At 32.0% G+C, this 72,089-nt stretch overlaps 3 protein-coding genes and 2 long non-coding RNA genes across 13 annotated transcripts; 2 read left to right on the top strand and 3 right to left on the bottom strand.

Moving 5' to 3' along the window:
* The first annotated feature begins 15,958 nt into the window (after nucleotides 1-15,958).
* LOC133039067 (uncharacterized) lies at nucleotides 15,959-17,737 on the top strand. The gene is made up of 2 exons (XR_009688596.1): nucleotides 15,959-16,121; nucleotides 17,498-17,737. It is a non-coding gene; the product is annotated as an uncharacterized LOC133039067 (long non-coding RNA).
* Nucleotides 17,738-27,185: 9,448 nt separating this feature from the next.
* On the bottom strand, nucleotides 27,186-33,133 carry LOC133028909 (bifunctional purple acid phosphatase 26-like). 2 transcript variants are annotated; one of them, XM_030654709.2, is made up of 11 exons: nucleotides 32,672-33,067; nucleotides 32,260-32,420; nucleotides 30,798-31,029; nucleotides 30,473-30,673; nucleotides 30,264-30,375; nucleotides 29,842-30,068; nucleotides 29,400-29,538; nucleotides 28,980-29,200; nucleotides 28,550-28,671; nucleotides 27,718-27,879; nucleotides 27,186-27,420 (listed from the first exon to the last, which is right to left on the bottom strand). In XM_030654709.2, the coding sequence occupies exons 3-11, from the start codon at nucleotides 30,987-30,989 to the stop codon at nucleotides 27,360-27,362; spliced, it is 1,437 nt and encodes a 478-aa protein (XP_030510569.1). In that variant the 5' UTR covers nucleotides 30,990-31,029; nucleotides 32,260-32,420; nucleotides 32,672-33,067; the 3' UTR covers nucleotides 27,186-27,359. The 2 variants fall into 2 exon arrangements, with proteins under 2 accessions (XP_030510569.1, XP_030510568.1); XM_030654708.2 differs by lacking the exon at nucleotides 32,260-32,420 and having other exon boundaries at nucleotides 32,672-33,133.
* Nucleotides 33,134-33,477: 344 nt separating this feature from the next.
* Nucleotides 33,478-38,267, bottom strand: LOC115725256 (bifunctional purple acid phosphatase 26). Of its 8 annotated transcripts, none has more exons than XM_030654706.2 (10): nucleotides 37,988-38,267; nucleotides 36,966-37,193; nucleotides 36,622-36,822; nucleotides 36,413-36,524; nucleotides 35,908-36,134; nucleotides 35,354-35,492; nucleotides 35,031-35,251; nucleotides 34,482-34,603; nucleotides 34,153-34,314; nucleotides 33,478-33,871 (listed from the first exon to the last, which is right to left on the bottom strand). In XM_030654706.2, exons 2-10 carry the CDS (start codon nucleotides 37,155-37,157, stop codon nucleotides 33,799-33,801), a joined length of 1,449 nt encoding a protein of 482 aa, XP_030510566.1. In that variant the 5' UTR covers nucleotides 37,158-37,193; nucleotides 37,988-38,267; the 3' UTR covers nucleotides 33,478-33,798. The 8 variants fall into 8 exon arrangements, with proteins under 8 accessions (XP_030510566.1, XP_060973068.1, XP_060973070.1 ...); XM_061117085.1 differs by having other exon boundaries at nucleotides 36,966-37,189; nucleotides 37,988-38,180; XM_061117087.1 differs by having other exon boundaries at nucleotides 36,966-37,189; nucleotides 37,867-38,000.
* A 6,633-nt stretch (nucleotides 38,268-44,900) lies between these two features.
* Nucleotides 44,901-46,307, top strand: LOC133038781 (uncharacterized). Its single transcript, XR_009688297.1, has 2 exons — nucleotides 44,901-45,455; nucleotides 46,124-46,307. It is a non-coding gene; the product is annotated as an uncharacterized LOC133038781 (long non-coding RNA).
* Nucleotides 46,308-54,649: 8,342 nt separating this feature from the next.
* LOC133039161 (uncharacterized) lies at nucleotides 54,650-55,795 on the bottom strand. Its single transcript, XM_061117990.1, has 6 exons — nucleotides 55,706-55,795; nucleotides 55,509-55,607; nucleotides 55,156-55,437; nucleotides 55,015-55,053; nucleotides 54,848-54,934; nucleotides 54,650-54,739 (listed from the first exon to the last, which is right to left on the bottom strand). The coding sequence occupies exons 1-6, from the start codon at nucleotides 55,793-55,795 to the stop codon at nucleotides 54,650-54,652; spliced, it is 687 nt and encodes a 228-aa protein (XP_060973973.1).
* Nucleotides 55,796-72,089: the final 16,294 nt, after the last annotated feature.

Below are 72,089 nucleotides of genomic sequence, written 5' to 3'. Positions count from 1 at the left end.
GGGCCCGAGCAACATTCAAGAGGTGTTGATGTTTCCTCTCTGCTATAGCATTTTACTCTGGGGTTTCAATGCAAGTGAACTCATGCATTATGCCAAGGTTAGCAAAAAGGTCTTTGAATACCAATTCGCGAGCATTGTCAGAACGAAATTTTTTGAAAATACATTTGAATTGTGTCTGCACATATGAAATAAATTGAGGAATTATGTAAGCAACATCAGATTTTTACTTGAGAAGGTAAATCCATGTAAATCTGGTATGGTCATCAACCAAAGTTAAGAAATACTTATAGTTTGAGTGAGAAGGAATGTGATATGGACCCCATGTGTGAATAAGATCAAACTTGTTAGTAGTAAAAGAATTTTTATTTGGAAATGGCAACTTCTTTTGTTTTGCCAAAGGACAAATATAACAAGGAGAGTTCTTATGCATAGAATTCACATTACAATTCAGTTCTCTACTTAAAAGAGAGAGTCTTTGTTTAGAAAGATGCCCGAGTCTAGCATGCCAAAGATCAGCAGAGACATTGTGTACTGCAGCATGTTGAAGCTTGTTGTCCAGTACATATAGGCCATTAATCGCTCTACCTCTGCCAATCTTCCTCTTGTTGAGTTTGTCCTGAATATAAAAACTATTAGTGAAAAATTTTACTTTAACTTTATCATCAATCGTTAAAGAGCTAACTGAAATGATGTTGTATTTAAAGTTGGGGACATATAAAACATCATTGAGAGTAAGATCTTTATTAATGATAATTGAACCACTTTGTTGGACAGATATGAATTCATTATTGGGAAGGATTAACCTGATTTTAGACATGGGGCAAACATATTGGAATAATTTTATGTTATTGCATATGTGTCTTGTAGCTCCGGAATCTATTATCCAAGATTCATTATGAGGAGTGACACAATAGTTGGAAAGTATTATACCTGTTGTTCCCGTAGAGGTGCTAGGATCAGTGTTTGTCATACCATTTTGTTGGTTAGCAAGGAGATTCAAAAGCTGCTGATACTAAGTAGCATTCAATTGCGGTAGAATCGTATGAGCCTCATCTGTAGCAGGATTGGTATCGGTTTTAGTCTGCAATTGATTTGCTGAAGCATCCTTCGACTTATTTCCCTTGAAACCAGGAGGGTAACCATGAATCTTGTAGCATTTTTCTATTGTGTGTCCTAGAATGTTGCAATGAGTGCAAAAGGGTCTATTTCTTCTAGGAGGATGATTTTTGCTGTTCTGAGAATCAGGCTTGGCAGGGACATTTTTATCAGATTGGAAAGCAAAAGCTAAATTGGAATTAGAATCATTACCAGTAGTGATGCTACCCTTTTGATTCTCTTCTTGAGTCACCAGATGAAAGACTCGATTTGCTTCGGGTAAGGGATCCATTAACAATATACTGCTGGGAATTTGAGAAAAGTGATCCGAGAGACCCATCAAGAAGGACATTATGTGTTCCATGTGGTGGTGTTCTTGAAGTTTCTTCACACCACCACAAGTACATCCATTACATGTACAACTTGGCCTATAGTTAGACAGCTCTTCCCAGATGGTCTTTAGTTTTGTATAATACATACTGATTGTCTGGTTTTCTTGGCGCAGGTTCACCAGATTCTTTCAAAGATTGTATATGTGTGGCCCGTTTCTTTGGTGAAAACGTATCTTGAGATCAGTCCAAATAGCTGCAGCTGATTCATCATACAACAAACTCGAAGAGATTTCTTTAGAAACAGAATTAAGGATCCAAGATATAACTATATTGTTATTTCTAATCCAAGCATTGTAAAGACTAAAATCATTGGGAGAAGGTTTAGGAATAGAACCGTCCAAGAATCCTAGTTCGTTTTTGACAGAAATGGCAAGCTGCATCGCACGACTCCAAGAAACGTAATTGTCTTGGCCAGTCAGAGGTTGACAGACGAGTATATTACCAGGGTTATCTCCATGATGGAGATAATAAGGATCCGAGGGATCTTCAAGGAGGTTTCTTGAGCTTAGAACACGAAGACTTTGATTGTTAGGATCTGCAGTTCGAAGTTGATCTCCAGCGATGGCAGGGCTTGGAATTTCAGCTCCAGATCCAATTTCTTGTCCTTCGTTGGACATTATGAAAAGAAAAGTAGAAGAAGCGCTGGAACAGAGGAACCAGGACAGAGTACACGATGCAGAGTACTGATCGGAGAAGGAACAGTGGAAGAATTCAGGAAGTATAATTGTTCATCGCCTCTGTCGGAGAAGAACGCACGACAAGGCATGAAGAAGGTGGAAGCGAATTAGATCAGATCTGGGAAAGCATTCTTTCCCGCTCTGATACCATGTTTCGAAATGAATAGAGATCAGTATTGAACAATTGAGAAGAAAAGAAAGAACTGTCTTATTGAATTGAAAATGAACAGAAAAACAAATATATATACATAGCAGATAACCAACTAGCTAAAGTCGGTGGAAACTAACTTAACTACCAACTAATCTTCTAACAAATTAACTAACACCAGAACATGCATATAACAGAAAAACAGTTATACGCATATGACAGGTAAGTGTAATCTAATAGTTTGGAATTAAGGTATTTTTTATAACAAGACATTATTGTAATTGAGATATGTTAAGTTATTTTTGTAATTAGATTACATTTTACGTATATTTTTGAAAAAAATCTCTAAATTAAACTTATGTATTATTACCGTAAAAGATTAAAATTTGCAACTGAAAATTAAACTCAAGTATTTACTATACCGTAAAATTACTCAAAATAAAAAGATAAAAAAGTTCAGTCGCCCATCACTACAAAAAAATGTTACTTTTAGTGACAATTTTTTAGTCACATCATACTATTTTTGTGACTAAATGTAATTTTTAGTCACAACAAAATGTTTTTTTTTTACTAAAACATAGTATTTAGTTACAAGTTGTCACTAATTTAGTTTTAATCACAACAAGTGTTGTGACTAAAAATACATTTAGTTACAACAAATTGAAATTTTTGTGACTAATACTTTTAGCCACAGACATCTTAGTCACAACATAAGAATCATGATTTATAATTAGTCACAATTTTTTCACTTTTAGTCACAAGTTTTGTTGTGACTAAAAATAAGATTTTTTGTAGTGCATTATTCTATTATATAATAATATATACAACTTTTTTTTTTGAATAAATAATATATACAACTTAATATATAACAACAATAGACACGAAGTCTATTCAATTTTTTTTTTAAAATTTATTTTAATATTATGTTACATTTTTAATGCAGAAGAAGAGGTGGCACTTTGTGTGAGAATCTGCCAGAAAAAATGCAATATATCTAAAGAAGACGGACTCAGAAGTTAAATTGAGAGATACATATATTTTTATGTAAGAGAGGGGATAGTTTTTATTTTGTAAAAGAAGGGGAGCTTACTTTATTTTTCTACATGCAATAATATATGTTAAAAATTGATATAACCATATATCTTAATAATATGAAATATTTTTAAGTAAAAAAAATAACAAGAAAATTTGGGTTCAATAATTAAGGTACTTATAATAAATACATGTCTAATTATGAAATCTAATATTTTGTAAAGAAATATTACCTTTAATTACAAATATATATATATATATATATTGTTATATTATTTTATAATATAATAATAAAGTAGATTAAAATGTGATAAATATATGTGAATAATATATATTAAGTGTATGCACTACTACAAATATGGGATTCAGTGACCCATTTTGAAAGACTCTAAAACTATATAGTGACACTTCAAGGCGTGTCACTAATGTGGGTGTCAGGAAAAGTAATAATTAGTGACCCTCTAGCGCATGTCACTAAAAAATTTTAGACTCCCTCATTGCATGTCACTATAGACTTTCAGCGTGTCACTATTTGTATTTTTCTTATTTTTTTTTATTATTTTCTGGATAACAACCACACTCAAAGAGTGTCACTATATCATATTTTTTTAAAAAAAAAAAAATTAAAATTAATATTCAATGTATCATGATTTTATTTTTTTAATAAAAAATTAAATTAATATACATTATATACAATATTTATTTTCTTTTAATTTTCATTAATAAAACATAAACCGTGTATGTATGCATTTATATTCTTTTTTTTTTTTTTTGAAACAGGTATGCATTTATATTCAATAACTAAAAATTAATTTACAGAAAAAGAAAAAATAAACAAATATTGTATATTGAACAAAAAAGATTCGTTTAAATCAATATTAAATGTATACATACAACACAGAATAGTTCAATAGTTCAATACAAAATACATACAAACTCAAAAATACATTGAGGATTGGAAACAAAATAGACCTAAAAAAATATCAATACAAGTTGTAACCTATTCTTCACCGCAAACTAAGAAGCCAACGGAGTTAAACGCCGAGATCAATCCGCGAAGAGCTTCAGCGCTGACAACCTGCAACACAAGAGAGAGAAAGAGAAAGAGAGAGATAAAAAGTTGAAGAGATGTCGACCTGGGATTTTTGGGGTTGGAATCTCAGATCTGTGATCGGCGTGGCTGAGTGAGGCGGAGAGGCTTTGTGATTTTTGGGGTTTCAAGGTCTCTCGTCCGCTGGTGGTCGCTTTCTTCTTCGAAGGTCATCGACGACGATGGTCTTGGAGTGAGTTTTGTGCAGAGAATCATGAAAAGAATAATGGATTTGAGATATGAGAGAAAGAAAAAAAAAAGAATTAAGAGACCAGCTGCTGCAGCTGGTTTTTTTTGTATTTTGTAAAGTATTTGGGTTTCTTAAATGAACCCTTATATATTATTTACTTATTAATATATATATATTAAATTAAAGGAACGTATTTGTTCCAGCCCCCCAAAAAAAGTTGGTGCATTAAGTGGTGTAATAAATGTGCATCGATAATGTAAATATTTTTATTTTTATTTTTAATTTATTTTGATTACTTTTCTTAAAGGCTAATATTTACACATATAAAAATTATATTAATTATGGAGTTTTTGTTTTTTTTTTTTTTTAAAAAAAATCAAGTTTATGATATAGTGACACGCTAAGTGAGTCGGGATACATTTATCCAATCGCGTTTGGCGCGTCACTGTAGACCAAAATTTTTTTTAAAAAAAATATAATAAAAATTATGAGAGTTATCTTTAGTGACCCTTCATACTTTTAGTGACTCGGATTTTAAGACCCTAATACTAAATTTTTAGAGTCATTTTGTGTGTGTCACTAAAACTCACTCATAATTCTATAGTGACCCGCACTTTTGTGCGCGTCACTAAAGGGTGTCACTAAAAGCCAGTTTTGTAGTAGTGATGGTAAATAAATGTGTAACCTATGATTTTATAACCTACACTTTTGTAACCTACATGTTGTAACTTGGAGAGGAGTTACAATTTGTTGTCACTTGTAACTCATGTGTTGATCACACATTATTAGTGTAATAAAAGGGTTGTTACACAATTTGATGATAGGATTCAAATGGTATGAAATATAGTTGTTACAAACTATATTAATACTCATTTATATGAGAGAAATGAGTGTTGTGTATTTTGAATTCTAAGTGATCACCTATACATTATAAAAGGAGGTCTTTGGTGCTCATTTGAAAGAGATGTCAAGTTTTCTATCAAGAAAGCACTTTGCTAGAAAACCCTAAGGCTTGATAATTCCCAAAGCTATTTCCTAGAGAGTTCCCTTAGTGCTTAGAGATAGGGGAAATAAGCTTTTGGACAAAGGTGTAATACCTTGTTTAAGTCATGGTGATCCCCACTAATCTACACTCAAAGTTGTGAGTGAGTGTTTATATATATTATTCTCTTGTTATATATATACATATTTTATATTACATGTGTTGTAATCTTCTCTTCTACCTTTTATATATATATATGTAATATATATAGTGTATATATATGTATTGTAACATATATTTAATCAATCTGTTATTTTAGTCCTTGTATTATTTTACAATAGAGTTGTAATAAATCTTGATTTTCTTCCATTGTTATAAAATCTCTAACAATCAAAAGCTTATCCCTTTTCAATGGAAGAGGTGATAAATCAAGATTGTGAGAATACAAGGATAAGAGATTTTATGTGAAAGTCATTCATGGGTGAGCATGATGGTGAATATTATGTGATTTACTATTTTATATGATAGTAATGTATAATATATATATATATGAGTTATATATATGTGACATATATGTGATTATGTGTTTGTATCATATTAATATATATAGTAGTATATAATATGATATTTAATTTTTATATCATGCTATTATATGTATATATGTGAGATATATAATATATAATATGTATGTATGAGTAATATATATTATATATATGTAGAGCATGTAATATAATATATATTAGTGAGATTAAATATGTAGAAATAATTACTTCTATGTATTTATGTGAGACATGCATATATAATATATGTTATATATGTGTATATAATATATATCATGTATATTAATGTGTATATATATGTTATATATGTGTGAGGTATGTAACATATATAGTTGTGTAATAAATATATATTATGTGTATATGATATGTATATTATAGTATATATGTTATATTTATATGAGATATGTAACATATATATTTGTGAATTTAATATTGACATTATGTGTATGTTACATATAAGATGTTGATTAGTAACATACATATTATATTAATGTATGAGTTATATAGTATGATAATAATGTTGATAGTAATATAATAGTGTTTATTACTATTGATGTGAAAATTATTATCATCTATTTTGTGAATAAAGAATAGATTTGAATTCTTATTCAATTTGGTGGTGAACATCTCACTTTATGAGATAATAAAAGATGGATTTTGAGAAGTTACATCTTTTATTGGATTATAAGAGATAATCATCTCATATTATGAGATAAGGAAAAGTGGACTATGAGAGTTACACTTATGAGAATTGTCTTGTCTTAGCAAGAACAATAGATTAAAAGGGGATCCAAACTTGTGAAATGAGTCATAATTGGAAAAACAATTTTAGACTCAAAAATAAAGTGAGTCAATGTTGATTCAAAAAAAAAAAAAAAAAAAAATTGTGAAAAGATAACAAAATTGGAGAAGCAATTTTGAATCTTAAATAATCAAAGTGGTGAACAAAATTGATGAGAATTTTGTTAACTTTGGTATAATTTTGGGCTAATCTCAATAAGGAGATAACCTTAAAATTATGAGTAAAAATAATCACATTATTTTATGAGTAGTAATGTGAGTTTGATATTTTAGTTTTGTTGAGAAAACTAAAAATGTCAAATGGTATTTTTAAAGTGGCCTTAAAGAGTCATTTGAAGAGAAAAATACACAAAAGTGATATTTTATATACACTTTATGGTAAAACTGTGGGGGTGAGCCACAAATTTAATCAAAATGTGTTGAGACATTATTGATTAATTTATTTGATTTTGAATTCAAATTCTAAATCAAGTTTGGCTATGTGCATAAGTGAAAATATTGACATATTTAGTGTCAAATTTTTGGTAAAAATAATTTCAAGAAGGAAATTAAATTTAAGAAAAACTATAGGGACAAATTGGTCTTCTATATTTTAAAATCAAGATATTGTCTTGATAATGAAATGTGAAAATGTGGGGGTGCATACTCCAATATGAGAAAGTTTAGACATACTTGGTGTCTAAAATTAAAATATGAGAATTTAGACATATTTGGTGTCTAAATTAGTGTATTTTTGATATGCTTGGTATCAAAATTATTGAGAATTTGAGTTGAGTGAAAATTAATCTTTTATGATTGAATTTTCAAAGCTTAAGTACTTAAGGAGAAAAGTGGTCACAAAGTGAACACTATATTTTTTGGCATGCATGATTCACATGGAATCAATAGTGAGAGGTTATAACAAATCACTTAATCTCCGTACAAGATTAAAGCATGAATTTTCGAGGGATGGGACCTAAACTCCCTTAGCGTTTTGCTCATTGATGGTAACCTATCTTAACACTAGTAAAAATCTAGTCTTAAGTTCAATAGGTAATAACAAGTCAATAGAGTGAATGTGGTACTCAATTGTCCCATCTATGGATGAGTACATGTTGTAAAATTGAGGGTTAAAACCAAAAGGTTTTTTAATGGAGCTTAAGCTTAAGAAAACTCACTTAAGCTTAAGAAGTGTCTAACGAGTGGTGAGACACTAAAACTCCACCTATATGGACTAGAGGTGGTGCCGCCTCTTATGAGAATTGGGAGTATTCTCTAGAGAGTCCATGAATTGGAATTTTGCACATGGCCATTAACGGTGCAAGAGCGAGACATGCGGTCTCAAGTGAGCATTAGCGAGGGTGTGTGTGTTATCACCGGTTTGTATTAAAGGGATAGTGGTTCAATGCTACGGCAACCAAAATTTCATCAAACTTTGTGGTAACTACACTAAGGTAAAATTCAAGTCGAAAGACATTTTACCTAATGCACCTAAGCAAGACTTCTTTAAAAGTGTATATTTATTCAATCAAAGTGGGGGAATGTTATATTTTGATATAATATTTTGATTGATTAAATAAATGTTACAAGTGTGTTACAAGTGTGTCACACATTTTAATCTAGTGGGGGATTGTTATATTATTTTATAATATAATAATAAAGTAGATTAAAATGTGATAAATATATGTGAATAATATATATTAAGTGTATGGTAAATAAATGTGTAACCTATGATTTTATAACCTACACTTTTGTAACCTACATGTTGTAACTTGGAGAGGAGTTACAATTTGTTGTCACTTGTAACTCATGTGTTGATCACACATTATTAGTGTAATAAAAGGGTTGTTACACAATTTGATGATAGGATTCAAATGGTATGAAATATAGTTGTTACAAACTATATTAATACTCATTTATATGAGAGAAATGAGTGTTGTGTATTTTGAATTCTAAGTGATCACCTATACATTATAAAAGGAGGTCTTTGGTGCTCATTTGAAAGAGATGTCAAGTTTTCTATCAAGAAAGCACTTTGCTAGAAAACCCTAAGGCTTGATAATTCCCAAAGCTATTTCCTAGAGAGTTCCCTTAGTGCTTAGAGATAGGGGGAAATAAGCTTTTGGACAAAGGTGTAATACCTTGTTCAAGTCATGGTGATCCCCACTAATCTACACTCAAAGTTGTGAGTGAGTGTTTATATATATTATTCTCTTGTTATATATATACATATTTTATATTACATGTGTTGTAATCTTCTCTTCTACCTTTTATATATATATATGTAATATATATATAGTGTATATATATGTATTGTAACATATATTTAATCAATCTGTTATTTTAGTCCTTGTATTATTTTACAATAGAGTTGTAATAAATCTTGATTTTCTTCCATTGTTATAAAATCTCTAACATATATATGTTATAATTAATTAAAATATAATTTTTAATTTTCCATTTTTTTTTTGAAGAATGCCATCTCTCCTTGATCTCTTCTCTTTAAATCCTATTTTGATAGTATATCTTTGAGAACATCTTGAATACCATCCATTTTAATTGCTTGGTTAGCTTTAAGTTTAGTTTTAGAGAACTCAATTTTATTCATATACTTCTTACTAATTAATAATATAAAATTGATGATGCTCTTTTTTTTTTTTTTTTTTTTTTTGATATTATAACCCTTTTCATTTTATTTTAATTATACATTTAGTCGTATATAATTAAATTAGTTTAATTTATTAATTAAAAACTAAGATTTCTTTTGTAGTGTGGGATTGGGGACAAAATTGATGAATGCACATATGAGTTCGAAATTATTAGAGTCTCTAGAGAATAATATATAGGTCCAAAATAAGTGAACAATATGAGTGCATGCATGCTATATACCATTTAATATCTTGGATATATTATACAAACAACAAACCATGAAATTAAAGGGCATGTAGTTTGTTCAATAGAATATTCCACATAATATATATGGATCAATATATTAAATAAAGACTTACACTTATGTAGTACATTAATGTATAATTAAAAAATAAATTAATAACCAAACCAACCATTATTAATAATTAATATACTTAATTAAGGTAATTAAGTTATCACTAAGAATGTCATCATATGATATCTGATGTTGTTAAATATAATTAATTAAGGATTAACACCCACACCTTGTGCTGGGGATGGAGGTGAATGTTTTGGGGTACAGTCCTTAGCACCGTTGTACAACCTGTAATTAATTATTAACAACAATAAATATTAATTAATTCCACCCATGAAATTTACAATATTAGCAAAAGTAATTAACTAATTAATAATAAAAACATTACATAATTAATTACAAAAAGAAAAACATACGTATTACAATGGCGGGCAGCAAAGGAGGGATTTTGAAAGAGAATAATTATAATAAGAATAACACACAACAATCGTAAAGCCAACCATAATAATAGCTTCATCTTCGATATCCTAGCTAATTCCTATCTATCTTATATATATAAATATCAAACCTTGTTTACTTACACTACACATATATATAAGAACTTAAGAAGTAAAGAAAGTCAATTCATGAATCTCAGTCAGTCAAACATATTAATTATATTCTGAAATAAATTAATATTAATATTATAAATTATTTATTTATGATTTTGGTAGCTCCAACAATATGATTAATTAATTTTCAAGTTCACACGTACACACGTATAAATATCCTAATTATTAATTAGTAGAAGTGATTTTTAGCTGAACAATATAGTGAGTGCATGCATGGGAGATAGACCACTTCTTTAGTCAAATTATTAATTATTAATGTGATTTTATATTGTATACATGGATATTAGATCTGCCTTTATAGTATACTTAGACAAATGATCTTTGGCCACTCAGGTAAACCTATTTTTCCCCAAAGAACTATTATATACATATATATAATGGGAAATTTGATTTTCTATACTTAGAAAATCAAAAAAATTTTTCCCTAAACCAAAAATTTAAAACCTAAAAAAACTATTCCTTTTTTTTCAAAACCCCAAAAATACCCCCCTCACAATATTCTCTCTCTGCATCATCTCTCTCTCCCTCTATCTCACCCCAACCGCCCACCCTCACCCGAACCACCCTCGCCCACCCACGTCAACCCCAACGCCGATCACCACCCTCACCCCCGTCGACCACGACCCCAACCCCTCCGACCCCAACCCCAACCCGAAAGAGCAACCCCAGTCTCTGAAACTTTTTTTTTTTTTTCCTGCGATTTGAGAGAGGGAAGAAGACAAAGGTCCGATGGTCGGACCTTGGGGGTCCGATGGTCGGACCCATCGGACCCCCAAGGTCCGACCGTCTTTTTAATTTTTTTTTTATTTTTTTCTGCGATTTTGGAGAGAGAGGAAGAAAGGGTCCGATGGTCGGACCTTCGGGTCCGATGGGTCCGATGGTCGGACCCATCGGACTTAAGGTCCGACCGCTTTAATTTTTTTTTTTTTTTTTCCCGCGATTTGAGAGAGAGGGAAGAGAGAGGTCCGATGGTCGGACCTTGGGTCCGATGGGTCCGATTGGTCGGACCCCATCGGACCCCATGGTCCGACCATCGGACCTGGGGTGTGGGATTCTTGGGACCGGCTAGATAGAGAGAGAAAGAGAGATAGTTTTAGTTTGGGGGTATTTTTGGGGTTTTGAAAAAAAAAAGTATAGTTTTTTTAGGGTTTAAATTATTGGTTTAGAAATCAAATTTTTTGATTTTCTAAGTATAGAAAATCAAATTTCCCTATATAATTATATGAAAACCGTTTAAAATGTGCATGATTTATATATTGGCAAAAGCAAATAGTGGGAGTGGAACTGATCATGAATGAAGTATATAATAAAGTCATTAATGGTACGTACTAGCAAATTATTTAATTTGTACAGAAAAAAGATAACTATACGTGGAGATCACGCGTCGGATATAAAAGATAGATCTATATTATATATACTACTGAAAAGAAAAGAAAAAGGTTTGGCGACTCTTTAAAATATAGAAGATATCTAGATTATATAAACTAGAGAAAAAAAAAAAAAAAAGGTTTGGGCGATTCTTTAAAATAGTGGGGTAAATTATTATTGATGGTTTATAAGATTGACCCTTACCACCAACACAAAACGGAATAAAATAGGTGTCGGCTCACTGCAAAAAAAATTAGATTTTTTATCATAACATTTTAGCTATAACAGAAATAATTTGTGACTAAATATATATTTTTGTCACAACTCATAACAAAAAAATATTTTAGTTACAATGAATTTTATGTGATAGTTTTAAAAATTTTAAATATTATCATTAGTAAAAGGTTACAACTAAATGTTGCAATCAAAGAGATAACAAGCTGGTGTGGCATTTTTGACTGGCCTTCCGACATCAGAGAGTGATTATCGAGGTCTTCCAATAGCCTGCAAGAGAAAGTGCTCAATAGAGTAGTTTTGGCAACATTGTACACTCTTTGGACTAATAGAAATTGTTGTATCTTTGAGATGAAATGTAAGACAACTAGAGCTATGAGTAAAGAGATTAAATCTTTTGTAAAAATCAAGTTCTTAAGCGGCTGTAATGGGAGAAAGACAAAGCTTGATAGCTTTATTTTTAATGTAATTTCAGGTTGGCTTTGAGGGTTGGGGGTTTCGGCCAGCTGCTTTGTTTTGCTTTTGTTCTTTGTATTGTTCTTGTCTGTTTGAATAAAGAATTTTCTTCTTGTTAAAAACAAAATAGTATTTTTATCCCTTGAAAATTGACCAATACAAAAAAATTTCCTCTTTAATTCCAAAAAAAAATAATTTTAAAAATTGTAATATAATATATTGATTCTGAAAAAAATTAATAAAAAATTAATAAAAATATTAAATTAATTAAAAAGATATTATGTTTACTTTAGAAAAATTAAATTTTTTCTAAGACGAATATATTTCAAATTTTATTTTATTTATAAATACGTATCTTAAAATATAATACTAAAATTATTGAAAATAAAATAATCAATTTAAACAAATTAAAATTTTTTGAAAAAAAAAAATAGACTTATTTATATTTATAAACTCATATTTTTAAAAAAAAATAAATAAATAATTCAAAATTCAATAAAAATAAAATTATTTTGGAATAAAAGTTAGAAATTAAACTAAAAAAATATTATGTTTACTTAAACAAATCTATATTTTTGGAGAGAAAAAAATAAACTCAAACTTATTTCCTCAAAATTTATTTTTACAAAAATGAATTTTTAATATATATTTTATATCTTAATAGAATTTTTAGTAAAAAAATAAATAATTTTTTAAATGCTATACTATATTATTATTAGTACAATTAATTAAGATTTATATGATTTAAATACTATACTATATTCTATATATAGTGGTAGATATATTTAGAAAATATTCAAACATTAAGATATGTTGAATATTTTATTTAACATATTAAGTTTCATAAAACATTTCTAAAATGAATAAAACGTGAGTAATTTTGTAGTTTGACATAAGAAAACATGAACTTAGGACAAATGCTCATATCTAGAACAGTTTTTAGTGATCTTCGAACGACCACACTAGGAGCACTAATCTCAGTGATTATCTATTATGTTAATAACAAAATTGCTTTTAGGTAGAGCCCAATACCTAATGTCAAAGTGAAAATATAATTTTATACAATTAGGGAGTAGCCACATCATCTTTAATTGTATAAAATTATATATTTATTAAAAATTCACCTTAATGGACATAAATTATAATTAATTATATCGGTGTAATAACTTTACACCACAGGAATTTTATTATACTTAATATAATTAATTAAGATAATATGTTAAATTAAATTCTCTTAATTTACCCCATAGGGTGTTATGGGGATTTAATTTAATAGTGTTATCACAAATTATGTTAAGATAGATAATAAACCTTCATTTTTCCTAAACTAATTGTTTAATTAAATCTATAATAAGGTTCATCTGATTTTATTAAATATAAAATTTAGCCCACAAGCAATTTTAGATTTAGTAAAATTTTCATTTTCAGTTTATACTTTGTGTCTAGTGAACCACATAATTTTAAATAAGGGGAATTACCCCATATACTATGTTTTTTAACTTTTTTTTTTTTTTTCAAATTTACGGTTTGGGTTTCTAAAGTAGTTGCAGCGCTAGTTGCAGTATGGTTTCTATATGATTTTTTGTTACAATTTAGGTTGCAGCGCTAGTTGCAATAGGAGTTTCTATGTAGAATTTCGTTAAAAAAAACTGTTTTGAAGTGTAAAAATAAAAAAACCCTTTAATAATTAGGGAGTAGCCACATCATCCTTAATTATATAAAATTATATATATTAAGCGGATCAATATCACATAATGGACATAAATTATAATTAATTATGTAGACATAATAATCTTACCCTACATAGATTTTATTATATTTATATAATTAATATGTTAAATTAAATTCTCTTAATTTATCATACAGGGAATTATGTAGATTTAATTTAATATTTTATCATAAAGTATAAAAGTTTAAAACATTGATAAAATAATTAAGTGTTTCATACCTTTCATAGAGATAGAAATATTAAACTTTAAGTTTTTCATAAACTATGTAAATATATCATAATCTACATCTAAATCTAATCTTATTAAATTAAAAATTTAGCCCACGGGCAATTTTTGTTTAATAAAATTTCATATTCAAGCATGTTTATACATTGATAAAACATGATTCATTTAAACCTCAAAACTATATATTAATAATTATGTAGTTTTACTACATCAGTATTCATAAATTTCTTCAATACCAGTAAAAATTTCCAAAATTTATTCTGATAACTTCATCTAAAATGTACAATTTTTACTGTATAATTAAGGAAAATAAATTACACTTCATTATCACCAATAAATTTTCAATTTGTTTTGTACGTATTCATTCTAATATAGTTAATATGATTATTAACACATAGTGAATTATTTTAGATTGTTATTCCACATTCATAATTTCTTGCAAGGTTTACAAACAAATCTAAGAAAGTCAATAACTGTGAGCAAATCTTATCCACAGACAGATGAGTTCTCACATTTAGAAACTTCAAGAACAAGCAATATATAGTAGTGGCTTTGTTTTAAAATTATCAAAGACCTTTATGTTCCAAACTTCTATTAAAACTTGATTTAGACGTACATTAAAGGACTTTACTATATTAAAATGATGTCACTCATAAAGATATGCATGTTCAAACTGACAATAAGAATATGTTAATAATAAGAATTCCTTTACATTATAGTACCAAAGATTATGGAACATATCTCCATAAATAGAATAAATGTTAGTAAATAGTGGGGATATTCATTACATTTGATTTTACTAACTTTATTTAGAACTTGTGTGAATTTCATTAAAAAAAAATATTTCAACAAGTCAAATCGGTGCACATTAAAATTTTATCATATTAGAAATCATACGAGTCAATTAATTTTGTAGACATAGACTCATATTTTTCATCTTATTTATTAACGATTACTGTAATACCCTAGGATTAAGAGAATGGATTAGCAAAACCCTAACTAGTTGATTGAGTATTATTATGAAATTATATTATTATATAATTTAATATATGTGAATTAATATGAGATTTGATATGTTAAGACCATGTTGGTGAGCCAGGGGCATTTCAGTAATTTTGACTTAAGAAGGGTAAAACAGTGAAATTAATTTAAAAACGTGCTTATGGAACTATGTTATTATATGGTATGCCTGTGTTGTCTTTTTCAGGTGTGTTCTGACAAGTTGGCGCGGTATAGTCACAACCGGGTATTTCAGGCCGAACTGGGTTCGGGGCCGAAATATAATTTTAGGATAAATTATTGGCATTATATTTATAAGTGAATAATCTGAAATTTTATTGTTGAAGAGTTATTTTGGAAATGACTATACTATCCTTGAAATGTCTATTTGAGAGTTATGTAACTTGGTAACTTTGCTTATTTGAGTTATAATTCAACAAAAAAGCATTTTAATTAAAATAAGAGGCATTTATTTTCTGGTTCTTTCTCCACAAAACAGCCCCCTTCTCTCTCTCTCTCTCTCTATCCCTCTTTGTATTTTGTTGAAAAATTTGGTGATTTGCTTAGTGTTCAAGCTTGAAATTGGAGGGTGTTAAAGCTTGATCTTCGTTGGTACTTGAGATAATTTCTCTTTCTGATTTTTAGTTGAGTTTATTGCTGAAAATTTTATGTGGAAAAGCAAGAAATTGTGTGGTATTTTCTTGAAATGCATGTGCCTTGAATTCATGTTAATTTTGATGGGTTTGGCTTAGATTGCATGGCTTTGTAATGGATTTTGTTTGTTGAGCTCTAGGTGAGTTTTTAAGGTAATTTCCATGTTTAAATTCAAGTCTTGCTTGATATTTTGTTGCTGAAAAAAAAAAAAAAAAAAAAAAAAAAAAGAGGTTGAAGCTAGCTTGAAGTTTAAGTTCTTGAATATTAGTTCTTGGTGATTTTGCTCAAGTTGGAGCTTTGAATTTTATGTTGTTTAATCTGAAATTTTGATGTGTTTTGCTAGTGTTTAAGCATGAAAATTATGTATGTTAATGCCTATTTAGGTACTTTTTCATTTGGTGAATGATTAGCTTGAGTTGTGTTTGGGTTTGTGTTGAATTGGTTGAATTTTGGGGCTGAAATTTGTTGCTGATTTTTGGTGTTGTTGGAGAGTGAACTAGGTGTAATTCATCTCAATATATTTGATTTATGTAGGTGAGAGTTTGCTATGATTGTGGGCTGGTTTAGCATAAAAATTGGTATTTTTGGATGCATTTTCGTGGCTGGAAACAGGGTTTCCTGGGTTTTTAAACCCAGTAGCCGCGTCTATTTTTGGCAGCTTATTATTTTTTTTTTCGGGTTTTTATTTTGGTCATAACTTTTGACTCGGGACTCTGTTTGGGACGTTCTTTATATCGTTGGAAAGCTCGTTCCGAGCTCTATGTGAATATCTGTAGTTTGAATGCCAATTTTATGATTTATGGAAATGGATTTAGGGATTAACCCTATACTTGTGTATCCCGGGATTGTGACTAGGATTACTGGCACTTAGTTAGGAGCACCCAGAGATTTGGAATCTCTATATTTACGGGACATCAGGTTAGATAGTAGTTAGCATGTAGAGATATGCGCAATGGCGCTTATATGGAATGTGATATATATGAGAAACTAGAAACCGGGATTAGAGTTATTACTCTAAAGTGAGCGGTTTATTGGCTTAGGGTTATTACCCAAGTAAATTATTAATATGTAATTGTTATGCCATGATGTATATAAATTTATATTGAAGTAAAGGGTTATGTGTTCAAGACATAATCGGGTTGGACTCGTGTGAGCGTAACACGTAGGTCTATGCCACATAGACATAAATAGGCGTGTGAGCGTAACACGTAGGTCTGTGTCATACAGACAAATATGAAATGGCATTATTATTTATGTGATGAGTTATATATGATTAACGATATATTTTACTGTCTTGTTGGGCTTGGCTCACGGGTGCTCTACTGTGCAGGAAAGGGTAAATCTATCTCTGATCAGCCATGAGTATGGGATTGGGCGATGTATGTACATGTTCGGGCCACACTAGACCAAGCGGGTTGGGGTCTACCAGTGTTGAAACTTTTGTAACTCTATTTTGCCGCTTAGGTCGGCTAAGGAGAAAAGACTTGTAATATTTTGTAAAATGATTTTTGGGATCCCGAAAGATGTAACTTTTGTTTGTAAGGTTAAAATTATTACAGGTTTATTTTCATTCCGTTTTCTTTTAAAGTTTAATTTCCGCGCTTATTTTATTAGTAATCCCGTTTAGGAGATTAGGGTTTCTTAATCATATTGGGTAGCGTGTCTAAATCTTAGGGCGTTACAATTACTCACATAAATTATATTTCTACAAAAGTAAAAATTGATATGTTTCAATGATACTTAAATCTTAAGTAGAGAAATGATACATTTTGCATATTAAAATAGTGAGATCAAATATAAAATAAAGAATACTACATTAAAATTCGTGAGTATGGATAAACTCCCAGTCTATTACACCCAATACATATGCCTATTACACCCAAATTATGGTGTGTGACATGTTTAACAAACTAAGAATTGTTGGACATGGGGTGGAGCCTGCATATCAAACTCCAAACTTTCTTAAATATTTGCCGATTGGTAATCTTCAATGGGAGTGTACATATCAAATTGTGTTCTAACTAAAGTTGTTTCTTAAACGTATTTTAAGTTGTGATAAGGCTGGAATCCGACTTTATGACATGTACACATTTTAAAAATACATGTATACAGTTAGAGTACAATTGTCAAAAAAAAGATCTAGGCCCAAATACCATAAATGAGCATTTCATCAGAAAGGCTATAAGGTCTAAGGTTTACATATTTCATTATCCATCTCACAATACTAGAACCGTGGAATTAAAAATGGACTTGATCAGTGAGAGCGATCGATCTAGGTTCCTAGTTTCTTGAAAAGATCATTAATTTTCTCAAACTTACACCTCGAGTATTAGATTAATTATGATTCACAACAACCTTTAATTTTAGTGGTTATTGAGAATCCATAATTAATCATTAATAATCCACAAGTCATTAATAAAATTCTAATAAGTCATGTTATTTAATAATTACTTACAATTTCTAAACAACATGCATGTTGAACAATTTGCTCTTTAAAGAGTATTTTGGTTCATCCTTAAGATGACTTATTAGAACAATAAGACCAATATTTTCTAGTGATTACATTTTGTACAATAAGAATTCAACTACAATATTAATTTGAGACACAAATTAAACAATATGGAATGCACAGAATTGAAATTGTGGTACAATATGTCATGGATGAATAAATGAATATCCTAAAGAGCAATGAAGGCTATCTTTAGTAAAGTTGCCTAACGGGGTGGAGAACATTCAATAAGCATAAATTTTTTCACCAATAAATACTTATTAGGCAACATGGAGAAATGTAAGGATATAAAACCAAATTCATTGCTAAGAAGTTCATTTTGAACTAAGAATCAATAACAAAGGAGACTTACATTCTCACTTGTCTTTATAAAAAGATTCTATTATATAGACCTTGGCATTTGTTGCTCGTTTCAATTCATTAATCAATTTCAAACAGTGAAGTAGAGGAAAAGGTATACAGACTGCCATAAAGATTTTCCTCTAATAGTGGTGAACATATGCAAGCTTTAAAAGTGTACCTATAGATTAAAACAAATATATCACAAATTGGTATTTTCATTATATCATCTTTTCCTTTAGGTTTGAGAAGAGAATTATAGAAATAATCATATACCAGAAGGTTAGTGGGAGTAGTATTTGTTTTATACATAGACAATATATTACTTGCAAATGATAATAAAGTTTCATATATAAGGTGAAAATAATTCATATCTCGAATTACTATTTTGAAATAAAGAATATAAATAACATATATAATTTTAATTAATTAGAGAGTAGCCACAGCATCTTTGATTAAATAAAATTATGGATTATTCATCTCATGTTACTTTTATCTTTAAGTATGGTAAATTTAACTCACACCAATATCTGAAAAATGATCAAGAATGAGAATAAATTAAGAACATTCCTTTGCTTCTATTTTTAGAAGCCTAATGTATGCTTAAGAGTCTGAATAAGATTTTGTATTACATTTTGATAACTCTAGAAATTAGAGTTATTTTTCACATTTTTTTAGCTAAAATTGGCTTAGTTCTTAAGTTTTTTTTAATTAATTGAGTAAGTTTTTAATTATTTTTGGATTTATTAGCCTTATATTTATTTTATAGTTTATTATATGTTTTTATAATTATTTTGTGATAATATGTTATGTGTTATTTATTTAAAATTTTATTTTAGTTTCTAATTTATTTTATGTATTTTTAGGTGTAATTGGTGGTGAAGATTAGGAATAAATTGGAGAAATATTGAAGAAATGGGGCTAAAATACAATTTCAAAAAGAAAATCTGATGAGCCTTTATGCAAATCCCACTCTCGGTCAAAGTCAACAGCCCATCTGGACCGTCCGTTTACCAATCGTGCGGCTGAGGATGGCGAGTGTAATTCACCCCAGACAGGCGCAAGTGAAGCCTGCAGCGTGGTCCCCAGCATCAGCTCCCTCTTCTCCTTCCTTCCACGCGGGTCCCAGCCATCAGCTCCCCTCCAACCGCTGCCTGCCACGCGTCTCTCTGGTCCCCAGCCCGTCAGCGCCGAACGAACAGAAGCTCGCCACGTGTCCACCTGCTGAGAAAAAAAGAGAAGAAGATAAAAGTGAAGTGTTAATTGATTTACTCATCCGAAAATCACATTCACAAACACCAAATATTTCATTTTCTCCCACATATTACACATAAATATTCTATTTACTCTTCCCAATTTATTTCACCTAAATAAACATTCCTAATTTATTTTTACCCTATCTTTTCACTATTTTTCCATCCAAACAAACATTTATTTTTTCCAATACTCTTACACATACTCTATTTAACCCTTCTCTTCCCAACACTAATTAAATTAATCATTTTATTGATTTTATTTTGATTAATTTAATCCTCAAATTTTGCCTATAAATATGGTGTTGGAAGACCATTTCAAACACATCTCTTCACCCCCCTAAACACCTCTTCAACCCAAAACACTTCTCCATTCCACACTCTTTATTTTTACCATTTTCTTTCTACCATTTTTACATTTTGAAGAGCATGTCAAGTATGTTTATCTTTTGTAATTTTTATCTAGTTATGAGCCTCTAATCTTTTTTCAAGATTATTAAGATGATGATGAAGCAAAATGTAACTAGATAGTGTTTATGTTTGTATGTTGATTTCCTATTTGTGCTATAAAGTTCATGGATTTTTCTATCAAAAATATGTCTTTTTCATCTTCAATATTATGTATTTTTGATTGTTAAAGCATATTTCTACTTAGTTCTTCATTATGCAAAAATATAATACTCATGGATTAAATGTCTTTCATTAAATTGTTTACATCTAATTCTTAGAATATAAGTGTTATATTTTGCCTAAACATAGTTTCTTTGATTTTGTGTAGTTTCATTAAATTGTAACACATTTAATGCTTAGAAATTATACATTTTATAAGTGAAGAAAAATCCTACCTTTTTGAAAATAACTTGTACTTAAATGAAAAATATATTTTGGAAAATATGGTGAGACTTATTTCAACTATATCTAAAATTTGGGAATCAATATACTTATAAATATTATTGAACTTGCATTTTGTGGATTCTAATATCTTAATAATCTTATTTTACACATCTTATTTGAAAATCATTTTCATACTCACTCATCTTTAATCTTAAGTATTTTAGTTACTTGTCTTTTATTTTATTTTGCAAAACTAAAATCTCATCAAATATTTGGAGTTAGGTTAGAATATTCTTATTTTGTTTGAAATAGTTTCTTTTGATGTTAGTCAACTCCCATGGGTTCGACCTTGCACTTACATGAACACTATATTCCGAAACGATTCGTGCACTTGCGAGTATAAATATTAAAACACTCACTTTTGGGAACAACACATTTGTTTTAGGATTGTTAAGTAGTATCAGAAAAACTAAAGTTAAGACCACTTTATTTTTCATACACAGTGATGAAGTGTCTTTAAGATACTAAAAATTATATTTATACATATTTTGTTAAGATGAATTGACCATCTAGAAATATAGTTAACCAATTAGATTCTAACGTACTTCACTGGTTATATTGATTCACGTAAATCAATATCAAATTACGTCCTTAAGATTGTCAGTAAGTTGTATTGTGGAGAATCTTGATTGTTATTTTCACTATAAAAGTCAGATTCATTGTTTTGAGGATACATCTCGTATGATGTATTATAGAGTTTCATAGTAGGCTTAGAGTTCAGAATTACAGTTTCATTAGGCCATTAAGAAAATTTTGTGACAAATTCAGCTACAACATTTATGGCTAATACCTATAAGGGTACTGGTCGAAGCTAGCACATCGACATTAAGTATTTAGCCATAAAATGCATGATAAGTGGTCATTAATCACGGAAAATGAATTTGGTGATCGCATCTCCTTGACTAAAGGCATGCCACAACCAAGACCGACTCTATGTTAATTTGGGCCTTATACAAAAATAAAAATTGGGGTCCAGTGAAAAAGTGAGGCTATTGGGATTTAAACTCTCAACCTCTTAGTTGTTAAACTAATCAATTACCACTAGACTACAACACATATTTAGCATTAAAAGTATCATTATTTATTTTATTACTAACTATATTTTAAATTTTTTTTTGAAATAGGACCCTGAGCGGTGGGGGGCCTAAGGCGGCCGCCTCATTCGTCTTAGCTCAGGGTCGGCCCAGGCCGCAACACAAATTTAAGGATTGTAAAGTAAATATGGGATTCAGTTACCCCATATGCAGTTTTTGTTTGTACAACTAAAATTATTCAATAAAACTCTAATTTTGATATTTTCTCATATTTATGTGCACCTTAATTTTGTCTGAGAAAATTATCATAAGAGGACCAGAATAAACATAAGGTTTATAGTTTATTTGCTTAAGTAAGTATATTGTTATATAATAAATATATCGTAATACATGGAAGATAATACTCAACATATAATGAGGACCTATCGTTGTGATTCATATGTTTATTATGTAATGAGGAACGTTAGATTTTAAGTGAAAAATTAATTAGATACTAACCAAGTGGGAGAATGTTAGAATATTTTAATATTGTAACAAATCAATTATTTTATTTAATTTGATTTATAACATATAATTAATTATTTACTAATTAATTAAAATATTCTAATTATGGTCAAATTTAATTACCAAATATTTTAGTTACCTGATTTAATTTTTTACATTAATTATCAAAATATTTTGATAATTAATTGTGACAGAGACTTTGATGGAAGATCTCACCTATATAAATATAAGATCTCGGTTCCCGAGCTCACTACTCATTCTGTGAAACACAATAAATCCATCTAAAAAGAGTAGAGAGAGCTTGGAAGCCCGATTACCCACATCAATCAGTTTTCTTTTTAGATCAAAGTTTGTGTGGGATTGAAAAGCTCAAAAAATCAATGACTAGAGATATTTCGATCCTTATTCATAGTGCATATATGTTTGATTAATTTCGTATTTTATACATAATCATATGCGTTTCAGTTTATACATATAAATGTGTAACACATCTGAGTTGGAAATTAGAGTAGAGAATAATATATGGGTCCAAAATAAGTGAACATTATGAGTCCATGCATGCTATATGCCACTTAATAATCTTAGATATATTATACAAACACCAAACCATGAAATTAAAGGTCAACTTATACATTGAGGGAATTTAGTTTGTTCAATAGAATATTCCACAGAATATATATATGGATCGATATATTAAATAAAGACTTACACTTGATTACTACATTATATAATTAAAAATTAAATTAAAATCTAAACCAACCATTATCAATAATTAATATGCTTGATTAAGGTAAGTTATCACTAAGAATGTCATCATATAATATCTGATGTTGTTAAATATAATTAATTAAGGATTGACACCCACACCTTGTGCTGGCGATGGAGGTGAATGTTTTGGGGTACAGTCCTTAGCACCGTTGGACAACCTGTAATTAATTATTAACAACAATAAATATTAGTAAATTCAACCCATAAATTAATAATATTAGCAAAAGTAATTAACTAATTAATAATAAAAACATTTACATAATTAATTATAAAAAGAAACATACGTATTACAATGGCGGGCAGCAAAGGAGGGATTTTGAAAGAGAATAATTATAATAAGAATAACACACAACAATCGTAAAGCCAACCATAATAATAGCTTCATCTTCGATATCCTAATTCCTGTCTATCTTATATGTATAAATATCAAACCTTGTTTACTTACATTACACATATATATAAGAACTTAAGAAGTAAAGAAAGTCAATTCATGAATCTCACTCAGTCAACCATATAAATTATATTTTCAAATAAATTAATATTAATATTATAAATTATTATTTATGATTTTGGTAGCTGATTGATCAATTTTCAAGTTCACACGTACACACGTATAAATATCCTAATTATTAATTGGTAGAAGTACTGATTTTTAGCTGAACAATAGTGAGTGCATGCATGGTAGATACTATAGACCACTTTTTTTAGTCAAATCATTATTATTAATGTGATTTTATATTGTATATATATGAATCAGGTCTGCCTTTATAGTATACTTAGACAAATGATCTCTAGGTAAACCTTTTCTCCCCAAAGAACTATTATATAGATATGGGTAAATAACGGTATAAATATCCAAAGTTTTAAGTTTATAAGGGACATAAACCCAAGATTTATTGTTAGCGGCATAAGTACTCAATGTTTGTAAAACTGTAATTTTTTTCCAGTTTCATCAATACAGACTGTGTTTTTGAATTTATTAAAAGAACATTTGGAAGTAACTGGTACTACATATTTCTAACTAGACTCAATGATCTAAAATTCGGGCCTATATGTGTCATATTTAAGAAAATAACAGAGTCTGCATGTACTGACAAAATTAGAGAAAAGTTATAGATTTACAAACATTAGATACTTATGCCGTTAAAAATAAACATTAAATTTATGCGGCTTACAAACATAAAATTTTGGGTACTTATGTAGCTATTTACTCTATAAATATAAATATATATATATTATGAAAAACGTTTAAAATGTGCATGATTTATATATTGGCAAAAGCAAGTAATGGGAATGGAACTGATCATAAATTAAATGAAGAATATAATAAAGTCATTAATGGTACGTACTAGCAAATTATTTAATTTGTACAGAAAAAAGACAACTATATGTGGAGATCACGCGTCGGATATGAAAGATAGATCTATATTATATATACTACTGAAAAGAAAAGAAAAAGGTTTGGGCGACTCTTTAAAATATAGAAGAGATCTATATTATGTAAAGGCTAATTAGGTTTGCGCCGCTCTTTAAAATATAGAAGAGATCTATATTATATAAAGACTAATTAGTAATTTTTTCTCTCAAACTTTGACATGTACTAAATTTCTCTGAACTTTTTTGACCGTTAAAAATTCTCTCCGAACTATTGAGATTGTTAAATTTAAGGACTTTTGTCTAATTTCATTCAATTTCACTGTTTCAGTGATTGTTTATGTACTAAACCATGCTCCCCAGACTTTGATATCAACCAAATCATGCCCCTCAAACTTTGATATGTACTAAATCATGTCCCTTGAACTTTCATCCATGTTAGAATTTTTTATTAAAATTAGACAAAAGTCCTTAAATTTAACAATCTCAATAGTTCGAGGGGAATTTTTAACGGCTAAATAAGTTCAGGGGGCACGATTTAGTACATGTGAAAGTTCGGGGAGAAAAATTACTAATTATCCTTATATAAACTACTGAAAAGAAGAAAAAAAAAAGGGTTTGGGCGACTACTCTTCAAAATAGTCGGGTAAATTATTATTGATGGTTTACAAGATTGACACTTACCACCAACACAAAACGGAATAAAATAGGTGTCGGCTCACTGCAAAAAAAAATTAGATTTTTTATCATAACATTTTAGCTATAACAAAAATAATTTGTGACTAAATATGTATTTTTGTTACAACTCATAACAAAAAAATATTTTAGTTACAATGAATTTTATGTGATAGTTTTAAAATTTTAAATATCATAATTAGTAAAAGGTTACAACTAAATATTGCGATCAAAGAGATAACAAACTGGTGTGGCATTTTTGATTGGCCTTCCGACATCAGAGAGTGATTATCGAGGTCTTCCAACAGCCTGCAAGAGAAAGTGCTCAATACAGTAGTTTTGGCAACATTGTACACTGTTTGGATTAATAGAAATTGTTGTATCTTTGAGATGAAATGTAAGACACCTAGAGCTATGAGTAAAGAGATCAAATCTTGTGTAAAATTCAGGTTCTTAAGCGGCTATAATGGGGGAAAGAGAAAGCTTGATAGCTTTATTTTTAATGTAATTTCAGGTTGGCTTTGAGGGCTGGGGGTTTCGGCCAGTTGCTTTGTTTTGCTTTTGTTCTTTGTATTGTTCTTGTCTGTTTGAATAAAGATTCTTCTTCTTGTTCAAAAAAAAAAATATAGATTTTTATCCCTTGAAAGTTGACCAATACAAAAAAAAATTTCCTCTTTCATTCAAAAAAAAAAAATTAAAAATTGTAATATAATATATTAATTCTGAAAAAATTAATAAAATATTAAATTAATTAAAAAGATATTATGTTTACTTTAGAAAAATTAAATTTTTCCTAAGACGAATATATTTCAAATTTTATTTTATTTATAAATACGTATCTTAAAATATAATACCAAAATTATTGAAAATACAATAATTAATTTAAACAAACTAAAATTTTTTGAAAAAAAAAATAGACTTATTTATATTTATAAACTCATATTTTTAAAAAAATAATAATAAATAAATAAATAATTCAAAATTCAATAAAAAATAAAATTATTTTGGAATAAAAGTTAGAAATTAAACTAAAAAAATATTATGTTTACTTAAACAAATCTATATTTTTTGAGAGAAAAAAATAAACTCAAACTTATTTCCGTAAAATTTATTTTTACAAAAATGAATTTTTAATATATATGTTTTATATCTTAATAGAATTTTTAGTAAAAAAATAAATAATTTTTTAAATCTCTTAATCAGTTTTAAAATTTTAATGTATTTTTTAATTTTTTTAATCATTCAAAATGATTTTGTTTAAGATCTAAATTAATTTTTAAGACTTACTAAAAAAAAATATTAAATTTTTCTCGTTTTTATTTTAAGTGAGTACGATTTAATAGTTATCAAAATTTAGGAGGCAAAGTTACTAATTTATAAAGACACGTAAACATTTAAACAGAATAATGAAATGAAACCTAACAAAAGAACTAAATTTCTCTAAATGTAAAATTTCGGGACGTATTCTTAACAAACCGTAATTTAAGGGGGCTAATCTACTTATGGACATCACGAAATTACGCTTTTGCATTCATGCTTTTTCTCCTCTTTAAATCATCAAGGGCTTTAAATCTATAGTTATATGTAATATTTTATGTATAGAATTTAATCTTAATATTAAATATTTTAAGAGTGTTAGAGAATTATAACAATGAGTACAATTATATATTTCAACATATTTTTTTTTATTAAAATTTGGATGTATGGGACCTAATATTAACAGGTCATGTCATATCATGTAGTTTTTTGTAGAGCTTAAAAAGTAGAATTGCTTATCCAATAGCATTATTTCCTTTCCTTCTTTCTTTGAAACCATGCAAATGCGCTTTATATGCTTCTTCACTAAATGGCAATCCCTCCAACAACACTCCTCAGGTATTGCTTCTTCAAGTGATTGTTAGCCCTACATTATGTCCACAAACCAAGTTAGTTCAGCACTCATTAAGAACACTAAAATCATTACACAATTTACAGTCATTTTTCCACTAGCTACCACAATATTCCCAACTATCTAAAGATAAGAAAATTGACCAACAAAGTACAACATATTTAAAACAGCTAATAGATGGACCGACTTAGTTTCCAAATTATGACTACTAAAGAGTGATCCTCTTTTAGTTTAAATTGAATATTTGACAAGTTCGTATTCACATTTTATAATTTCTTCTAAATGTTAGTTTTGGTTTAGAGTTTTACTCACCAGTACTGGTTGCGCAGCACAAAGGCATCGGTGGCCAACTTCTTCCCATCGTCATTGCGGTTCCAATGGTAAAGTGCGTGTGTTCGGTTCATGATCTCCAACGTTGAATGCCCATAACTTGCTTCTCGGAATGCAGAATAGTTTGGTTGTGGATCAAGAAATCTACATTTTCCACAAAATCATCAGTCACAACAAATATGAAAGAAAAAATGACGATTGTATTTTCTTATGTACATTATAGAAAAATTAAAACTTATAACTGTAATTTTATGAAATTTAGAACAATTATAAATATGTGAAAAAAAAATTCTCTATCAAACTTGTAAAAGACAACTTTCTCCATATTTTCTCTAAAAATGTTTCTTGTTAAAATCCAATGTCAATAAGCCTATTCCTACTCTTTTCTACAGCATGTAGAGATACTTTTAACACCATAAATTTCCATGAATGAATTACATAGTTGGAGCATTAATGTTTTCAACATTTGAAGAATTTATAATAATCCAATTTTTTTATATGACAATCCACATTATTACACATTTTAAAAAAATTATGAATAATATAAGATATCGAAAACAAAATTTAAAACAGTCAATTACAGCATATAAAAAAAATAAACACACATGTAACTAAATGCTTGAATCTAATTTTTAGATTATTTTAAATTTTCCAAAAATGGGTGGAATGCTTGTTATAAGTACAATGTACATATTCATATACGAAAATTTGAGTTGTAATTTCTCTACTGCTAAAAATAGGAACAAGAGTGGTGCTCTACTGTAGAATTTTCCTATTTATATAATCTAAATATCAAAAAAAAAAAAGGTTTTACCTTTCAGCAAGACCACCTTTGTTTCCTCCATCTCCGACTGTTATGTAAACTGGAGCTGATTCATCTGGTGCAGGGTAAGCATCACCACTTGTAACATTGTACCTTATATTGGAAATTCTATACTGAGAAATAATGAAGAAAAAGACAGGAAACAGTCTTAGCAAAATGAATAAAATTGTTATGGAATTAACCTAATATTGTTATGGTATTAACAGATAATAGCAACATAAGAAATTATATACATTTGAAAAAAAAATAAAAACCTGTTTTCTGTGTCTTCACCTACTATAAAACCATGTTGCTATTATATCAAAGTTTGAGTTCTCTCTTGTGACGCTAGAGAAGACACTAGATAAATTTTCTTTAGAGTATGTTATGCTTGAAAGTTTAATGTAATTAAAATCTAGTTAGGAGAGGAAGAAAAGCATACTGATCTTTCATAAGCATGAACATGTCCAGCAAAGATGACATCAACTCTGTATTCAACAAACCAATTCTCGAAGACACTTCTCATGCTTTCGCCTTCCATGAAGTGTGCGCTGTTGCTGTTATAGATTGGAACGTGCATAAGAATAATCAGCCACGGTGTCTTCTCCCTATCAACCTTTCCAAGTTCTTCTCTCAACCACGTCCATTGAGGCGTGTATTTCACTTCATATGAGAACAGATTATAGAATGAGATATTAAAAAGAATGAGTAGTGTGTGCTAAGTTCTGACAAAGCAAAGAAAGAAAAAAAGAGATATAACTGAACAAGGAAGGGGAACAAACATTTGATGGAGTGTTTACTGACCAAGTAGGAATTATAATGAAAATCAAAGAGGTAGGATCAAGAATTAAGAGATTCATACCAAATGGAGAATAACTGGAGAGGACAATTATATGAGCAGATGCGCGTCTGATTGCATACCAAAGAGGGCTGCTACTTTTGCATGCCTTATAAGGAGTAGTGTATCGTTCGAGGTAGGATTTGAAAGGAGTAACTTCTTCCTACAAATGTTTATACATATATACTTGTTAAGCATTTGAATGAGAGGAAAGGCTAATATTGCATAATAGAACTTAAAACAATAATTCTGTAAGGTATTCTTAATCTTTTTTAAAGACTCTTAGGTTGAGCAAAACAGACAGAAGTGAACATGACAACTATTGCAACTAAATTCTTTTTCACTGCCCATATTTCCTTTTTCAAGAATTTATTAGTTTCTAAATCTCATGTTTGGTAAAGCATTTCAAGTACTAAATATGATGTAACAAGCAGTTTACTTGAAATATCTATTGTTAACGCTTTACCAAATCAGGGAAGTACTCGATTTCATGATTTCCAATGTTCCAAATCCAGGGTTGATATGCAGTGCTTCGTTCAATAAACCGACCCCACGTATCCCAACGTAAGCCAATATCATTAAACTGATATCTATCAGCATATGAAAGATCTCCCAGAAATAAGACTGCCTTGGCTCCACTCTGCTTGTAATGCTCCAGAGTGGAAAGGGAATTATATGTTTGCCCCAAATCTCCTGCAATACTTAACATTTTGTACATATTATGCAGAATCCTCTTGTAAGTGTACTTTTTGATAAGAGAGGTATCAAGCATGGATGACTTACGAAAAGTACCATAGAATGTATTTAAAATAGCTTCTCAAAGTATATCAAAATGGAGAAATTAGTCTAAATATGTAGCCAGAATAGTAAGGAAACCCGACGACTCACCAATAATACCGAATTTGTAAGGTGTATCTGGATTGATCGCTGGAGGTGTTTCGAACCAAAATTCTCTGGCTGTATCACCACTCCCAATTTTGTAGTGGTATTTTGTGTTATACTGAACTTGCACAAGTCATTACATATATGTTAAAATGAACTGTATTAGTGTGTTGTGCTCAACAGCATCGATATGTTAAAATGAGCTGTATTATTACCTCAAGGTTGTCAACAAGGCAGTGATGGATATAACCGGACTTATATTTGTAGAAAGTGTAATTGCTGACTGTTCCCTCTGCTGTGAACTCATATTTATTCTCAGATTTTCCATATTGTACTTTACTTGATCCTGGTTCATTGGGTGAAACCCATGAGATTATTACAGCTCTACCATCATAATCACCTTGAGTGATGTGAACCTACAACCCAGAAATATGAGGTTCATGAAATACAAATAGATATGGGAAAGAAATGAAATGAAACATATGATAGAATAGATAATACAATTATGATCAACTAAAGTACTCTAAAGAAAATTTTTACTTGTTGCGGTGCATTATAACCATTTGGAACTGCAAATGCTTCATCATCAAGAGGGATATCAGCTGCCGGCCACACTGACCGTACGAATGTGCTTGTTATCCCCGCATTCGCCTTGTCCAGAATGCTTGTGAAGAGAAAAAATTTGACTATGATTTGAAACAACAGGGATTGCCTCGTTGCAACCTCAGCCATGGTTAGGGATGGAGCCTGTGAATCACAATGGACTGACTACCTACATCTCAAAAATACAAAAGTAATTTTTACTTACTATGAAAAATCAACCAGAGAAACATGAACACTGCAATGCACCTACAAAGTTTCAACCCATTACTACAATATTTCAAAATATCAAATGATTTAGTTTGAGAAACCTCAGGATAAACACTTGTTGGAGGTACATGTAGCGTCATAAAAAGTGTTAGAGAGTCCCACATTGATAATATGTGGAAATTAAATACCACAAGATGCATGGGCTACTTGTTGGGGTATCAACCCAAGTCTCACATTGGAAGAATAGACAAGAGTTGTCTTGGATATAAGTGTTCCACCTTCTCCATTAGTATAAGGTTTTTCAACAAAACCGTGAGGGCTTAGGCTCGAAGCGGACAATATCATACTAATATGACAGTCAAGGTGAGATAGCGGCTCAACAAGTGGTATCAGAGCCAAAGATTTCAGAGCGCTGGGATAGTGGGCTGCATTTGTGATGTGTGGAAGAAACCCTCAATAACCTCGCGATTAAAGATCTATATGGTGTCAGGTGGCGTGTCCCGTTGATGATTACGGCAGTACAAGATGGAGATCGGTGTTAGGACCTGTGTCGAAAGTCTTCCTAGAAAAGGTGATGGTCAGGCGGCGAGTTCCCTTAGTAATAGCGGTGGCATAAGGTGGTTTCGCTGGAGGGGAGGCCACAAGTATGTGGTCCTTGGTTTGAGGGGAGGATTGTTGGGGTATCAACCCAAGTCTCACATTGAAAGAATAGACAAGAGTTGTCTTGGATATAAGTAAACACCTTCTCCATTAGTATGAGGCCTTTTGGAAAGGTGCCTAAAAATAAAACCGTGAGGGCTTTGGCTCGAAGTAGACAATATCATATTAATGTGAGAGTCAAGGTGAGGTAGCGGCCCAGCACTACTCATCTCATTACCAATTAGTTTTGAGATGGAACTCTATGCAACTTATACCATACACTCACCTATTAATACTTCCTCGACCGCATTCTAACAAAAAGATAGTAACACTACAAAATATAAATTCTAAAGGCCACAATCGAGCCTAATTACCCATGCAAATCTGCTTCTTATTCTTTATTTCTGGGAATAAAAATCATACATTTATTTTCTTGTTTCTAAAACAACTACAGCTAAGGTTGACACACAACTGCACTCTGCAGTTTAATATAAATGACATGAAAATGAGTGGCCAAATAATATAATTGTCTAGATAGAATAATAAAAATCACCTGAATCCTCCATTACTAACTTTGATTTGAATCACAGACTCCTACTTATCAAACCTCTTCTTGTATTATTAGTTATATATACCCAAGTGCCCGGATTCCAACCTCACATCTAAGTTGACACCTCAATATTCAACTCAAAACAAATCATTTCCAGAAACGAGCTACGGAATCGAAACATGCCCATTTAACTGTAACTGGTATCCATTTCAAAAAAAAAAAACTATAAACTATAAACTGGTAATTTTAACTTGTGAGCATCAAAATGAATTAACCGATACCCAATTTGCTTAAGCTGAATCTAAATCAAATTCAATAACTATAATGAACATTCAGCATACTTCAAAATATGAAAATTTCTACTCAAAAAAGGAAAAAAGGAAAAGGGTTTAAAAAGTGCTACGAAAAAACAAACCTGAAACTTTTTGTAGGCAGCAAAGCAAAGCAGCGTGGAACAGTACTACGCAAAGGGGTTGATGTTTGGATATAAAAGGAATCGAATATAATACGTGTTAGTTTCCATTTCCAATTTCATGAAGTACCACATCCATTAATATAGTTATTTTTTTATAAACCCCAACACTATCTTTCCCAAAGGAAAAAAACAAAAACAAACTCTTATGTCTCTTTTTGTTTTGGATTAGAAATTCGTGCTATCCTTGAATAAAACAAACTACAGAAGTATCAACTTGTAGTATGTAATAAGGGCAGTGTGAAGAGCAGAAGAGGATAATGAAAATGAAACAACACTTGTTTCTTTTGTCTTTATGAGACAATGATTGCATTTTTTTCCCAAAGAACCATACTTTCTTACCCTTTTTCTTTTTTTCTATTTTTTTTTTTTTGTATCTATCGGATTTGTTTATCCTAAAATTTTGCCATAAAAGAAAAATAAATAAATAATTTAAAATTTAAAGAGATTAATCTTTCACTTTCAGTTATTCTATTATTATATAATATCTCCTCTCTCTTCATATGTGGCATGCATATATTCCTTCACTTCTTATCATCTCAGTTTGAGTAACTTCATTTTACTCAATAGTCAATCCTATCAACATTGCTCAAAATGAACAAAGTTTTTCTTTTGGCTAATGCATCTTGATTTAGGACCCATCAACCTTCTGTTGACTGGCCTTCTTAGTTTCACTAGAGGAAAGACAACTTTGGTCTTCTTAACACACACACACACACACATATATATATATAAATACATGTTCTCAGTTACCAAATAGTACTTCTGCAAGTAATGGTTCATAAAAGACAACAAATCTTTTACAGATCCCTTATTATGTCTACTTAACAAAAGTGGTTTTCCTTCAAGGCATTTACAAATAGAGAGGCTTGCAATGGCATATACTTCTAATACAATAGAAACGTAGCTTATTAACCAAAGATGACTGTAGAGCTTAACAAGTAGAACTGGTCAACCCAATGGCGTTTCCATTCCTTTCTTTTTTTATTGAACCATGCAAATTATGTTCAATCAAAATAACCATTCATGTAAAACGAATCGCATAATTTTGTTTGTTTGTTTCTTCTCCACTATATGGCAGTCCCTCCAACTACACTCCTCAGGTAATGCTTCTTCAACTTTCTCCTCCTTTGATTGTTAGCCCTAAATTGTGACCAAAATCAGAGTTAGTTCAGCATCTATTAAGAACAAAATTATCGCCTACATTTTCCAACTGCCAAAGAATTGTCAAAAGGAAGAAAATTGACCAACAAAGTAAGTAACTAGCTCCACAATAACATCATGTTTAAGAAACCTCATAGATGGACCAACTTAGTTTCTGAAATTCAACTACTAAGAGTGTGATAAAAGTGATCATCTTTTAGTTAAAGTTGAATGCTTGACAAGTTTTCTGAATGTTATTTTTGGTTTAGAGATCTACTCACCAGTACTGGTTGCGCAGTACAAAGGCATCGGTGGCCAACTTCTTCCCATCGTCATTGCGGTTCCAATGGTAAAGTGCATGTGTCCGGTTCATAATTTCCAATGTTGAATGCCCATAACTCGCTTCACGGAATGCAGAATACTCTGGTTGAGGATCAAGGAATCTACATTTTCCACAGAATCACAAAACATGGTTAATTAAGGATTGTAATTTCTTATGAGGACTACAGCAGTTGGAGATACTTTCAACACTCATTGAATTTAATTCCACCCCATGAATTGCCAAAACACAATAAATAATATACATATTCATAAGAAAAATGGCTTTTACCTATCAGCAAGACCTTCTTGATTTCCTCCATCACCGACTGTTATGTAAACTGGAGCTGATTTGTCAGGTACAGGGTAAGCATCACCACTTGTAATGTTGTACCTAATATTTGAAATTCTATACTGAAAAATAATGGAAAAAGAAAAAAGGAAACAATATTAGCCAAATGAAGAAAGTTATTATGGAATCAACATAACCATGTTCATGTATTAACAAAGAGCTAGCAGCATAAAAAAGAGGATTTGTTTTCTTTTGTTTTCTTCCTTTTCTAAAATTGCTAGTTCTCTAAACGTTCTGATATTTCAAAGCAACTTCTTGTGTTTTTATTGACATAAAAAACAATTTAATTTTGAATATCAAAAAGTTTGTGTCAAGTACAAACATGTTTGCCCATGTAGCTTTGAGTTCTCTCTTGTTTCATCAATAAGAACACCAGATAAATTTTTAGGAAAGAAATCACTTATTTCTTGTGCTTGAAAGTTTACTGTTGTCAAAATTTAAAGCACACGGAATTCGGTGTTTAGTTAGAAAAGATGGAGAAAACCATACTGATCTTTCGTAAGCATGAACATGTCCAGCAAAGATGACATCAACTTTGTATTCAACAAACCAACTCTCGAACACACTTCTCATGCTTTCACCTTCCATAAAGTGTGCGCTGTTGCTGTTATAGATTGGAACGTGCATCAGAACAATAAGCCACGGTGTCTTTTCCCTGTCAACCCTTTTAAGTTCTTCTCTCAGCCACGTCCATTGAGGTGTGTACTTCACTGTTAATATGAGAGGAGAAAAACATTTGATCTGAGTGTTTGACCAATTAGGAATCAGAATGAAAAGTGATGAGGTAGGAAAAGGAACAGGGAGTTGCATACCAAATGGAGAATAACTGGAGAGGACAATTATATGAGCAGATGCGCGTCTGATTGCATACCAAAGGGGGCTACTACTTTTGCACGCCTTATAAGGAGTAGTGTATCGTTCGAGATAGTTTTTAAACGGAGTAACTTCTTCCTACAAATATTTATACACACATACTTGTTAAGCACTTGAATATATATAAATAAAAAGTCATTTAAGAATCTTGTAGTTTGTCTGTTTGCTAATCAACTGTCATAGAAAGGAAAGGCTTAAATTTTTTATAGCATAGGAAAGGCTTACATCGGTTAATAGATTTCAGAACAAGAATTGTTTAAGGTACACCTAATTTTTATAAGATTCTCTTTCCACTTTTTTAATGCAAAAGCAAAGGTAGATCAACAGAATAGAAAGCGCGGTATAAAACATAAGTGCATATGAAACTACAGCAACAAAATTCTTTTTGACTGACCTTAATGCCATTCTTAGGAAATGAGACTAAGAAAACATTGAGCACTAAGCACGGTATAATAAGGAGTTTTACTTGAAATACCTCTTCTTAACACCTTACCAAATGAGGAAAGTAGTCGATTTCATGATTTCCAGCATTCCAAATCCACGGTTGATATGCAGTGCTACGTTCAACAAACCGACCCCATGTATCCCAACGTAAGCCAATATCATTATGGTCATATCTATCAGCATATGAAAGATCCCCGAGAAATAAGACTGCCTTGGCTCCACTCTGAATGTAATGCTCCAGAGTGGAAAGGGAATTATATGTTTGCCCCAAATCACCTGCAAATCTAAATATCATCAAGTTTTGAACGCATTATGCAGAATCCTATCATATCTGTACTTTTAACAATGTGCTTGAATTAGCTAAGAGAATGGACGACTTAAAACAAAAAGTACTAAAGGACATAGCGAGCAGAAGCCAACTTAATTTTATATAAATATATACATATATAAAGCCAGTTCCAGCAAAAAACAAATAGATATATATGTATATATATATATTATATATATATAGCCAGAAGAATAAGGAGACCCTGTGCATTAAGACAATGACTCACCAATAATCCCAAATTTGTAAGGAGTATCTGAATTGATTTCTGGTGGTGTTTCAAACCAAAATTCTCTGGCAGTATCACCACTCCCAATTTTGTAATAGTACTTGGTGCTATACTGAACTTGCAAATTCATTACACATATGTTCAAATGAACTTGTATTAGTGTGTGGTGCTCAACAATATCCATATGTTAAAATGAATTGAATTATTACCTCAAGGTTGTCAACAAGGCAGTGATGAATATAGCCTGACTTATACTTGTAGAAGGTGTAGTTGTTGACTGTCCCCTCTGCTGTGAACTCATAATTATTCTCAGATTTTCCATAATGTACTTTACTGGATCCTGGTTCATCGGGGGAAACCCATGAGATTATTACAGATCTACCATCATAATCACCTTGAGTGATGTGAACCTACACAAAGTAGTCAAGCATATTACAACACAGAAAGAGGTTTATGAAATACATATAGATATGGGAAAGAAATGAAATGAAACATATGGTAGATCAAATAATACAATTATTATCAACTAAAGTACTCTCAAGCAAATTATTACTTGTTGTGGTGCATTATGACCATTTGGTACTGCAAATGCTTCATTGTCAAGAGGGATATCAGTTGCTGGCCACTCAGACCGTATGAAGGTGCTTGTTATGCCCGCGTTCACATTGTTCAAAATGCTTAGAAAGAGAACAAATGTGAGTATGACTTGAAACAACATGGATTGCCCCCTAGTAACCACTGCCATGGTTAGGTATGAAGCCAGCAAATCACAATGGACTACCTTCATCACAAAAATACAAAACAATCTTTACCAACTATGAAAGATCTACCATAGAAACATGAGCACTGAAATGCACCTACAAATTACAACCCATTACTACAATATTTCAAAGTATCAGATGATTCAGTTTGAACAACTTGGGATAAACACTCGTTGCAGGAACGTGGAAACATATAAAAAGGACATCACACTAAATTCTAAAGGCCAAAACTTAGCCTAATCAAGTATCGATCATGCAAATCTGCTTCTTAATCTTTATTTTAAATTAAAAGTTATAGTGATTGTCTTTAAAACAGCCATAGCTAAGGTTTCATATAACTGCAGTCTAAATTTAAACTAACATGATAATAAAGGCATTGCAGCCCTGTGATAGGACAGAATCAAGAGTGATTAAAGTGAAAACAATAATATAATTGACAACAAGAGAGAAACAATAGATTTCACATTTAAATTCTCACTGCATTGATGAATCACATAACTCCAACTAACCAAACTTTTTGGCCTAATTTCAACTATAATACCCAAGAACCCAAATCCAGGTCTAGATCCAATATCACGCCTAAGTTCTAACCTTTCAACTCAAACATAATCATTTCCAGAAACGAGCTAGTAATCTTAACTTGCAAGCATGAAAAAAATCAAAGATGCACATTTGGAGCAAATCAATCAATACCCAATTGGCTTAAGCTGAGCCTTAATCAAACTTAATCATCAAATCACCATTGAACATTAGAGCACTTGAAAAATTTGAAAACAAGAGGTAAAAGGGAGTGTTTGAAAGTAGAAAAACAAACCTGAAAGTTTTCATAGAAAGTAAAGCAGAGAGGAACAGAAATAGGCAAAGGGGTTGATGATTTGAGTTGGATATTTGTGGAATCGAAATGAAGGCGTGTGTTAGCAGCGATGAGGTTGACGTGGCGTAGACATGGATCAAAATATAGTTATTTAATTGTAGAAAAACATTAGATATTTTACAATATTATTTTATACCTTTTTTTGAAAGAAAAAAAAGGTTTTAAATAACATATCTTTCCCAAAGAAAAAAGAACATGTTGGTGAATGGCTGAATTTTATTGGTTAGATTTGGTTGAATTTAAAATACATGGATTTAAAGTAATGTCTTGGAGCAAATGGTCAGCCATATTGTTCCATAAATAGTTGGTATCGTGTATATTAATTTTTTTTTTTTTTTTTTTTTGAAGGAATTTTTTTTTTTTTGAAATGACTTATTAAATTAAATCATTTTAAATTCAATGAATCAATAATAATAATATAACATATCAAGCAATACTTAAAACTAACAGTTTCTTTTAGTATAGAAAAATTTTAATTTTGTATTCTTACAAAAATACCCCAATTAAAATTTAGATCTTCAATTAATTTATACAAAAATTCATTTATTTATATATTTTTTTCATTTTACCCTTAGTTAATTAAAAAAAAATATATAAAGAAAAAACAAAATTAATCACACATGCTTTTGCAAACTTAGGTGAACAAAGTCAATAAGAAAAAGATTAAATACAATAGTTTTGTAGGTGTATAAAGAATGACACGATCATCTAGCCTTGGTCCTCTGAGCTCACTATTTCTCAATCTCTTCGCTCCCTATCTCTCGATTTATCTCGATGGATGGTCGAACTTCCTCATTGAAACGAATTATACACATTTACCTCAATGATTGATAAGTGTTGTTCAAAGAATTTCTTAAACATTTAGATTAGTATGTAGTTTATTTTTTTATAGAGCTATGTGTGGTTGTTGTTTGTATTGGTATTATTTTGCTAGTTTTTTTTTTCTTTGAAATGGCGAGATCTAATTTTCTCACCAAACTAGATTTTTTAACAAATTATCGATACTTTTTTTATTATGTATTGATATCTTCTCGACAATTAGGGTAAGAAGATAAGGGAGGATAATTTTTTATACTTCTTTGATGGTATATCGATACTATTTCGATGATTGTTGTATTAAAGTTAAGGCGAATAATTTTTGATAATTTTTTGATGGTATATCGATATAATTTCATTCTAGGACATAATATAGCCAAAAATAGCAAACTTAATCTCACAAGAAGAAATTATCGATAAACCATCAATATACAATCGATAAACCATCGACATACTATCGATAAACCATCGATAATCAATTATAAAACCAAGAAAAAAATATCAGTCTACCATCGATATACTAACAATAAACGATCGATAATCAATTAAAATACAAAGAAATGATATTTATTTTTGCTTGGTATTTCAATTGAGTATCGATGGTTTATCGATGGCAGGCTTGTTGACTCAAAATTCTAGACTAGACTTCTAAGCCACACCCGCTCGCTAGATTAGCGAGAATGAAAAATTAGTTAAGCAATTATAAGAGAGACACATCAACTTTATAGTAATTCACTGCCTGTATCACGATAATAATGGAGCTACGTCTACTTTAAGTTTTTATTTCTCACGAGATGGTAACTGCAGAAAGAGACTAAGTGTCAGAAGCTCCAATTTCTAAAAGAGAAGCTCTGACCTTGTGGGTAGTTTTTTGAACTTAAAAAATGAGCTTATGGAGCTCTCCTTTTATAGGTGAAGGAGGCCCACAAAAAAAGGAAAAATACAAATTAGATGTTTCTAACCGTAGATGGTGATATAACAGTGAAAATTAGCTCTTATTGGTGATAGCCATTTTTCAAAGCCCGGTGGGTCCCACTGCGGATAACCTTGAGTTTATTTTTATAACTCCCTTGGGGGTGAAATTTGAGGACGATATCTTTAGAATTATGATTGAAGTGTGATACATGATCCGTAATTTTGAATTGATCATCTGTATCACGTGGTGTGACAGTCAGTAGTCCCGTAATCCATAAGGGAAAATACTGAGTAAGCTGTGCAATCCCACATTGCCTAGGGAAGGTAAAGTGTGATGATTATGTGATTGTGTAAGTACGGGACTACACAGTTGAAGAGGGCTTAAATGGATTGATTGATACTACCTATATTAACAAGGTGCATCTTGTTTTTTGGTAGCCCATCACGAAAGAACTTCATAGTTAAGTGTGCTTGACCTGGGGTAATTTTAGGATGGGTAACCTCCTGGAAATTTTTTCCAAGAAGAGTGTGAGTGAGGACAAAGCACGCCAGAAACACTTGTGTTGGTTTGTAGGGCCAGTCGTCATTCCATGAAGCAGCCAGAGTGGCGTGCTCGTGTATAAGAGCCATGAGTTCGTGGGGGAAGGCCCAATAGAGGCTTGAAGCAAGGACGTTAGAAATTGTATCAAAGCCTTAACCCGGCCAAAAGTGTGTTCGACGAGGACGTCGGACCTCGTAAAGGGGGTGATTATTACAGTCAGTAGTCCCGTGATCTGTAACGGGAAATACCAGGTAAGCTGTGCAATCCCACATCGCCTGGGGAAGGTCAAGTGTGATGATTCTGAGACTGTATAGGTATGGGACTACACAGTTGAAGAGGGCTTAAATGGATTGATTAGTACTACCTATATCAACAAGGTGCATCTTGTTTTCTGGTAGCCCATCACGAAAGAACTCTACAATTAAGCGTGCTTGACCTGGGGTAATTTCAGGATGGGAGACCTCCTAGAAAGTTTTCTCAGGAAGCGTGGGAGTGAGGGCAAAGCATGCTGGAAACACTTGTGTTGGTCTGTAGGGCCAGTCGTCAGTCCATGAAGCAGCCATTGTGGCGTGCCCGTGTATAAGAGCCATGAGTGCGTGGAGGAAGGCTCAATGGAGGCTTGAAGCGAGGACGTTACACGTGGGCTATATGGTTTGAGAGAGATAAAAAATTTCATGGATGAACTAACATGATAGTTCTCATACAACTTCTTATGCTTCAATTTATTTGGAAAAGTTTCTTACAGCTAGAGGGTCTCACCAACAATGGAATACTGTGCATGACCCCCCCAGTGTGAAATGCAAGAACAATAGCCTAACCATCTGAGGGGGTTCCTTGTTAGCCTCCTAATACACCTGGGTTAAAACTAAACATAGATGTGACTCTGAAGTTAGTATCAAAAGTTCTTGTTGTGGGTGTGATTATTCAAAATCATCAAGGTCAGGTAGTTGCTGGTCTTTTAAAGTCAGTTCAAGGATGTTTTGTTCGAATGAAATGGAAGCTCATGCTCTTTTTTATAACCTAAATTGGGTGTTATAGTTGCAATTGCCAATTACTCGTAATGATATTAATGCTTCGCGGGTTTCTAATGCTTTGAGTTCTATATTATGGATTTATCATGCTTTGAAGATTTAATTTCAGATGTTTGTTGTCTTTTTTTTTTTTTTTCTTAGAGTTATTAATTCTCATATTAGGAGAAATATTAACCAAGTTGTACATGGTTTAACAAAATATGCTCTGGATCAAGACATATCTTAGATAGGTGAAATTTTCTATTTTATTTTCTCTATTGTTGCGACAATTTTCTCAAAAGAAGAAAAAAAAAAGAATTTCCCTATAAACATTCCTATGTAAAATTATGGAAAAACTAATTATTTTTTGTTAATTGATAATAAATAAGTAATTACAAATATACATTTATATTGTATGAGAAATATGAATTTATCAAATAGCAAGCATTTGGCATTAGTTTTAAAAACAATGAGGATCGATGTAAAATGGATAAGTTGGCACATTTTGCAATGGACACTGCAATAATGTACTTGGAGTTTGGACACTATTTTTGTATCTTTACTCCCACAAATTGAGATAATATAAGTTAAAAATAAAGAGATAGCTACTTTGAATCTGAAACATCAAATTAAAATTTTGGAGTATATATGATGGTGGGCTCACTTTTCGATCACATAAATTAAGGATGAAAGCTGCCCTAAAATATATACAATATTATGGAATATATTCATAGCCACAAAACAAAAACAAAATTTTATTTTTCCTAAAATATAAAAATACAAAGGTGCCACTCTCAGTAGGATATGGAGGTTGAAAACAAAGGAAAACGACATACATTTTCGGAAAATAACGCGTAATCTTTTTGTTAAAAAATACACGTCATTTTCTCATATGAAGAAAAACTACATGTCGTTTATAGATGGACAGTTTCTTAAAAAAAAAAAAAATTCTGAAAATTTTATAGATTTTTATTTATTTTGGAATCTCAATTTATTTTCTTTTTTATTTATAACATAGAGAAATTCTACAATGCACCCCCTTAAAATAAATATATTAATGCACCCTTATCTGTTTTAGCACCCAAAATAATTTTTTAGTCAAATTTTTTCTCATGGTCATGTACGTTATAGTTATTTAAGACATCCTGCAAAATTTTGAAAAATTTGAAAAAGTTTAACACGCCGAAAACTACGTTCAAACAGTGTATTGCACGCGTGACTATTTTATTTTATACGCGTGTAAAATAGACTGTTTGAACATTGTTTTCTATATTATAAATTATTCGGAATTTCTCAAAATTTTGTAGGTTATCTTAAATAACTATAACGTACATGAATATGAAAAAAAATTAGAATAAGATTTTTTTCTGGATGCCGAAACAAGTCAAGGGTGTATCAGTACATCCCTTTTAAGAGGGTGCATTGTAGAATTACCCTACAACATATATTTATAGTATTGGGTGATTCTATAATGCACCCCCTTAAAATGGATGCATTGATGCACCCTCTACTTATTTTGGCATCTAGAAAAAAAATTTAGTCTAATTTTTTTTCATATTCATGTACATTATAGCTATTTAAGATATCCTACAAAATTTTAAGAAATTCGGAATAATTTACAATATAGAAAACAATGTTCAAACAGTCTATTTTACACGCGTATAAAATAAAATAATCACACGTGCAACACACTATTTGAACGCAGTTTTCGACGTGTTAAACTTTTCCGAATTTCTTAAAATTTTGCAGGATGTCTTAAATAAGTATAATTTACATGACCATGAGAAAAAATTTGACTAAAAAATTATTTCGGATACTAAAACAGATAGAGATGTATCGGTATATCCCTTTTAAGGGGGTGCATTATAGAATTTCCCTATAGTATTTATTAGGTTATTATTACATGCATTACACGTATATTTAGTTATATTTTTTATTTTTATTTTTATTTTTATTTTTGTTATGTGTATTTTTAAAATTTTATAAATTAAAGAAAATTAATTAATTTTGTAATTTTGTGTTACTTTTAAATATTTAAAGTTTTAAAAATTTGAAGAAAATAAATATAATTTTTTTATTTGAATTAAAATAAATATAAATTTTAAGAATAGTAAAATTGAACATACTGTCCAATATTTAAAAATAATAATGTCACAAATAATATATTAATATATATATATAAATTAATATAAAATTAGTATAAGTTTAATTAACTTAAAAAATATTAAAATTTATAGATATTTAAATCATTCTAAAATTAATAATACTAATATTTATTAAACTAAACCTACTAACACCGTTAAATTTAACATAATATTCTTATATTCTTAAATATTCCGTTAAACTAACAAAAATCATTAGATAGCCACATTTTTTATATAAAAATATGTTATTTAATATAAATTAAAAATTAGAAAATTTTAATTTAGTAATTAATTACATGATTTATTTAGGCATGTAATTTTTAATAATAATAATTTTGATAATGCGCACATTTTTAATGTTATAATAAGTTTTGAATTGTTATATTTATTACTAAATTAAGTAATTTATTGACTGAATTAATTGATTTTGATAATCTGCTATTTTATAGAGTTTTCGCATTTAATTCATTTTAATATAATTAATTGTATTAATTTATATTTATTTTAATTATAAAAATTTACTATTTGTACAATTATTTAAGTTATTATATGATCTTACATGTTTGATTTATTCCATAATTGTGCTAGATAATTAATATTTATTTTTAGCACATACATTAATTATATGGACTTTATATTTATGCATACAAATAAAATTATATAAATTTTGTATGTATATTTACTATTATTCATACAACATTCATTATATTAGCATAATTATTTCTAAGTTATTATATGTAAGTTATTATATGTATGATTTAATGTTATGACTTAATTGTATGATTTATTTTTATGCTTATATACATGTAGTTCATTATAATGTATGAGCATCTGTAAATATTTAAAATTTAAATATATTTAATTAATTTTTGTAATATTATACTATACTCATAAAACTTCATAAAATTTAATCATAAATATAATATTTTTAAGTGGTTCATATAAATTTAAATAATTAGGAAGCAACCACACATTCTTAATTATATAAAATATATGGATCATATAAGACGTTAATCTTAATTTAAAGTGCTAAATAAATTATAAATAAAATTTTAACATGCAAATTAGTTAAAAATTAGCACATTAAGTTTCATAAAATATTCATAATATTTTAGATTGAATTAAATTTATGAATAATACATAATAATTTTGTGGTTGACATAAAAAATATGAAACTGAGACAAATGCTCAAATCTATAACGATTTTTAAGGATCTTCGAACGACCACACTAGGAGCACTACTCTATGTAATTTATTTGCGCTATAACAAAATTATTCTTAGGTGTTATACCCAAAATTCAGTTATATACACGAGGCTGACACGTGTCCTACAGAAGGAATGTGAATCAACTTTGATAATATAATAATGATGTATCCTCAAATGCAATTTAAAATAACTTGCACTACACCAAAAACTCTAAGGGAAATTTCAATTTTTGACCCTAATAAAATACCCCATTTCAAAATATATACCCTCCACTAATTTATACAAATTAATTCCACTATTACTCATTTGTACCCAAAATACCCCTCAAATTTAATTTTCCTATTCACACTCTCTTTCCGTCTTTCCCTCTCTTTCACTCTCTCTCTCTCTCTCTCTCTCTCTCTCTCTCTCTCTCTCTCTCTCTCTCTCTCTCTCTCTCTCTCTCTCTCTCTCTCTCTCTCTCTCTCTCTCTCTCTGTCGTTCCATCTCTCTCTCTGTCGTTCCCTATCCCTCTTCGACATCGACCCAACATCACGACCCACTCCGGCCATCCACCCACGTCCCCGACCCACTCCGGCCATCCACCCACGACCCCGACCCAACCACGAACCACCACGGACCACCACCACGACCCAGTGACCACCACGAACCACCACGAACCACCACGGACCACAAAACGTCGCCACCACCACCACCCGTGATCGTCGACACCGAACAGAGGCCTTCGCCACCACGAGCAGTACCCGTCGCCACCACCACCCGTGATCATTAAAAGGTAATGTTTATGTTTTGAGAAAAAAATACATTTTTCATAGATTTGGATGCCAATTATTGCATGTTGTTGAGATTAGTGGATTTTGTGTAGCATTTGTGATCTTTAGGTGTAGTGTTTCAATGAAATCTGTGTAAATTACAGGGTTATCGATGACATGTCGATAGGTTATCGATAGGATGTCGATAGATTGAGTGTCTGTTTGAATGTTACTGTAATTTGTATGTCGATAGGATATCGCTTGTATGTCGATAGGATGTCGACTGGTATTTTAAGAGTATTTTTGCCCTATATTGTCGACGACTTATCGACAGTATGTCGATGGTATGTCGATTAAATGAACATGTTGATTGTTAGGTTGTATTGACGACTGAATGTCGACTGTATGTCGACAGTATGTCGATATATTGTGTAATTGTTATTTGTTTGAATTGTCGACTGAATGTCGACAGGATATCGACATTTTGTCGACATGTAAGTATTTTCTCTGCTTTTGATAATGTCGACATAATGTCGAGGGTATGTCGACATAATGTCGACATATTTGTTTTGAAATTTTTGTGTGCTTACTGTTAGATAATGTCGACTGAATATCGACATGATGTCGATGTTATGTCGACAATTTTAAATTTTTTTAGCAGCTTTATTTATTTGTTTTTTTGTTTTTTCAGATGGCTCCCAGACTCATTATTCCAGCACCCGAGCATTTCACTGGCCGCGTCACATATAGGGGCACTGGAATTTTTGCAAAAATTAAAGCTCGGTTTGAGGAGTTCAACCTTAATAACACGGCGAAGGAAAGCCGTTTCGGGAGCTTCTGGAATGCCGTACCACTGACATTCTCCTCGGTGTTATTTCACCAGCTGATGCTCCACAAAATGAAAGTGGATGCTCAGGAGGAGTTGAGGATGAGGTTTTATGTTGGTCGGAAGGAGGTCCGATTCGGGGTGCTGGAGTTTGCACTCATTACGGGTTTGGACTTCTCCTCGGGGCCAACAGAAGAGGAGAAGGCTGCGCAGGTCGCGCGCTCGGGGTCAGACCGATTGATCAACAAATATTTCAACCGGTCTGATAGTGTGAAGACAGAAGCACTCCAACTTCAGTTCACAAACCGCCGTAACCGGAAGACTTGTACAAGCTCGGCTTGTGCTTGTTTGTGGAGTCAGTGCTTCTGGGCCGCGAGGCCAACGCGCTGATCACGCCTCACATCATTAGATATGTGGAAGACCTCGAGTTCTTCTTTCGGATTCCTTGGGGGAAGCACTCATTCGCCAGACTCATGCACTCGCTTCAGAAAGACATGTTGAAACAGAAGGCCAACTACGAGAAGAAGCTGAGTTCGGATGTTCAGCACGAGTGCAAATACACAGCATATGGCTTCGCACCTGCAGTCCAATATTGGGCGTACGAGGCCATTTTGGAGGTTGGCAAGAGGTATGGCACGAACCACGGGATTCGGTTCCCCAGGATGCTTAGCGGACGAGCAAAGGCGATATTGGGAAGAAAGACGTCGGCGCATTATTTTCTAGACGGGTATGATTTTCACTTATGTTACGAATAATTATTTAACATAAATGCTTGTAATAAATGCTAAATGGTTTTATTTTGATATTTGTTAAACCATAAACGTAACTGGAAGTGGTGAAGGGGCTACTTCCACGGACCGAGGAGGAGGCATTTGTGAGGACAATATCTTACGATGGTGTGGAGAACACGGTTGATGATGCCGTGGATGACACGGCAGGCCGAGGCGGGTAGTCGGGTACCGGAGACTCGGGTCCCGTACACTCGGGAAAGAGACACTCGGGTACCAATTTACGGAACTTTTTTTATGTCTTTATTTTTTATTATTTTTTTTATATAGTGGAGGGTATATCGTATGCTTACCGTATTTTTTTGATATATATTTTTTCAAAGGCCATCGCTTCGTAACCTCGGCCCGGTGCACCATCTGCATCAGGCGTTCGGGGTGCCGAGTACACTGATTTAGTGGCTCGGTTGGATAGGATCGAGGGTGACACTCAGGGTCTGTATGCTGCTCATGTCGAGCTGAAGAAGGCATACGAGACCAGCCATGTAGAGGGCGAAGGGTGGTCGAACGTAATTATGGAGCGGCTCGGACACATATTGGCCATGTTGAATCGTCCGCCAACGACGGCTTCGGCACGGAGGCCCCAGCGGATCCATCTACCCCACCACCACCTGCTTCACCCCCGGTAGAAGAGGATGAGGTCTTCCCCGACGATTACGATCCTTATGAGGGAGCTCCGGCGACTCCGATCGAGGCACAACCTCTTATCCATGTACATGACACCGAGTCGCAGGGTGAGATTCGTCCATAGAGGCACAACCCGCAAGTGGTTAAGAGTCGGAAGAGGAAGAGAAAGCCTCCTGTATGGTTCGGTGACTATACGGAGATGAAGAGGAGACATAGGCCATCTTCGACTTTTGATCCCCTGGAGCCACCGGATGAGAAATTGTTAACCACTTTCCGAAAGTGGTGTGTTGGACTCATTCCGAACCACCGACTTCGGGATTTGAGAAGTGGTGATTACGGTCCGGGATTCTTTTGGATAATGCTCACACCAAAGGAATGGCTTACGGATGACGTAAGTAAAGTATTTTATAATATTACTTCACTTTACAACTTTATGTGCAATTAATATATTTTTTTGTGTAATCGATATTTCCGTTTATATGCGGCATATAGATGCAAAGCAATGCATATGCCGAGGAGGCGACGCACCGACTATCCACCGACATTTCCTCGAAGGGTATCATTCTCTCCACATTCGTGACCGCCATGATCGGCGGTGCATGGACGAGCCACAAGGGTCCGAGGAAAAACTTTAAATGGGAGGAATATATCCCGGACTACCGCACGGGGTTTCATAAGGTATTGTTTTAGTAAGATTTTAAATGTTAATTGTTTGGGAAGATTATTATGGTTTGTTAATTGTTTCGTTGTTCTCCGTAATTACGGTCCCAAGTCTTTGAGAGATGGAGGGGTAACGAGTTTATTTACTTCGTTCGCACCTTCCCACGGCAAGACACCGGGTCACGGTTGAAGTCGACATAGAGCCGTGGAAAATTAATGTCTACGACCGTGATTCCGGCGTACCGTCATTGGACCGCCATGGAACCCATCTTGAAGGTTTGGTCGAACCGCCGCCCTCGCTAATCCTTGCAATCGGGGGAATTTCCACATAACAACCGGATCATGGCGTTAGCTAACGGTGACATCACGGTGCTTCCAAAAATGCACGCGACTCGAGCCACTCACGACTTAGTTCCGAAGTCGGCAACCGAGTACATAGCGATAAAAAAGTACTATAGTATTAAAATATGTTTTACGTTAGACCGACTTTACATTTTATTTTGCATTTAGTGGTGATTGTGGCGTGTATTGCATTGAGTATGTGGAGCATCTCATGATGCGGCGTGGATTGACCGATGTGACGCCGGACGGATAGCCATGTTTCGTCAATCGGTGGTGTGTCGATTTATTTTACCAAAATGTCGGCTGATTATATGTGTAATTATTGGGACATTGCATATTTTGTGTAATTAACATTACGATTATGTATATATAGATTTTCTTTTCGTTCAAATTTTGATAATTATACGTGGTTTCAAATATAAAATATCAACATTATTCAACAAAAATAACTATTAAACCTAAAAATAATTAAAATATTTGAAAAATATTCAACCTCAACAAAAATAACTATGACAAAATATGCATCATTACAATATATCAAATTTCCCAACGAATACGTACAAGACGCCTCAGATGCGGGCTTTGCATGTTGCTCTGTTGTGGCCTGAAGCACCACAGCGGCTGCAGTTTCGTGGTACGTAACCTTTTTATCACTCGGACGGAAACGGTTCTCCCGTCTTCTTCCGCCGTTGCTTTTTCTTGGACGACCTATGTGCTTCTTTTCCACAGGTACCCCAACTTTCATATTCTTGATGTGTTACAGGAGAACCCAATCATCCTCGTCACCAGCGAGATTGATGGTATCATCGTAAATCTTCCTCCACGTTTCTTTTGAATAATAAGGTGAGCAAAGCGTGTACACACTTGTGTTCGTTTTCAATGCCGCGGCACATGCATGAAGGCAAGGGAGTTTCAATAACGTGAACACGCCGCAGGTGCATGTTTTTTCAACTAGATTCACATCACCACCTCTTTCACCGTTAGGTCCCCTACCAACGTTATACAAATTGGCTCCATTTCGTTGGACGCGCCTGTACCTTGCATTTTCATGAATTTTTGCCAAGTTTTTTTCGAAGAGCGTGGCCAAAGGGGTGGCACATTTGTCAGCATTTTCGAGGCGATCAGCGAACCACGATTGGAGTGTGAACTTGATAAATTCAACCAAAGTAGTTATTGGATATTTCCTGAACTCTTCGTGACACTATTGAAGCTTTCAGCGTTGCTCGTCATGATGTTGTATCTATCGCCCAAACAATAAGGGTGAGCCCACTTCTCAAACCCTATACTCTCCACATATGCAGCAATGGCCGGATTCATCTTTCTAAGCTTCTCGAACTCTCTATCGCATTCAGTCTTCGACCATGCGTAAGCAACATTATATATTTGGTTGTGAAAAGCATCAGTCTTGAATTTGGCGTTCACGTTCATAACAATGTGGTGATAGCATGCACGATGGACGCTTCGGGAAAAACGAGTTCAACAGCATGATCAATGCTTTGATGCCTATCTAACACAAACACTAAGTTCTCAACCACGCCAATTGCTACCCTCAACTTCTGTAAGAAATACGTCCAGGAGTCGTTATTCTCACTGTCAACGATACCATAAGCAACCGGCAACAATTGGTTGTTCGCATCGTATGCCACAACAACTAACATTATACCGCCGTACTTCGTCTTCAAGAAGGTGCCATCGATACTCAAAACAGGACGACAAAAAGAAAAGCCCCTTCTACATGCACCGAGTGATATAAAACAGTACTTGAACCGCTCATCCTCTAAGTACAAGTCAGTAATGGTACTGGATTCTTACGTTCCCGGCATGTACAAGTACCCAGGAAGCTTCATGTATGAAAACTCAGGCGTACCCCTAGCATACGTAAGTCCCATCTCCCTGCACCTCCACGCCTTCACATAACTCATACTGATACCGTAGTTGTCAAACATGTCCTTCTGTATGTCTTTAGCCTTGTACTTAGTTCCGTCTTGGGTGTACTTCCCCTTAATAAGGTGGCCAACTACCCATGGTGCTGCTTGACGGTGATCTGAACGTCTCGCATTCAAGTTACATGTGTGTTCATTGTGAAATACAGTGACCTCAAAGTTGTCAGAATGCATCTTCTTCCTCCCCCTCAATCTCCATTTACAATCTGGAGCCTTGCATGTAACGTACAACACATCAGGGGATGACTTCTTCACCATCCACTCGAAATTGTTATTAAGGGCAAACCTACCCACAACTTGTCTCAGTTCTTCCTTGTTTTCATAAAAATTACCAAGCTCTATCACCCCTGCTTCCTTACTTTGTAAACAAGTAGTTAGCTCATGATTTTCCATTATATCTTCCTTTGTCCACATGGGAGCTTTGAACTTGGTACAAACTTCGAAAGAGGAGAACGTTGAGAACGTTGCATGACGAGCATGTTCTTCGATTCGCCCGGTCGACTATCGCTAGTTCCGGGTGTAGTGCGATTTTCACTACGAGGTTGTCGTTCTCGCTGTGTACCTTGGTTACTCGGTACACACTCTAACCTCAACAATGGTCCCGCTACGGGTTCATCGACTGCTAAATCATGGTCATCGTCCATATTCAAATCTACAATAGGATCATTATTGTAGAAGGGTGTATCGAACTCTTCAAACTGATGAAATCCTGTCGCTTCTTGTTCTTGCCCTACATTGGTCGGAACATCAAAATTGGTCGGAACCTCTAAATTGGCCGGAACCTCCTCATTCACACCAATCCCAACATCTGTTTCGGGAACGCAAGACCCTACCACACTCCGAGGGAGAGGATTAGTAGGCGGCGTAGGCTCCGAATTCCCAACTTTTCTCACCTTGGTCACGAATAATGGCATAAACTCTGTATTTGACATTGTTGCCCTCATCTCTAAAAACGTTCTCAGTTGGCGTTCTCTCTTAATAACCTCTGGCGCAACCATTTTTCCCTTCATGTACAAGGAACAAATCTCCAACTTTAAATCATACGCTACCGGATCAACTTCCAACTCTTCATATAAAATTTGTCGCAGTTCTTGTAGGGTTGTCTCGGTTGTAATCGTCAACGTCAAGCTGCTATTTGCTTTGTAGATCCAATTATAATTCTCACATAACCAAACACCATCGTACGATACAACAAGGAACACTTTGTCTCCTGCAATTGCAAACCAAAAAAACAAGGTGAGTAAAGGAAAAAACACCAAAAAAAAATAAAAATCGACATCCCATCGATATCAATAGACATAATGTCGAGAAGCACAACACCAGAAATTAGGCCACTGATTGTCGACATTGTGTCGACATATTATCGACATACAATCGACAACAACAACAACCATGCTCGTCATCGACATACTATCGACATACCATCGACATTCAATCGACAATTAAAAACGGTTGCACATTAAATGTTAATAAATTTTACATACGTTCCCAACAACCCTTCCCAACTGAAACGTTGCATGTCAGACACGTGTCCTATCGACAACATATCGACATGAAGTCGACATGTCGTCGACAAATGTGTTAGCAGTGACACTAAATTGGCATGTTGTCGATAAGATGTCGACATAGTATCTACATTTTGTCGACAAATACGCCATTTCATGCGTTTTCCCTGTACAGTTACGCATTTAATGACCATTAAATTTTCATACATTCCCAACATTTTTACTGCTCTATAAAAGCAAAGGGAAATCTTATTCATAAGTGCTCTTGTATTCTACCTATCTCTTACTCTTAAAAATTTCTCTTATTCTCTTAAGTTTGAAATATGGCCCCAAGAAAGAACGGCAAATTCCCCATCCTAACTCCTGAGGAGCTGAAGCAGGAGCCTGATGTTGGCATAGTTACTCCTGCAATGCAGAAAGTTTTGGACGCCGCTCGAGCTTTCGAAAGAGAGCGAAACGGTAACGAGTTCAGGTTCATGCAACTTGAAAGAGAATTTTACAAAACTGGTGTATGGCCGGCTCCACCACCTGGGTTCCCCGAAGGATTCCGTCGTTGCAAACTGGGCATCTTCAACGGTAAACCGGTGAAGCCTGGAACATTATGCAAGTATTGCAAGGCTCACCCACAAGCCAAAGAATTTAAAAAAAAATAATTTCTTATGTTATGGTTTGTGGGTTTTATTTAATGTTTTTTTTTTTTATGAACTTTTATTTTCTGTTTTTTTTTTTTATGTTTTTTTTTTGTTATTTTTAATGAACTTTATTTTCTGTCAATGTTATGTTTATGTTTATGTTTTATCCACGGTATTTTTCCATTGCATCGATATTTTGTCGACATCATGTCGACAAAATATCGACAACTTCTTAAAAACAACAAAAATGCTTGTTGTCGACATTCTGTCGACAAAATGTCGACAAATAGTTAATCCCAAAGTTGGTTGCATGATGTCGACAACATGTCGACATAACGTCGACATAACGTCGATAATGGTCGTCACTGACCTTTCCTCTATAATCATCGACAAACCATCGACATATCATCGATAATACTGGAAAACCCAGAAATCGACTGAAAACCAGATCTGCCAGATCTCAACAATTTCAGACCAAAAAACAGCAGTTCCAACAATAAACACACGTATAACAATTTTAAACTACATAAAGTCAAACAAAATGCTTAAAATGCAACTTACCCATTATAATGGTGTAAGATTCTTGAGTGATGTTGTATTGTGCTTCGGTTTTCCACCAACACCCACCGAGAAAACAACCATGCAACAGCAAATAAAGAGAGTGGGACGGATAGAGGGAAATTTTTTCATAAATTTTTCAATTTTTTCCTAGAGAGAGAGAGTGGTGCACGAGAGAGAGGGAAGAGGGAAGAGAGAGAGAGAGAAATACACTTTCAGATTTTAGCTTTTATTTTTTTTTTAAAAAAAAAGGGTAAAATGGGAAGTTCATGTAATTAATGGACTAAATTTGTACAAATTATAAAGGGGTATAAATTTTGATATAGGTTGTATTATTAGGGTCAAAAATTGAAATTTCCCAACTCTAATTAGTGGCATTTTTAAAATGTCACTGTTACTAATATTTAGTGACATTTTATATTTTAGTAGCATTTTTATAAAATGTAAGCTATGCTAATGTGATTAAAAATTCAAATGTCACTAATTAGTTTTCTAGTCACATTTGAAAATGTCACCTAAATATAAATTGTGGCAATTTCAAATGTCACCATAATATTTATTATTTATATATTTAATGTTTAAAAAATAATATAGTGACATTTTGAAAATGTAAAAAATTATACTAGTGACATTTTTTTAAAAGGCCACTAAAAATTATATATAATGTATTATTTATTTTTAATTAAAATAATAGAATTTTATATATATATATATAAATCATCGTAATTTTCTAATTTTACTCATCTTTTTATTTCTTATTTAATTTATATATGTATTAAAAAAAAAAACTCTAAACATAAAAGTCAATAATATATAAAAATACTCTAAACATAAAAGGGGAATAAATATAATTTATATTAACATTCTTAAACTAAAATAAGTTTGTTACATAAATATTTCAACAATATAAAAATATAATACATAATAATTTTGTATTCTTACAACAAACATGAACAATAATAATAAAAATTGTATACAAACTATTTATACAACATCAATAAAAATAAAAAAAAAAAAATATTTATAATTGAGTCTATTTTTCTATGTTAGTAAAGTCACATCATTGAATCATGAAGTTGTTTATCTGATTTTCGTGAAACCTGCATAATTTTTAGCACAATAAATAACAAATAAATAATCATCCATATACATATATAATGAAAAGTTTAAATATGTATTTAATTGTTACCAAAAATGTTGTTGGCCATGCAATAGATGCTCCAACAACTTCACCAATTGTCTTGCATTGTCCATATAGTCTAATTAATTCCTCGTCGGGGTTGATACAAACTTGAACAACAACTTCAGAATAATGATCTCCGAGCTCTTTTCCTCCAACTTATTTTGATGAATCTTTATTAACAACTAGACCAATAGCAATTGTTTCAGGATCAGCAGTAACACTCTTAAGATTAACCATTTCACCAACCTACACAATAAATTATGACATAAAAATACACAAAAATTAATAAATTCATTAATAAAAAATATTAATATTTAAGTAATAACTAAACTATATAATAATAATAATATTTACCTCAACAATTGGAATATCATATGCTGAAGATGAAAACCACAACTGACGTCGAGATTCCTTGTTATGTGACATACAAGGCTTTTTGGCCTACATATATAACAACATATCAGTAACATAATTTATTGGTTAATAATTTTTTTGAATCATTTGAAAAATTAAAACGTAACCAGTTGTGAAGAAGTGGCATTGTCATTGTAATTAAGAGCCTGCACATAATATGTTCAGTTTTAAGTACTGAAAAATATGGAATAATAATAAAAACTAAAGAGATATTATTAAAAAAAAAATAGAGAGATTAAAGCTCTAACCATGTCAGGTATAATAGATGTGTCATTTGCATTGTAATTTTGCTTGTTGGCTTGAACTTGAGATTTTAATTCTTTCAATTCAGCTTCTAGAGTCTGTATATACTTCTTTTGATTTCCTTTCTTGGTGGATTTGTTTTCCCATACGTCAGATGGGCAAACACCAAAACCGTACATACGGACTGATCCGTATTTTTCTTTACCCATTACTTCAGAGAAAGTGTCATTCATACCCTTTTCCTTTGATACATCTTCATTCAAGTCTTGTTTCTCTTGTAATTGTACCTATCATTAATATAAATTAAGAAGTAATAAAACAACAAGCTAGGCATAAATTAAAAAATATTCGATCATACCATTACTTCTTTCGTTGTATCAGTTACACTCTTATCTTTTTTTGTATAGCAGACGTTAAACATAGCATCACGTGTTGGTGTACTTCCACCATTCTCTTTCTACAAATGAATATTTAGTTGTAATTAAATATTAATCAAAGTATGCATACTTACGAAGCAATGTTCAATCTATATGCTCAAATAATTTTGTAGTTTACCTGCGCTGCTCTAATTTGTGCAAAACGTTTTGTGCCAGTTGTATGGTTGTATTTCTTTTGACCACGACTAGCTTTGTTTGTAGCACTCATTTTCTAAAACAATATATAAAATTACATTTAATAAATATTAAATTAGTGAAATATGAAAAAAATAATATACTCAATTAAATATTAAAAGAAAAAATACCTTTGCATCGTCTGTTGCCCAATATTTTATTAATTCCTCCCATTGCCCAGCATATACTCTTTTGTCCTTATATTTTTTTTGCTCCTCAAAAGATAAAGTTTCCGAATAATAAGTTCTCTTAAGATAAGCTTTCTAATTTTTAAGTTCCTTACCACAAGACCGCATAGTCCAATTTTCTGCCAGAGGAGGAATATCAAATTTTTCCTAGAAGTTTTAAAGCATGCATTAGCAATCTTAAATATACTAAATAGAAATTTCAAAATTAATTCAACTACTGATCTAAAATGCTAAAAAAATCATTTGAAAAAACAATAATTTCTTATTTGCAAACTGAAGTTTGCGGTGCATCTCTCGATGTTGACAGTGAAGATATTAGTTTGGTTAGGAAAGATATGCCAGATATAGTTGTTGATACATCCGTGTCATTTGATGCAAATGATATGGATGAAGAAGCTTAGTGATATAGGTATTTTATTATTATTATTAGTAGTAGTAGTAGTAGTATTATGAGTACTTTATTTATAAATTTTATTTATCTTAATTCTTTTGTTATGGAGATCAATTTTATTTATTTAAAAACTTTTATTATGATACAATATTTATATTTATTAAGTTATTTTTCATCTACGTCTACAAAATTAATTAAATTTAAACTTTTTTCTTTATAAATTTGTATAATAATATAATTTCAAAAAATAAGTTAAAATTAAAAATTCCACTAATTTTTTTTACTAGTAACACTTTTGAAATGTCACTAAAAATACTTAATTAGATGGCACTTCAAAATGTCACCAAATCTAATATTTGGTGTCATTTTTATAAATGCCACTATTAATTTATTCTTGTTACATTTTTAAAAATGTTACACTAAATTTAAATATTGACAATTAATGACACTTTTTACAAAATGTCACTAAAATATATCAATAGTTACACTTTAAAAAAAATGTCACTAATTAAAATGTCATTTATTCTCATTATAGTTACATGTTTTAACAAATGTCATTAAAATATCATTATTGTGACATTTTTTTAAAAAATACCACTAATAAAAATGTCACTAAACTTGATTTTTGGTGTAGTGTTGTCCCTATTTAATATAAGTTTAATAGATAATGTTCAAGCACGTGGGCCGCTCAGTCTTATGCGAGACAAGAATAATAATTATTAAACTGGTATTGACGAGACATATATTTACTTCAGGATAAGCTCATTTATATATACAAGAAGAGGATACTCTCCGACATGAGCAAATTAAATGTAGCAACATACAGCCGCCTTGCATTACACATAGCGAGAAGATCGCCTTACATTGCTAATACCAATAAAGAAATACAACGAGGTGAATTATTTTCCAACACTTAGTAATTTTTTCCTATTAAGATGGACAAGAAGGAGAACTCATATCTGACAAGACACAACCTTCTAAATCAATAATAATCGTCAAGAGGATAAGTTTAAAGAGCGATTGGATAGTTTTTAGATATTATCCCATATGTAGTTAAATGAAATGTGGGAGTGTTCACGTTTCATGAACAGTTATACATGAACCAATCCCTGAAAGAATAACTAACAACCTATATTCCTATAAATAGGGACAGAATCCATGGAAAAAGAGACAATGAATTTGAGAGGAAAAATATTATTATTCAAATACTAATATTGCATTCTGTACTCAATAAATATCTTTAATAATAAGGACTCGTGGAGTATGTAGATTTTAACTACAGAACCACGTAAAATATCTGGTTTTTATTAATTATACATTTATTTCTATATTATATTTATTGCAAAGAGGCTATAAATTTAGTTAATAAAAATCTGCGTTAACAGTTTGGTGCTCTCATTATGAGCCTTGGTGATGAAAAATAAGAAAAAAATTCCTCCTAATAAACATTATCTACCCATATTTAATGGCTGATAATGATTATGTTGGAAATTATTTTACCAGGATCTTAGATCTACTCACAAGTATGTTGATTAACACCCTAAATATGAACTTTCTAAAACGATAAACACATATAAAGTTTAGTAAACCTTACATTGGGTGCAGCGGAATATTATGACTCCTTCCGTTCAGATATCTAGCCCTTGATTCCTTTTGTAGCAGAGCATTATCAATATCTGAACCTGGATCTCTTTCTCTGATTCTTTAGTGTTGAAACTCCTTCTTGCTGAAAGTCTTTCTTCACGATCTTCCTCACTATGATTGAGGTATCACTTGCTGTGTGTGTGCACTACTCTAACACTAAGAAATTTCGAAATCTTTAAGGAAGAAGAGAGAGAGAGAGTGGTTGGCCAAGGTAGAGAGAGAGGCTCAGGTTTTTCTGAATGAAAAGTGTGAAAGTTAAGTGTAAATTTCCTGAACCCTTCACTATCTATTTATAGCATTCCACTAGGGTTAGGTTTGAATTATTTGGCATTAAAATAATGAAAATATCAGAGGTAAAACCCTACAAAAGTGGTCGGCCCTGTACAGTATGGATTTGGGCCTCACTTTTTGCAATTTTGCAGTTTTATCTTTTCTGCATCTGATTTTCTCAAAAACGCTAATTTTTAAATTCAACCATTTAAATGCCAATTCTTACTATTTAATAACTATAAATAATTATTAAATAATATTGTCATTTATCATATTTATTAATTGAACCATACAAAGTATCATAATTAACAAATATGCCCCTAAAACTCTTTCTTTACAATTTCGCCCTTACTTAGTGAAAAATTCACAAATAGACATAGTCTAAATTGAGAATTATAATTGATTAATCAAAACCAATTATATGAGTCTTACAAGCAATATTATCTCAACTAGTGGGGGGACCATGGGTCTATATAATCGAGCTTCCAATAAGCAGATCAAGAATTTATAACCTAAATTCACTGACTTATTAATTCTTCGTTGAATCCACGCATAGAACTTAGAATTGCACTCTCAGTATATAGAATGCTCTATATGTTCCACCATATAGACACATCATTAGTTATCCATTGTTATAATCCTAATTTGATCCATGATCCTCTATATGAATGATCTACACTGTAAAGGGATTAGATTACCGTTACACCCTACAATGTATTTTATCCTTAAAACACTTAACCCCGTATAAATGATATTTCAGATAATGTGAAATGAGATCTCCACCATTTATTTTCGTTTGGTCAAGCTCGAAGGAGATCATCCTTTACTTACTATTCGCGAGATAGAAGCTATAGATTCCATGTTTATGTTAGCGCTCCCACTCAATTGCACTACCGTATTCCCAAAATGTACGTATCACCCTAACCCAAAAGTAGGCTTAACTAACAAATCAAATAACACGAATAGCCTCTCGAGATCGAGCCTAATCATAACAGGATTAAGATCATTTGATCTAGGATTAACTAGGCGATATTGACTTGAATAGATATTACGGTAAGTTTAATAAATCTAAGTCAAAGTTCAATATCGGTCCCTTCCGATGCATACTCCATGCATCCAACCTGAGCTTTACTTTAACCAATGCTCTGGAAAGAGCATAGCATTTCTCCAAATGCAAGTAAATTCTGTTGTAGATTATCATATCAGTAAAACCCTGTGTCTGATAAATCTAGGAAACTTTATTCACATAGTCATGTTTACTTTCCAATATGTTGACAACACAATAAACAGGATCAAGTATGTGAAAAGGGTTTCAGATGAATTCATACATTATGTACATATAATCATGAAATAAATCATGTGAACCATGCAACATTAAATGTTATTTCTGATCTATACTAATAAGTAAATCTGATTATATTGAAATGAGTTTTATTTAGGGCATAAAACCCAACAGATTAACACAACAATAATCAATATGAGGAAATAACCCATCACCCTAACAAGGAACCCATGGGATCTCAAAGACCCAACACCTCTGAAACACCACGTTCAAGGAGAAACGATGGTAATGGTGATCAAAATCCAGAAAGAAGGAGCGAAAGTGCCAATAACTCTGCCAGATACGTGCTTAGGAGTGAGGATGCTTATGACCTAACTAGGTACGTACCGTTGGTGGAGTTGGAAAATAGGCAACTTTGACAATGTTTGGTTGAATCAAACTGACGAAATGCTGAGTTGGAGTGAGAAGCTACAGCAGCCAGGGCTACACAAGGGACAGTTCCTCAGAACCAATCTGATCCTATAGTAAGAAGACCGCGAGGAAGACCTCAAGGCTCTAGGACCACGAGGCCGGATACAAACCAGGGGAATCCCCAAAACACCCAAGAAGAGCAACCTGGGAATACAAGGGATATCCCAATGGATAATCAAACAAATCCTAATAATGTAAGGAATCAAGAACATCAACGAGATGTTCCACAAACTTTCCATGGATTTTCTAACCAAGGGAATGAACGAACTGACATGTCAGAAGCATCTCACATGAATGAAGAGGAAAGGCAGCCTTGACCAGGGAACTAGAGAATCCCTCGCCATAATGAGAGAAACCCTGGAAATTAACCAAGGTCAAGTGGACTTCCTCCAAGATATCCTCAACGTCCTTCTCAAGCAGATAGAGAAAATGTACACACGTACTTGAATAGAGGACGTGTTTCTAATCTCTTCCAAAGGGGAAGGCCAGTGCGAGATGAAGCAAGCTCGAGCACTAACAATCAAGGTCTCGAGGACATAGTCGGTCAGGTAGACAAACGTGAGAAGGAAGTAAATCTTGATGTTATTATGCTAACCGAGAATGTATAAGTAACTCATGAAATTATCAATCCGAGAGTTACTCAGAGACAATATCTATAAGCAACTATGAACAAAGGCAGCCTGACCTTCGCGAGCACCTAAATCGAAGACAGCCTGACCTTCACGAGCGTCTAAACCAAAATACACCTGATTTGCACCATCAATTTAACCAAAATGCAAATTAGCAACAAGTGGATCACTTCCAGCTACGAATAATTGAAATAGAGGATAAATTCAAAAAATATCAAGATGGAGAACATGGTAAATTGCCAGGCTACGACTCAGATGAAGAAATCGAGCCATTCCATCCAGATATCTTAAATTCAGAATTTCCTCAGGGATTTAAGAACCCACATGTCTCGCAGTACGATGGGACCACAGACCCGGTCCCTCATTTAAATAACTTTAACACTATTATGCGACCAAGTAATGTTTCGAATAACTTGTGTTGTATTTTATTACCAACCTCCTTAACAGGGGTTGAGAGCAGCTGGTTCGATAATTTCACCCATCATTCCATAACATCCCGGGAACAGTTGTCGAGGGACTTTAAAAAGCAGTTTCAAGCTGCAAGAGACCGTCGACCTGAAGCATCATCCTTGACCAACGTAAAGCAACACCGTGGGGAGTCTCTTAAGGCATATTTAAGTCGCTTCAGCACGGTCGCTAAAAAAGTCAGAAACTTGAATGATAGTATTCAACTAACATCACTTCAGGCAGGAATCACATCTGACTTATCCACAGCCGGAGGTGAATTATGGGATGATCTCCAGGGTCGCCTTGTGAGGAACATTAATGAGTTCAATGAAAGAGCACAAGTACTTGTGCATAAAGAAGAAGTGAGGACTGAAATGAAGCTGTTAAAAATTGGCTCGAGAAGCAAACCTAGCACAAGTACGGCAATAGCACAATTACAACAAAAGTAGACAATCTTGGTGGATCGAACACAAAAAGAAAGGATGACTCAAAAGAATCATCCAAGAATAAAAAGAAATTGAAAAACATGACAAATACGTATCGATTTATTCGGTATATACTGAGTTGAATGAAACTAGCTAAAATATCTTCCTCGCTAATGAAAATAGGATTGCATTTTGCAAACCCGAGCCAATGAGGCACTCCAGGCACAAGCAAGATTCAACAAAATACCGTCGATTCCATAAGCATATAGGGCATACCACTGAGGAATGCCGACAACTAAAAGATGAGATTAAGAGTTTGATCTCTCGGGCATACTTTAGGCAGTATGTGAAAAATGAAAGAAACAAGCCTAACCAGCCTAACAACACTAATAACTCGAACAATCAGAGATTGCAACCTCCCCCTGTTGAGGGCGAGGATATCTTGGTAATTTTGGGAGGTCCACACCTCGTAGGAAATAGTAATAATGCCCAAAAGAGATATATAAATGAAGTGAAAAATGAACCATCGGCATTTGCTCCTGAACAATTAAAGAAAGCGAAGTCGAATGAACCACCAATTATCTTCTCTGAAGAAGATACAAAACTTGCACTTTATATGTGTTTAAATTCCATTGTTTTAGAAATTCATATTTAGGATGTTAAATAACATACATGGTAGTAAATCTAGATCCTGGTAAAATAATCCACAACAACTACCCTCAGAGCCATGGTATTGATTTACTTTCATAAAATATGGATTTAAAACGATATTTGTGTTGAATTGGATGTGTTCATGTTGGTTTATGTGCATATTTGATGATTGTATAGAACTCGCAATTTACGATGATAAATATTTTTTATTTCAATCTGAAAAATATTTTTCCTAGAAATTAGATGAAAAATTAATAAATTTAGGCTTTTACAGAACTCAATTTAGATTTTTTGTGAATTGGTTATGATTTTTTGAATTTGAATGAAAATATCTGAAACTGAGCAACACGCATGCGCGCGCGGACAAGGGCTTCACACGGCTCAGACAACCCATGACCGAGTTTTCTCGAACAAGGGCTATCCTAAGCCCCTCCTGACTAAGCTTTGCCCCTCAAGAAGGCTGCCAACAACCCTTTTTTCACGCAATTTTGCCCCTTATGCGCACACAGGGAGGATGCATTGCATACTCCCCTGGGCAATCTTGTTTTTGTGATATCTTTTGATTCAAAAATCATTTTTCATTGAATTAAAATTTAAATTTTGGTAGAATTTTGTGTAACGTCCAAATTTTTAAATAAAATTCTAATTATCAGAATAAAAGTAATTTTATTAATTTCTTAATTAATTAAAATTAGTTTTAGATATTAGTAGCCTTTAAATTTGAAATTTTGATTTTTCCACAAACTAGCCTTATGGTTAATTTTAAAATTTTTGATTATTTTTGTTTATTTTATTTATTTTAATTATAAGATCAGATATTACTTATTTATTATTAAAATTTGAAATGATCTTATTTTGATATTAAAATATTAATAAAATTTATAAATAATCTATTTAATGTTTCAAATTTTCTAACCATATCAGATTTTCAAAATTTGTTATTTTTTGAAATTTATTTTATTAAATTAAATTATAAGATTAGAAAAATGTTAGATTTAATATTTTATCTTATTAGATATTTATTTTAATTAAAATTTTATTTTTGGCAAAATAACATGAAATTTTGAAAAGTTTGTTAATTTTGGTTTGAATAAAAATTTTAGGGTTTAGTAACCATAAAATTTTCAAACTTAGGATATTTTGTTTTATTTAATTATTAAATAAAATTGATAATATCCTAACCATCAAAATATCTTATTTTCAATTTTGTTTATTTTATTATATTTAATTTATTAAATTATAAGATTAGAAATATCTAAATTTTAAATTAAGATATTATATTATATTATCTTATTAGATATTTAAATTATTTAAACAAACTAAAAATTTGAAAATTAGTTAGATATTTCAATTTCAGCTAGAATTTAGGATATTTAGATGATTTGTTAGATTTTAAATATGTTTAAATATTTTCTAACAACCTAAATTTTAAATTCTACTTAAGATATATTTTAAATATTTTAATTTTAAAATAGAAATATTTTAACCTACTTTCCAGTTATCTGTTACATGTTTGTTTATTTATTTATTTATTCAATTTTTTTTTACAAACCTATTATTTATTTGATTTAAAATCCTATGATTAACTTATTGACAGATCCAATGATCTGATTTTAATCATAGTCCAATTGTCAATAGATCTTATAAATAATTTATAACAGGTAAATTTTGCAATTTATTTCATCTGTGTAAACCTAAAAACATGATAGGGTCCATCCAAATTATTTGACCTCTGTGTGCCTATGTGTTTACTTTTAGGCTTAGATGCATATAGGAAGCCCATTTAAGTTTAATTAATTAAATGGACTAGATTGCTAAAATAAAATATCACATAAGATAGTTTTTGTTTAGGCCCAATTAATATTGGACTTATTCAATGAATAACAATTATTTATTTAATGGTTAAATTCTTCTCCTTTGGCCTTGTGTGAGAGATAGGGAGCCATTAGTAGTGGGTATGACATACTGAACCCAGCCCTCTCTCACACGAATCACCCCAATTGTGAAGGCTCATTTACCTTATTTAAATAATTGTATTAGGTTAAGTATATTAGTCTAACCTAATTAAAATTTAATTAGCAACATAATTAGTTTTAAAATATATAAAATTTATTTTTCATTAGATTATTTTAAAATTATTTTTAGAAAAACACTTAGTTTAATGAGATATATTCTAGATAGTTAATTCTAGTAACTAATTATATTTTATAATATTTATTTAATTAAAAAATATATATTTAAGTTGAAAATTAATTATTTTAATTAATTTTAGACCAACTTAAATTAGAATATTTTTCATAGATATTAAATTAGAATTAATGATTAAGTTGAGACTAATTCATGGTGTTTTGGTTTAGATCCGAATTCTGAGTCGTGCCGAGTTGAGACTCGAACTTTTCTCCGTGGAATCGACGTGAACCGATTTTCGTAGACGGTGGATGTCGAAGACGAAGCCGGTGTTTCTTCACCGAAGAGTACGGTCTCTAGCGTTAGCGGTAAATAGAGCGAGAGAGAAGCAATTAATGTCGACGATAACGAGATGGAGAGAGATTCTTCTCGAGGTATCAGCGACGAAGAAGACGGTGAGACCTCGAGAAAGAAGCTTAGCTCTCCAAGGAAGAAGACGGGTGGTTTCTGCAGAAGAAGAAGAAGAAGAAGAAAGAAGAAGAAAAAGAAAGAAAAAAAGTTTAAAAAAAATAATTTTTTTAGGTTTTTTAAATTTAAAAAAGTAAAAAAAGAAAAAAAAAATCTGACTTTTTAATTTTTTTTAAATATTTATAATTATTTTTTAAAACTAATATTACGTGGATCATTAAAAATTTGACACGTGTACAAGTGTGTACATGTGGACAGTCCATCGTGGTACTTAACTGTGATTTTTGGACGGAGGTGTGCAGAGCAAAACGGAACTAGGGTTTAGGTAGTTATTGTTGGGTTTTATGCCCTAAATAAAACTCTGTTTCAATGTAATCCAGATTATTCAATATCAATAAAGTAACAGAAGTAATTTTTCATTCACTTGTGTATGTTTTGGTTCACTTAATCAATTGCTTGTCTATTTGATTTATAAATTCATCCAAACCCCTTTCACATACTTGAACATGTTTATTGTGTTGTCAACACAGTGGAAAATAAACATGACTATGTGAATAAAGTATTCCTAGATTTATCAGAACACTGGGTTTCACTGATATGACAATCTACAACAGAGTTTACTTACATTTGGAGAAATGTTATATTCTTTCCAGAACATAGGTTAAAGTAAAGCTCAGGTTGGATGCATGGAGTATGCATTGGAATGGACCGATATTGAACTTTGAATTAGATTTTGAAACTTACCGTAAACATCTATTCAATTCAATATCATAAGTTGATCCTAGATCACATGATCGAAATCCTGATATGGTTAGGCTTAATTTCAAGAGTATTATTCGTGTTCTTTGATTTGTTAGTTAAGCCTAATCTTTAGTCTGGGCAATACATACATTTTGGGAACACGGTAGTGCGATTGAGTGGGAGCGCTAACATAAATATGGAATCTATAGCTTCTATCTGGCGAATAGTAAGCAAATGGTGATTTCCTTCGAGCTTAACCAAACGAGATAAATGATTGAGTACTCATTTCACTTAGTTGAAATATCATTTATACAGGGTTAAGTGTTTTAAGGATAAAATACATTGTAGGGTGTTACGGTAATTTAAGTCCCTTTACAGTGTAAATCATCCATATAGAGGATCATTGATCACATTAGGATTATAACAATGGATAACTAATAATGTGTCTATATGGTGGAACATATAGAGCATTCTATATACTGAGAGTGCAATTCTGAGTTCTATGTGTGGATTCAACGAAGAATTAATAAGTCGGTGAATTTAAGTGGTAAATTCTAGATCTGTTTATTGGAAGCTCGGATATATAGACCCATGGTCCCCTCACTAGTTGAGATGATATTACTTGTAAGACTCATTTAATTGATTTTAATTAATCAATTAAAAATTCTCAAGATGGACTTGTCTATTTGAGAATTTATCACTTATTAAGGGCAAAACAGTAAATAGAGATTTTGAAGGGCATATTTATTAATTAGGAAACTTTAATTAGTTTCATTATTAATAAAATAAATGATAATATATTATTTGATAATTAGTTTTAATTATTAAATAATTAGATTTGTCATTAATGTGGTTGAACAATGGAATTGGCAGTTTTTCACAAAACAGGAAACTATCAGTGTAGGAAAAGGAAAGTTGGAAAAGTGGCAAGCCTTGTTTCCACAATGCCTAGGCCGGCCACTTAGCTTCCTTTTCTCTTTGATTTTTTCAATTCCAAATGTCAATCATAGCCCTTGGTGGTCTTCTATAAATAGAAGGCAAAGGCTTCAGAGTTGCATACAACTGTACAACTTTTTCACAGCATTATTCTGAAAGAATTTTTCTCTCAGAAAATTCTCTCTGAGCCGCCACCCTCTCTCTCTCTCTCTCTTCCTTCACTGTTTTGAAATGTATAAGTGCTAGAGTAGTGCCCACACACATCAAGTAATACCTCAATCATAGTGAGGAAGGCTGTGTAGAATTCAGAAACAACAAAGAAGGACTATCGGGCTCAGATCTTGATTATACTCTGCTACGAAAGGAATCAAGGGTTAGAGATCTGAGTGGGAGGAGACATATATTCCGCTGCAATCACTGTAAGATTTCTGATACTCTTATGTGTTTAATTTCATATCGTTTTAGAAGTTCATATTTAGGTTGTTAAATCAACATACTTGTGAGTAGATCTAAGTTCCTGGTAAAATAACTTCCAACAACTGGCACCAGAGCCATGGTAATTGATTTGCTTGCAAGAAATTTGGACTTAAAACGATTTGCTTGTTTTTTGGATGGTATCATGTTGCTTTGAGTGTCATATTGATGTTTGATTGTTGTTTGTGAATTCTGGGAAAAATGGTTACTGTTCTTATTCTGTAATTATTTTTGTTGGATAGTTTGGAAAATTCTAAGCAATTTACTTTTTTACAGAACTCGATTTCGATTTAATTTGAATTAGTTATGAATTTTTGAAAATTGGAAAAATCGGGGTGACGAGCAACATCATCACGCCCGCGGAATGGCTGCTTGCAGCCTTCCTGCGCCGTGATTTCTCGGTCAAGCACCCAGGATACGCGCGCGGATGGCCATGCACTGCATGCCATCCGTACAGTTCATCCAATTTTCCAATTTTTTCGATTTTTCATGCTATTTCATGGAATTAAATTCCGATTTTTTGTGTAGTTTTGTATGTTGATTTTTGTTTTTCAAATTTCAAATCTAATTATCAGAAATAAATTAATTTTATTTTTTAAAATTAATTTTAGATATTAGTGTAATTTGATTTTGAAAATAGAAAAAAATCAAGTTTTGCTTACTTTTTTCTTATTTCCTTTAAAATTTGATTATTTTATTTTTTTTAAGGTCAGATATTAATTTTTTTTTTGGTAACTTGACCTTAATTAAAATAGGATCATAATAATCATGATAATTTTAAAAGAGGAAATAAGGTATTTTTGTTAACTTTTAAATTTTGTTATTTTTTAATTAAATTAAATTGTAAAAACAAGAAAAGGGTATGTATTTACCATTTTCTATTTTATTATTTAATTTATTAAATAACATGAAATTTAAAAGGAAAGTTAGCAATTTTTTTTGAAATGACATTTAGGTTACCCAAAACCTAATTTCTTCAAAATGGTAGGTTTAATTTTATTTTTATTTTCGAAATAAATGATTAAAATTAAATAAATCCTACATCCAACTATCCAAATCTAACCTTGTTGCAGGAGTATGTGTTTTAGATTGTTTGTAAGTTTTCTAAAACCTATTATTGCTTGATCTAAATTGCCTTGGTTAACTTGATGATAGATCCAATGATCTAATTTTAACCAAAGGTTCAATTGATGATAGATCAAGTAAATAATTTGTAACAGGTAATTTTTTACAAACTTCTTTCATCTGTGTATGACCTAGCAACATGATAGGATCCATCTAAATGTGTATGCCTGTGTGAGCCTATATGTTTAATTTCTATTATAGATACATATAGGTGGTTGTTGCTAAATAAAATATCATAACTGATAGATTTTATCTAGGCTCATTTAGTGGTGAGCCTATTCAATTAATAACAGTTATTCATTTTAAGGTTAAATTCCTCTCTTTTGGGCCTTGTGTGAGAGTTGGGAGCCTTAGAAGTGGGTGCGACATACTGGACCCAGCCCCCCCTCACATGAACAACCCCAATTGTGAAGGCCCATTTGCCTGATTTGGATAACTGTGCTAGGTTAATTATATTAGTTTGACCTAATAAAAAATTGATTAGCAACATAATTAATTTCATTCTTCCTTGAAATTAATTTAAGAAAAACATAGTTTAAATAGTTATATTCTGGAAAGCTATATGTATTTTTCTTGTTTTTAATTAAATATGGAATTATAACCATATAAATTCTTTCTGAATCTTAATTTTATAATTTCATTAAATATTCCTATTTAAGTTGAGATTTAGTTAAATCTATCAAATCAACTTAGATTTGAATATTTTTGAATTTCCTATTATAAATTAAGTTGGGGAATTTCGGAAAGTGGTTATTAAGATTCTTTAGATATTTTTTAAGTTGATATTTTCCAAATATGGGAACTTAAAATGGAATATCTTCTAAATTAAGTGGTTACTACTTAATTGGTAATATTTAATTAAGTCATTGGTTGAGGAATATTTTTAAGTTGGGTATTTAGATTTTTCTAAACAACTTAAATAAGATATTTTTCGAAATTATTCCATTTTTGAAATTTAATTAAAGTTTTTTACTTTAATTTGTAATATTTCATTATTGAGATATGGAATATAAATGATTAAACAAAATACATGTTTAAATAATGAGCTTTAATCAAGAGAAATTCGATCTCCATTGTTGGTTTTACATAGCTATTGTTTTAGTGAGTAATCCTCCCTAATGGAGGAACGTTCATTAGCAAGTTAGCGCCGTTTAATCTCGAAAGATAAGTATTCTTATAGGTTTATTTATATGGTTCATGACCACCCTAATGGTGGCGACTGTGTAAGACTTACAAGAATACGAAACAATGGTAGAAGCTCATAAAATAGAATTGCCTTGACTCTCGCCTAAACGGGACAACGCTGAATTCCAATCTTGATCGAATAAAAGGTTGCTAGAATGTTTGACATTTTAGATGAATTGACAACTCTATTCAATGGATGATGCTTTGACTCTCGCCTAAACGGGACACTGTATCAGTTCGTTGGAAACCTTGGAAAATAAACTATGTTAGATTTAGTATTTTTATAACATAAGTGATTATTTGTTTTCTGAACCTGTGTATGAATTTATAGAACCAAAACCTTACTTCTGTTTATTGATATGTTGTAGTGCCAATATGAATAACCCTCATCCCGATCCACTCCTAGTTAGTATCTTTGCAAAAGAACTCAATAGTGTGAAAATGCATCCTGGTAGTTGCATTAACTCGCACCTATTGTTGATGAATCTGAAATTCCAAAAGGCAAATCTACTAGGAATTGATTTATCAAAGGAAGAATGGGTAAAACTCATACTTTATAGTCTTCCTCAGGAGTATAACAGTTTTGTTCTATATTATTTATTGAACAATCCTAACTCCTCCGACATGGACAAACTCGAGTCTGAGTTGAGGGCCCATGAGCGGGATCTGATTGCAATGAGACCTCCTAGCATTGCAAGCTTTAATCAGAGGAAGAAGATTAAGCATGAGGGCTCTAACAAAGCTGCTTCTTCAAATACAATTATCAGACATCATGTTCTATGTGCGAATTGTAATGGAAAGGGACATAAAGAAGAACAATGTCCCAGGCTTCTAGACAATTCAAACGAAGGTGATGCTTTTGTATTTGAATCATGTGTTTTAGAGAACGACAAATCCTCCTGGATTGTTGATTCTGGATTTACTAACCATGTATGTTCTTCATTGCAGCTGCTTGAAACTTGGGAGAATCTTCACCCAGATGAGTTAAAGCTTAAAGTTGGAAATGGCGAGTTGGTATCAGTTAAAGCAAGAGGAACAACCCGAATCAAGTTTAATTCTAAGAAGTTTTTACTTTTAGAGAATGTTTTATATATTCCTAATTTTAGTAGAAACTTGATTAGTGTTTCATGTTTACAGACACTTTTTTATATATTGAATTTTTCGAGTTCAAATTGTTCAATTTCTCGTAATGGATTTCATATATGTGTTGCAAACATGGAACGAGGGCTTTATGTTTTAAGACCTGATACTCAAATCTCACTAAATACTGAACTTTTCAATGTAGCTAAACCTAGAAGCCTTAAGAGAAAAGAGATTGATAATGATGATCAAACTTATCTATGGCATTTACGTTTAGGTCATATAGGTTTTGATAGACTCAATAGGCTAACCAAAGACGGTCCATTGAAAAATGTCGTCTTAGGAGAACTGCCAGTCTGCGAGTCTTGCCTAGAAGGAAAAATGACCAAACGTTCTTTCTCTGCAAAGGGAGAGCGTGCCAAAGAACCCCTAGGGTTAGTACATTCAGATGTTTGCGGACCGCTGAATGTAAAAGCCAGAGGAGGTTATGAGTATTTCGTCACTTTCATTGACGATTTCTCTAGATATAGTTTTCTTTACCTAATGCAAAAGAAATCTGAAACGTTTGAAAAGTTTCAGGAATTTCATGCTTTGGCTCAAAACCAATTAGGTAAAACATTAAAGATCTTGCGAACTGATAGGGGTGGAGAATATATGGATATGCAGTTCAAAGATCATTTAATTGAACTTGGAATTGAATCCCAATATACTGCCCCAAGCACTCCACAGCAGAATGGAGTTGCAGAAAGAAGAAATCGCACTCTCTTAGAAATGGTTAGGTCTATGCTGAGTTATTCAACTCTGTCTACGTCCTTCTGGGGATATGCTATTCAAATGGCAAACGACATTTTAAATGTTGTTCCATCTAAAGCAGTCCCTAAGACACCCGTCGAACTATGGAATGGTCGCACACCTAGTTTGCGCCATTATAGGATTTGGGGGTGCCCTGCTCACGTCTTAAGAAAGAAAGAAGGCAAACTGGAATCGCGAACTGAGGTTTGCATGTTTGTCGGAAATTCTAAAAGAGACTAGGGGTGGACTATTCTAGTCACAAGGATAACAAAGTGTTTGTTTCTACAAATGCTACTTTCCTTGAAGATAACTATATGAAAGACAACAAACCGAAAAGTGAAATTGTATTAGAAATGCTCACAGATACTGTTCCTTCAAATGTACCATCTTCTTCTACTCAAGAAGAGGAACACCCCACTCCCTCAGTTGTAGCAACTGAGAAAACTACTACTAAAGCTCCTGTTCAGAAGGTCACCACTCCTCGTCGTAGTGGGAAGGTTTCTACAAAACCATCTCGTCATGGCTTGGATGGTGAAATCAATATGGTCGTTGGTGACGGTATTGATGACGACCCATTGACCTATAAACAGGCAATGGCAAGTCCGCAATAGAAGGGATGGTCAGCCGGTATGGATTCAGAAATGGATTCCATGAAAAAGAACAAAGTCTGGGAATATGTAGAACCACCTGAAGATTTTCGTCCAATTGGATGTAAATGGGTCTACAAGAAGAAAAGAGGTGCTGGAGGCGAAGTCGAAACTTTCAAAGCTAGACTGGTCGCCAAGGGTTATACCCAAAGAGAAGGTGTGGACTATGAGGAAACTTTTAGTCCTGTTGCCATGCTCAAATCCATCCGGATTCTTCTCTCCATAGCTGCCGCTTTAGATTATGAAATTTGGCAAATGGATGTCAAGACAACCTTTCTTAATGGGCTTCTTGAAGAAACCATCTATATGAAGCAACCAGAAGGTTATGTTCTTCCTGGGCAGGAGAATAAAGTTT

This window comes from Cannabis sativa, chromosome 6 (assembly GCF_029168945.1).
Source record: "Cannabis sativa cultivar Pink pepper isolate KNU-18-1 chromosome 6, ASM2916894v1, whole genome shotgun sequence".
Classification (NCBI taxonomy): domain Eukaryota; kingdom Viridiplantae; phylum Streptophyta; class Magnoliopsida; order Rosales; family Cannabaceae; genus Cannabis; species Cannabis sativa.
This window is presented reverse-complemented; position numbering and strand designations above follow the sequence as displayed.

What these genes read in the sequence shown, in the direction of transcription:
- LOC133039161 (XM_061117990.1), bottom strand. Translation starts at nt 55,795, where the DNA reads ATGAGTGCTACAAACAAAGCTAGTCGTGGTCAAAAGAAATACAACCAT. An exon ending in CACAAATTAGAGCAGCGCAG is followed by an intron (nt 55,608 to 55,705) that starts GTAAACTACAAA and finishes ATTCATTTGTAG; the next exon opens with AAAGAGAATGGTGGAAGTAC. An exon ending in ATACAACGAAAGAAGTAATG is followed by an intron (nt 55,438 to 55,508) that starts GTATGATCGAAT and finishes TATTAATGATAG; the next exon opens with GTACAATTACAAGAGAAACA.
- LOC133028909 (XM_030654708.2), bottom strand. Translation starts at nt 30,989, where the DNA reads ATGGCTGAGGTTGCAACGAGGCAATCCCTGTTGTTTCAAATCATAGTC. An exon ending in TCGAGTACTTCCCTGATTTG is followed by an intron (nt 29,539 to 29,841) that starts GTAAAGCGTTAA and finishes AAACATTTGTAG; the next exon opens with GAAGAAGTTACTCCTTTCAA. An exon ending in AAAGGTGGTCTTGCTGAAAG is followed by an intron (nt 27,880 to 28,549) that starts GTAAAACCTTTT and finishes TGGAAAATGTAG; the next exon opens with ATTTCTTGATCCACAACCAA.
- LOC115725256 (XM_030654704.2), bottom strand. Translation starts at nt 37,157, where the DNA reads ATGGCAGTGGTTACTAGGGGGCAATCCATGTTGTTTCAAGTCATACTC. An exon ending in TTACAAATTTGGGATTATTG is followed by an intron (nt 36,135 to 36,412) that starts GTGAGTCATTGT and finishes TTAGATTTGCAG; the next exon opens with GTGATTTGGGGCAAACATAT. An exon ending in GTACTGCGCAACCAGTACTG is followed by an intron (nt 33,872 to 34,152) that starts GTGAGTAGATCT and finishes GTCACAATTTAG; the next exon opens with GGCTAACAATCAAAGGAGGA.